General features: G+C 41.1%; 1 protein-coding gene across 1 annotated transcript; it reads left to right on the top strand.

Moving 5' to 3' along the window:
• The first annotated feature begins 44,805 nt into the window (after window positions 1–44,805).
• Window positions 44,806–66,461, top strand: LOC139376786 (tektin 3). The gene is made up of 7 exons (XM_071119713.1): window positions 44,806–45,390; window positions 50,202–50,285; window positions 50,392–50,462; window positions 52,648–52,791; window positions 55,481–55,703; window positions 65,956–66,110; window positions 66,245–66,461. Exons 1-7 carry the CDS (start codon window positions 44,806–44,808, stop codon window positions 66,459–66,461), a joined length of 1,479 nt encoding a protein of 492 aa, XP_070975814.1.
• Window positions 66,462–72,089: the final 5,628 nt, after the last annotated feature.

Here is a 72,089-nt window from a genome sequence, read left to right as displayed (position 1 = left end):
TAGCGGCGTGGATTAGAAAACCAGTCAGTGTGTGACCAAATTTGCCTCATGCAATGCTACACATCTCCTTTGCATAGAGTTGATCAGGCTGTTGATTGTGGTCTGTTGAATGTTGTCCCACTCCTCTTCAATGGCTGTGGCGAAGTTGCTGGATATTGGCAGGACCTGGAACACGCTGTCGTACACTTCGATTCTGAGCATCCCAAACATGCTCAATGGGTGACATGTCTGGTGAGTATGAATGGCACGACAATTGGCCTCGGGAACTCGTCACGGTATCTCTGTGCATTCAAAGTGCCATCAATAAAATGCAATTGTGTTCGTTGTCCATAACTTATGCCTGCCCATACCATAACCCACTGCCACCATGTGGCACTCGGTTCACAACTTTGACATCAGCAAAGCGCTCGCACAACACGACGGCATACTTGTGGTCTACGGTTGTGAGGCCGGTTGGACGTACTGCAAAATTCTCTAAAACAACGTTGGAGGCGGCTTATGGTAGAGAAATTAGCATACAATTATCTGGCAACAGCTCTGGTGGACATTACTGTAGTCAGCATGCCAATTTTATGCTACCTCAAAACTTGAGACATCTGTGGCATTGTGTTGTGTGACAAAACTTCACATTTTAGAGTGGCCTTTTAATTGTCCTCAGCTCAAGGTACACCTGTGTAATGATCATACTGTTCAATCAGCTTCTTGATATGCTACACCTGTCGGGTGGAAGGATTTTATTGGCAAAGCCACTTTGATAACTTGAAAAGCGCTATATGAGTACCATGTATTGTTATTATTATTAAAGGAGAAATACTCACTAACAGGGATGTTAACACATTTTTGAGAGACATTTTCTGGGATCTTATATTTTCTGGGATCTTTACATTCAGTGTAGATTTGTGACTTCCCAAAAAAGCGATTAAATATGTGTAACACATACACTACTGTCAAAACTACTCATTCAAGGGTTTGTCTTTATTTGTATTATTTTCTACATTGTAGAATAATAGTGAAGACATCAAAACTATGAAATAACACATATGGAATCATGTAGTAACCAAAAAAGTGTTCAACAAATCAAATATTTAAAATAGTTCATTCTTCAAAGTAACCACTTTTTGCCTATATGCCACCCTTGTCCAAGTACCCCCACACCATCACACCTCCTCCTCCATGTTTCACGGTGGGAACCACACATGCGGAGATCATCCGTTCACCTACTCTGCGTCTCACAAAGACATGGCGGTTGGAACCAAAACTCTCAAATTTGGACAGACTTCCACCGGTCTAATGTCCATTGCTAGTGTTTCTTGGACCTAGCAAGTCTCTTATTATTATTGGTGTCCTTTAGTAGTGGTTTCTTTGCAGCATTTCAACCATGAAGGCCTGATTCACGCAGTCTCCTCTGAACAGTTGATGTTGAGATGTGTCTGTTACTTGAACTCTGTGAAGCATTTATTTATGCTGCAATTCCTGATGCTGGTAACGCTAATGAGGTAACTCTGGGTCTTCAGCAGAGGTAACTCTGGGTCTTTCTTTCCTGTGGCAGTCCTCATGAGAGCTTGTTTCATCATAGCACTTGATGGTTTTTGCGACTGCACCTTCATGTCTTAAAGTAATGATGGACTGTCGTTTCTCTTTGCTTATTTGAGCTGTTCTTGTCACAATATGGACATGGTGTTTTACCAAATAGGGCTATCTTCTGTATACCCCCCTACCTTGTCACAACACAACTGATTGGCTCAAACACATTAAGAAGGAAAGAAAAAAACTACACAAATTGCCTTTTAACAAGGCACACCTGTTAAGTGAAATGCATTCCAGGTGACTACCTCATGAATCTGGGTGAGAGATTACCAAGAGTCTGCAAAGCTGACAAGACATAGGGTGGCTAATTTGAAGAATCTCAAATATAAAATATAACACTTTCTTAGTTACTACATGATTCCATGTGTTATTTCATAGTTTTGTTGTCTTCACTATTATTCTACAATGTAAAAAATAGGGAAAATAAAGAAAAACTCTGGAAAGAGTAGGTGTGTCCAAACGTTTGACTGGCACTGTATTTTTTTTTTTCTTTTTTCTGAGCAGTCATATCTCCTAGATGTAGAACAAACACGTAAAAACCTTGTTTCTTATGATTTATTTTGTGACTCTCTTTTTTGCCATTTATGAATGTGTTATTTAACATGGCTATAGTAGTAAAGACCAAATTCAATATTTTATCAAATCATTTATATACAGTGCCTTGCGAAAGTATACGAAAGTATTCGGCCCCCTTGAACTTTGTGACCTTTTGCCACATTTCAGGCTTCAAACATAAAGATATAAAACTGTATTTTTTTGTGAAGAATCAACAACAAGTGGGACACAATCATGAAGTGGAACGACATTTATTGGATATTTCAAACTTTTTTAACAAATCAAAAACTGAAAAATTGGGCATGCAAAATTATTCAGCCCCCTTAAGTTAATACTTTGTAGCGCCACCTTTTGCTGCGATTACAGCTGTAAGTCGCTTGGGGTATGTCTCTATCAGTTTTGCACATCGAGAGCCTGAAATTTTTTCCCATTCCTCCTTGCAAAACAGCTCGAGCTCAGTGAGGTTGGATGGAGAGCATTTGTGAACAGCAGTTTTCAGTTCTTTCCACAGATTCTCGATTGGATTCAGGTCTGGACTTTGACTTGACCCTAACACCTGGATATGTTTATTTTTGAACCATTCCATTGTAGATTTTGCTTTATGTTTTGGATCATTGTCTTGTTGGAAGACAAATCTCCGTCCCAGTCTCAGGTCTTTTGCAGACTCCATCAGGTTTTCTTCCAGAATGGTCCTGTATTTGGCTCCATCCATCTTCCCATCAATTTTAACCATCTTCCCTGTCCCTGCTGAAGAAAAGCAGGCCCAAACCATGATGCTGCCACCACCATGTTTGACAGTGGGGATGGTGTGTTCAGCTGTGTTGCTTGTACGCCAAACATAACGTTTTGCATTGTTGCCAAAAAGTTCAATTTTGGTTTCATCTGACCAGAGCACCTTCTTCCACATGTTTGGTGTGTCTCCCAGGTGGCTTGTGGCAAACTTTAAACGACACTTTTTATGGATATCTTTAAGAAATTGCTTTTTTCTTGCCACTCTTCCATAAAGGCCAGATTTGTGCAATATACGACTGATTGTTGTCCTATGGACAGAGTCTCCCACCTCAGCTGTAGATCTCTGCAGTTCATCCAGAGTGATCATGGGCCTCTTGGCTGCATCTCTGATCAGTCTTCTCCTTGTATGAGCTGAACGTTTAGAGGGATGGCCAGGTCTTGGTAGATTTGCAGTGGTCTGATACTCCTTCCATTTCAATATTATATCGCTTGCACAGTGTTCCTTGGGATGTTTAAAGCTTGGGAAATCTTTTTGTATCCAAATCCGGCTTTAAACTTCTTCACAACAGTATCTCGGACCTGCCTGGTGTGTTCCTTATTCTTCATGATGCTCTCTGCGCTTTTAACGGACCTCTGAGACTATCACAGTGCAGGTGCATTTATACGGAGACTTGATTACACACAGGTGGATTGTATTTATCATCATTAGTCATTTAGGTCAACATTGGATCATTCAGAGATCCTCACTGAACTTCTGGAGAGAGTTTGCTGCACTGAAAGTAAAGGGGCTGAATAATTTTGCACGCCCAATTTTTCAGTTTTTGATTTGTTAAAAAAGTTTGAAATATCCAATAAATGTCGTTCCACTTCATGATTGTGTCCCACTTGTTGATTCTTCACAAAAAAATACAGTTTTATATATTTATGTTTGAAGCCTGAAATGTGGCAAAAGGTCGCAAAGTTCAAGGGGGCCGAATACTTTCGCAAGGCACTGTATATATTTTTTATACCTAAAGGGGTCCTAAAATTCAAAATCAAATCGCTAAATTATCTATAGTTTGACCATCTTCAAACAATTTTATATGTCAGCTTAGACACAACCTCACAACCTCACACTACACAGATGAAAGATACCAAGTCACAGAAATATAAAACAGCTCTCATTTAATGAGTGTTCTCACTCTAGCCCATTTCTCCCCCTAGTATTTAAAAAAAAATACAATTACGTAGACACCATCCGATGAAATGGTCACTTTAAAACAGTGGTATTCAAACTTTTCCAGCAGGGACACAATGTTTTTCGCCAGAATTTCTCTAACCTTTAATTCAAGTGTGCAGGCCAATTAAAACTATTGTTTGATAAGCTGTAGTACATGTTTCTGTAGTACATGAGATGGAGTTTGCAAAAGATATGGCCACTGGATTGACGCAAATAATCATAATATCATTCTGACAGGTACGTCTCCCAGAAGACTGTTAGGCCTATCATTATCATATTTTTTATTTTTTATTTGACTGTTTCTTAATTGTTTGAAACCTGGACGTTTTACTTCATATTATGAGGCATGTCTCACCTTGCTTCAAAGTAGCCTATAGCCAAAATCCCACCATAAAAAAACATGGAGGTCATTTCTTTTTTTAAACATACTCATTATGTTTTCCAGTTTTTTTCAACTTTATTTCATTGTCTAGCAGCTAAATACATTATTATCCTAATCATATTAGCAATCCATGATAGTTGTTGCATCTTTAAATCACCCCTCTTTCTAACGGATATCTCTGTTAGAACAGTGTTTTCCCTGCAAATTGCATTTTCAAACATTCACGCGTAGGCCTACTGTCGTGTGCACATTGCTGCGCCTAAAATGTGAAATAATAGTTTATCAAAATTTGAAGCTAAACATTCCAATCTGTTCCATCATCCCTATTAATTAATATGGTTTATACCTCCACTACACTACTTTGATACGTATCAGTGGGGATTAAGAAGTTGGTATACGCAATGCCCACTAAACTAAATGTATTTGTATTGAGTGTATACCAACATTTGTCCCCTTGAGTGTTGACTGACGACCGTGTGGCAGTGTGTGCAGAGTGAAGGAGTCTTGTTAAATACTGACTGCCACTCTGACTGAGTCCATCTGGACACAGAGAACCAGCAGCAGCCCAAGTTTCAGACCAGCCCAGCCCCAGTTAAACATTGTGAGGACACTGTCTGTTACTCTGGCTGAGTCCCTCTGGTGTCGACACAGAGCCTCAGCCCCAGTAGCCATAAAGCCCCAGGCTCAGCCCAACCCCGACAGCAGCAGCCTCAGCCCAGCTGTGCAGTCTTCTATTAACTTCTAACAGACACCTCGTTGTGTCGACGGACATGGGCTGACTCTCTCTGACTTACCAAGCGATTGAAAACAAGGAGAGGAAGGATAGCTAGAGAGAGACAAAGAGAGAGGAGAGAGAGAGCAATAGAGTGAGAGAAAGAGAGAGAGAAAGCAAAAGTGACTGGGAAGAGACAAAGACAGAGGGAGAAAGAGATAGATACAGACTTTCCTCATTACTTCCTCTCTTTATTTGTTTTTTTGTGCAGAGACTGTGCCTGCGGTCCACACATCAGACCAACACATGTTAAACCGGCCACTCGCCCTTCCAGTGAGAAAAAAAGGGTGTAAGATGGAAACTGTGTAGTCGTTCCTCGTGACAAAGTCTCGTGACGAAGTCTAAAGATATTCTTCTGACTGACAATGACTTCGTTATTATGAGTCACAAAATAAACAAACCAGATCAGGGGATTCTCTAGCCCTGACTCATTCTTTATTCCCTATTTAGTGCACTATTTTTGACCAGGGCCCATAGTTTTCTCAATACCTTAAGACCCCAAAAAAGGGGGTGTTGGAGGGGGGGTTCAAAGGGAAGGAGTGGGGTAAGACCAATGTGTGGGTTTCCATGTGGCTACTGCATTTTGTTTCATATCCATAGGCATATTAACACTAACGAAAAGTTATTAATGATTATTATTAATAACACATTTGTATTTTTTTTACAATGGCAAAGCTAGCTATTCTTTCTTGGAATTTGAAAGGCCTAAACTGTCCTATTAAACGTTCCAGCTGTCTTGATGTCCTAGCAAGAAACCATGTTGATGTAGCAATGCTTCCAAAGGACTCACATAGAATAGAGAACCATTTGTACAAACTGGCTGCTTTTTTCCTAAGCCCCAAACAAAACTAAAGGTATAATCATAATGATGCTTAAGAAACTCAGAATTACCGTCTTGTGGTAAAGGTGAAGACCAGCTGTGCAGTCTTCTATTAACTTCTAACAGACACCTCGTTGTGTCGACGGACATGGGCTGACTCTCTCTGACTTACCAAGCGATTGAAAACAAGGAGAGGAAGGATAGCTAGAGAGAGACAAAGAGAGAGGAGAGAGAGAGCAATAGAGTGAGAGAAAGAGAGAGAGAAAGCAAAAGTGACTGGGAAGAGACAAAGACAGAGGGAGAAAGAGATAGATACAGACTTTCCTCATTACTTCCTCTCTTTATTTGTTTTTTTGTGCAGAGACTGTGCCTGCGGTCCACACATCAGACCAACACATGTTAAACCGGCCACTCGCCCTTCCAGTGAGAAAAAAAGGGTGTAAGATGGAAACTGTGTAGTCGTTCCTCGTGACAAAGTCTCGTGACGAAGTCTAAAGATATTCTTCTGACTGACAATGACTTCGTTATTATGAGTCACAAAATAAACAAACCAGATCAGGGGATTCTCTAGCCCTGACTCATTCTTTATTCCCTATTTAGTGCACTATTTTTGACCAGGGCCCATAGTTTTCTCAATACCTTAAGACCCCAAAAAAGGGGGTGTTGGAGGGGGGGTTCAAAGGGAAGGAGTGGGGTAAGACCAATGTGTGGGTTTCCATGTGGCTACTGCATTTTGTTTCATATCCATAGGCATATTAACACTAACGAAAAGTTATTAATGATTATTATTAATAACACATTTGTATTTTTTTTACAATGGCAAAGCTAGCTATTCTTTCTTGGAATTTGAAAGGCCTAAACTGTCCTATTAAACGTTCCAGCTGTCTTGATGTCCTAGCAAGAAACCATGTTGATGTAGCAATGCTTCCAAAGGACTCACATAGAATAGAGAACCATTTGTACAAACTGGCTGCTTTTTTCCTAAGCCCCAAACAAAACTAAAGGTATAATCATAATGATGCTTAAGAAACTCAGAATTACCGTCTTGTGGTAAAGGTGAAGACCAGCTGTGCAGTCTTCTATTAACTTCTAACAGACACCTCGTTGTGTCGACGGACATGGGCTGACTCTCTCTGACTTACCAAGCGATTGAAAACAAGGAGAGGAAGGATAGCTAGAGAGAGACAAAGAGAGAGGAGAGAGAGAGCAATAGAGTGAGAGAAAGAGAGAGAGAAAGCAAAAGTGACTGGGAAGAGACAAAGACAGAGGGAGAAAGAGATAGATACAGACTTTCCTCATTACTTCCTCTCTTTATTTGTTTTTTTGTGCAGAGACTGTGCCTGCGGTCCACACATCAGACCAACACATGTTAAACCGGCCACTCGCCCTTCCAGTGAGAAAAAAAGGGTGTAAGATGGAAACTGTGTAGTCGTTCCTCGTGACAAAGTCTCGTGACGAAGTCTAAAGATATTCTTCTGACTGACAATGACTTCGTTATTATGAGTCACAAAATAAACAAACCAGATCAGGGGATTCTCTAGCCCTGACTCATTCTTTATTCCCTATTTAGTGCACTATTTTTGACCAGGGCCCATAGTTTTCTCAATACCTTAAGACCCCAAAAAAGGGGGTGTTGGAGGGGGGGTTCAAAGGGAAGGAGTGGGGTAAGACCAATGTGTGGGTTTCCATGTGGCTACTGCATTTTGTTTCATATCCATAGGCATATTAACACTAACGAAAAGTTATTAATGATTATTATTAATAACACATTTGTATTTTTTTTACAATGGCAAAGCTAGCTATTCTTTCTTGGAATTTGAAAGGCCTAAACTGTCCTATTAAACGTTCCAGCTGTCTTGATGTCCTAGCAAGAAACCATGTTGATGTAGCAATGCTTCCAAAGGACTCACATAGAATAGAGAACCATTTGTACAAACTGGCTGCTTTTTTCCTAAGCCCCAAACAAAACTAAAGGTATAATCATAATGATGCTTAAGAAACTCAGAATTACCGTCTTGGTGTAAAGGTGAAGACCAAGAAGGCAGAATCACTTTCCTTAAATGTATCCATATTGGAAAGAAAATTGCCTTTATTAATGTATATGCTCTAAAATTTATATAATCCCCCCAAAATATTATCTGAATAGCATATTGTTAGAATTAACTGAATTCCATCTGTTTATTGGGACAGACATGAATGCCATTTTGGACATGCGGGACAAATCTAATAAGACCAACTACAATCCCCACGTAACCAAGGCTCTCCAGCATATACTCTCTGATTGCAACCTCATTGATACCTGGCGAGCACATAATACTTAAGTAAAAGGGTAGACTTTCTACTCAAACAGGCATAAACCATTCTCACAAATCGATTTCATAAATCATTCTCACAAATTGATTTCAATAAATCATTCTCACAAATCGATTTCATACTATTATCTACACCTCTATTTTCTTTAAGAAAATAGAAATTGGACATATTAGCTTGTCTGACCACCACGCTTACTACTGCCAACTTTAAATTTCAGAATCTCAACAAAATGTTTTTTTTTTTTTTTAATAAAGCAACCGCATTTGCATCTTGGTTGTATAAATCACAATTGAAGAAGATATCAGATTTGGAAATGTTGTTAACTGTGTTAGAGTTTTCTCAACAAACACTCTTCAGACCGGGCACATATTACTCTCTCCAAAGTCACAACAGAACTTAATTTATTGATAAGACAGAGCAGAATTTGCCATCCCTCCAGTAAGACTCAACCATGACTCAACCACTACTCCCATTGTAATCATCCTAGTCATTTACTGGCCAACAAGCTATGCAGTAATGATCAATTTCCTGATAGCAACTATTGAATCTGAAACAGGGGAATTACTATCAGAACCCAAATTATTTAATGAAAGATTTTTCAGCTTCTACAGTACCAGTCAAACGTTTGGACACATCTACACATTCAAGGGTTTTTCTTTATTTTTACTATTTTCTACAATGTAGAATGATAGTGAAGACATCAAAACTATGAAATAGAAAATACGGAATCACGTAGTAACCAAAAGTGTTTAACAAATCAAAATCTATTTCATATTTGAGATTCTTCAAAGTAGCTACCCTTTGCCTTGTCAGCTTTGCACACTCTTGGCATTCTCTCAACCAGCTTCATGAGCTAGGCACCTGGAATGTCTTTCAAAAGGCAGTTTGTGTAGTTTCTTTCCTTCTTAATGTGTTTGAGCCAATCAGTTGTGTTGTGACAAGGTAGGGGTGGTATACAGAAAATTGCCCTATTTGGAAAAAGACCAAGTCCATATTATGACAAGAACAGCTCAAAAAGCAAAGAGAAACGACAGTCCATCATTACTTTAAGACATGAAGGTCAGTCAATACGGAACATTTCAAGAACTTTCAAAAGTTTCTTCAAGTGCAGCCACAAAAACCATCAATCACTATGATGAAACTGCCTCTCATGAGGACCGCCACAGGAAAGGAAGACCCAGAGTTACCTGCTGCAAAGGATAAGTTCATTAGAGTTACCAGCCTCAGAAATTGCAGAACAAAAAAATGCTTCACAGAGTTCAAGTAACAGACACATCTCAACATCAACTGTTCAGAGGAGACTGCATTAATCAGGCCTTCATCAGGCATTCACCAATAAGAAGAGACTTGCTTGGAACAACAACAAAAAAGCAATGGACATTAGACCTTTCCTCTGGGGAGTCCAAATTTGAGATTTCGGTTTCCAACCGCCATGTCTTTGTGAGACGCAGAGTAGGTGAACGGATGATCTCTGCATGTGTGGTTCCCACAGTGAAGCATGTAGGAGGTGTGGGGGTGCTTTGCTGGTGACACTATCAGTGATTTATATGGAATTCAAGGCACACTTAACCAGCATGGCTAACATAGCATTCTGCAGCAATACGCCATCCCATATGGTTTGCACTTAGTGAGACTATCATTTGTTTTTCAACAGGACAATGATCAAACACACCTCCAGGCTGTTTGACCAAGAAGGAGAGTCATGGAGTGCTGCATCAGATGACCTGGCCTCTACAATCACCATCCCTCAACCCAACTAAGATGGTTTGGGATGACTTGGACTGCAGAGTGAAGGAAAAGCAGCCAACAAGTGCTCAGCATATTTGGGAACTCCTTCAAGACTGTTGGAAAAGCATTCCACGTGAAGCTGGTTGAGAGAATGCCAAGAATGTGCAATGCTGTCATCAAGGCAAATGTTGGCTACTTTGAATAATATTAGATTTTTTTAAAAACATGAGCTGGAGCACACCCAGAATAATAGTTTGTGTGGAGGTGCTTACTAACGGCGAATAAATGTAATGGGTATTTACCAACGTTTCATTAAATACCCATTCAATTGCTGGGAGATTACACATGGAGTGTGCGACTTTCTTTATTTTGATAGTTTATACTTTGAAGAATATAAAATATTAAATATATTTGGATATGTTGAACACTTTTTTGGTTAGTACATTATTCCATATGATGTAGAAAATAGGTAGGTGTTTCCAAACACTTGACTGGTGTTGAATAAAGAACTATACACCTCTGATTGTAAATCCACACCATGCAAGACTAAGTCCTATCTAAAAGAGTAAGAACTCTTCTCTCAACAGAGGAAGACACCTCGCTGGGAGCCCAAACCTCTCTCAGTGAACTCAAAAGGGCATTGAATAGCATGAATAAAGGCAAATTACCTGGATGGGTGGCAAGCCATGAAAGAATCAAGGTGAATGGCGTTTTACTTCAACTTTTACTCTGCTAACCTTGACTTTAGTGAGGTGGTCAGCTTTGCCTTTTTAAACTCTCTGTACAATTCAATGTACCAAACCAACAACTCCGCAGTGGAGCAATTGATATGGAGGAGGATAGGGAGGATGAAATGGATGATTACATTGAGAGATAGGCCTAGATGATCAAGGCCCTTGGTCATCCCCACCTCTCGTTATGTTCAGAAAAAGACCTGTGTTTGTTCAAAAAAAAAAAAAACAAAAGAGCACTTTGTCTCTAATTGTTTTTATGGACGATGAACTTGAGATATAATATGTCTTAATTACAGATTGGACCCCAGGTGTTTCTTTTGTCCAAGTTTAATCATTTTGTACCTAAAGATTATGTAGATTTTTATGTTGGAACTCTGAGCTAGCTTCCACCCCTTATTTGTTAAAAAAAAGTTATTTCTTCAGGAAAATAAACAAAATTGAACACTTTAAATGTTTCTAATTGTATTCTACTTAAAATCATCCTAAATGTGAGCACATATGGCTTTTATTGCTTTATATGAAATTAACGTGAAATGTATCGCAGAATTTCAGAAAAGCTGCTGCAAAATCAGGCATTTTTGGCTGCAGAAATCACAAAGAAAAATGACTTATGGAATCCAATTCTTTCACCATTTTAAATATTTGGGAGTACATATAGTTCCTTCCTTAGATAAAACCATTTCCAGAGCCTTACCAGAACGTTCAAATCAGGCCTCCCGAGTGGCGCAGTGGTCTAAGGCACTGCATCACGGCGTCATTACCCGCCATGACCGGGTGTCCCATAGGGCGGCGCACAATTGACCCAGCTTTGTCCGGGTTAGGGGAGGGTTTGGCCGGGGGGGCTTTACTTGGCTCATCATGCTTTAGCAACTCCTTGTGGTGGGCTGGGCATCTGCAGGGTGACCTCAGTCGTCAGTTAAACAGTGTTTCTTCCGACCCATTGGTGCAGCTGGCTTCCGGGTTAAGCGGGTGTTAAGAGCATTTGGCGGGTCATGTTTCGGAGGACGCATGACTTGACCTTCGCCTCTCCCGAGCCCGTTGGGGAATTGCAGCGATGATTCATTTTAAAAAAGAACACTCAAATCAATTCAAACTGACCTCAGTAGATGGACTACTATCCCAGTTCCTTTAACATGCAGAATATCTATTGTCAAAACGTATATATTGCCAAGGCTGAATTTCTGTAGTATAATGGATCCCATGACTGCCCCTTTGCCTCCCGCCAATGGTCCAAATGTGGAATTTGTACCCTTACATATATCACGGACAGTAATGGTTTGAGAACATGCCAAGATTTGAAAGATACATACACATTAAAAGGCACCTGATTTTCTTTTCTATATTTACAATTTAGGTCAACTATGCTGGCTTATGGAGTCCCTTGGGAAATCCAACTACCAAACCATCCAATGTTGGGATGTATAAATCAATTATTTGGGCTCCCGAAAAGACTGATCTCTATCATATATAAACAACTTTTAGAAAGCTCATATTCTGAGCTAACCATTAGAAAAGTATGGTCCACAGATCTATTTGAATCTGAACAACCCTTTAACTGGAACAGAACATGACCTTGGCAACCCATCATTTGTTTATTGTGTCCCCTATATCAGGTAGGGGACACTATATCTTTCATATGATGTTGGAGTGCCCTGCAGTGAAATACTTCTGGGCAAAGATATAAAATACATTTTGAAGTGAATGAATTTAAATATTCAATGCATTGCATCTATAGTACTTAATGATGGTAGCCCTATGAATCGCTCAATCAATCAGAGAAGATTACTGCTGGCAGGCAGCACTGCGAAACAAATTGGCTCAGGGGGTGGATGGGTGGGATGGAAAAGGGTAAGAGACATGCTTTCTTTGGGTCAGGGTAATCTTTGTATGCGTTCCTTTGATCATTCTTTTGTAACTGTAAAAAAAAAAGAAGACAAAACTAAAAACGACTAAACTAAATGTGGAGGTGTCTGTAAAAGAAAACATATCAATAAAAGTTGATTATAGGGACAGTATGTATTCACAGTTATCTAAGAGATAAAGCAAACGGAAGTCGACCACTGAATCACTCTTCTGTACTGAATTCCATTCTTCTATGTACAGTAGCTACTGTTGAAGTCGGAAGTTTCCATACACCTTAGCCAACTACATTTCAACTCAGTTTTTCACAATTCCTTACATTTAATCCTAGTAAAAATTCCCTGTCTTAAGTCAGCTAGGATCACCAGTTTATTTTAAGAATGTGAAATGTCAGAATAATAGTAGAGAGAATTATTTATTTCAGCTTTTATTTCTTTCATCACATTTCCAGTGGGTCAGAAGTTTACAGACACTCAATTAGTATTTGGTAGAATTGCCTGAAAATTGTTTAACTTGCGTCAAACGTTTTGGGTAGCCTTCCACAAGCTTCCCACAAAAAGTTGGGTGAATTTTGGCCCATTCCTCCTGACAGAGCTGGTGTAACTGAGTCAGGTTTGTAGGACTCCTTGCTCGTACATGCTTTTTCAGTTATGCCCACAAATTTTCTATAGGACTGAGGTCAGGGCTTTGTGATGGTCACTCCAATACCTTTACAGGAACTCAAATCCTTCTGTTCACCTGATTTAGAATTCCTCACAATCAAATGTAGACCGCATTATCTACCAAGAGAATTCTCTTCGATTATAATCACAGCCGTATATATCCCCCCCCCAAGCAGACACATCGATGGCTCTGAATGAACTTTATTTGACTCTTTGCAAACTGGAAACCATTTATCCGGAGGCTGCATTCATTGTAGCTGGGGATTTTAACAAGGCTAATCTGAAAACAAGACTCCCTAAATTTTATCAGAATATCGATTGCGCAACCAGGGGTGGAAAGACCTTGGATCATTGTTACTCTAACTTCCGCGATGCATATAAGGCCCTGCCCCGCCCCCCTTTCGGAAAAGCTGGCCACGACTCCATTTTGTTGATCCCTGCCTACAGACAGAAACTAAAACAAGAGGCTCCCACGCTGAGGTCTGTCCAACGCTGGTCCGACCAAGCTGACTCCACACTCCAAGACTGCTTCCATCACGTGGACTGGGACATGTTTCGTATTGCGTCAGACAACAACATTGACGAATACGCTGATTCGGTGTGCGAGTTCATTAGAACGTGCGTTGAAGATGTCGTTCCCATAGCAACGATTAAAACATTCCCTAACCAGAAACCGTGGATTGATGGCAGCATTCGCGTGAAACTGAAAGCGCGAACCACTGCTTTTAATCAGGGCAAGGTGTCTGGTAACATGACCGAATACAAACAGTGCAGCTATTCCCTCCGCAAGGCTATCAAACAAGCTAAGCATCAGTACAGAGACAAAGTAGAATCTCAATTCAACGGCTCAGACACAAGAGGCATGTGGCAGGGTCTACAGTCAATCACAGACTACAGGAAGAAATCCAGCCCAGTCACGGACCAGGATGTCCTGCTCCCAGGCAGACTAAATAACTTTTTTGCCCGCTTTGAGGACAATACAGTGCCACTGACACGGCCTGCAACGAAAACATGCGGTCTCTCCTTCACTGCAGCCGAGGTGAGTAAGACATTTAAACGTGTTAACCCTCGCAAGGCTGCAGGCCCAGACGGCATCCCCAGCCGCGCCCTCAGAGCATGCGCAGACCAGCTGGCCGGTGTGTTTACGGACATATTCAATCAATCCCTATACCAGTCTGCTGTTCCCACATGCTTCAAGAGGGCCACCATTGTTCATGTTCCCAAGAAAGCTAAGGTAACTGAGCTAAACGACTACCGCCCCATAGCACTCACTTCCGTCATCATGAAGTGCTTTGAGAGACTAGTCAAGGACCATATCAGCTACACCCTACCTGACACCCTAGACCCACTCCAATTTGCTTACCGCCCAAATAGGTCCACAGACGATGCAATCTCAACCACACTGCACACTGCCCTAACCCATCTGGACAAGAGGAATACCTATGTGAGAATGCTGTTCATTGACTACAGCTCGGCATTCAACACCATAGTACCCTCCAAGCTCGTCATTAAGCTCGAGACCCTGGGTCTCGACCCCGCCCTGTGCAACTGGGTACTGGACTTCCTGACGGGCCGCCCCCAGGTGGTGAGGGTAGGCAACAACATCTCCTCCCCGCTGATCCTCAACACTGGGGCCCCACAAGGGTGCGTTCTGAGCCCTCTCCTGTACTCCCTGTTCACCCACGACTGCGTGGCCACGCACGCCTCCAACTCAATCATCAAGTTTGCGGACGACACAACAGTGGTAGGCTTGATTACCAACAACGACGAGACGGCCTACAGGGAGGAGGTGAGGGCCCTCGGAGTGTGGTGTCAGGAAAATAACCTCACACTCAACGTCAACAAAACTAAGGAGATGATTGTGGACTTCAGGAAACAGCAGAGGGAACACCCCCCTATCCACATCGATGGAACAGTAGTGGAGAGGGTAGCAAGTTTTAAGTTCCTCGGCATACACATCACAGACAAACTGAATTGGTCCACTCACACAGACAGCATTGTGAAGAAGGCGCAGCAGCGCCTCTTCAACCTCAGGAGGCTGAAGAAATTTGGCTTGTCACCAAAAGCACTCACAAACTTCTACAGATGCACAATCGAGAGCATCCTGGCGGGCTGTATCACCGCCTGGTACGGCAACTGCTCCGCCCTCAACTGTAAGGCTCTCCAGAGGGTAGTGAGGTCTGCACAACGCATCACCGGGGGCAAACTACCTGCCCTCCAGGACACCTACACCACCCGATGTCACAGGAAGGCCATAAAGATCATCAAGGACATCAACCACCCGAGCCACTGCCTGTTCACCCCGCTATCATCCAGAAGGCGAGGTCAGTACAGGTGCATCAAAGCTGGGACCGAGAGACTGAAAAACAGCTTCTATCTCAAGGCCATCAGACTGTTAAACAGCCACCACTAACACTGAGTGGCTGCTGCCAACACACTGACACTGACTCAACTCCAGCCACTTTAATAATGGGAATTGATGGGAAATGATGTAAATATATCACTAGCCACTTTAAACAATGCTACCTTATATAATGTTACTTACCCTACATTATTCATCTCATATGCATACGTATATACTGTACTCTATATCATCGACTGTATCCTTATGTAATACATGTATCACTAGCCACTTTAACTATGCCACTTTGTTTACATACTCATCTCATATGTATATACTGTACTCGATACCATCTTGCCTATGCTGCTCTGTACCATCACTCATTCATATATCCTTATGTACATATTCTTTATCCCCTTACACTGTGTACAAGACAGTAGTTTTGGAATTGTTAGTTAGATTACTTGTTATTACTGCATTGTCGGAACTAGAAGCACAAGCATTTCGCTACACTCGCATTAACATCTGCTAACCATGTGTATGTGACAAATAAAATTTGATTTGATTTGATTTGATTTTTTAAGCCATTTTGCCACAACTTTGGAAGTATGCTTGGGGTCATCGTCAATTTGGAAGAACCATTTGCGACCAAGCTTTAACTTTCTGACTGATGTCTTGAGATGTTGCTTCAATATGTCAACCAAATTTTCCTCCCTCAGTTGGGATGGTGTTCTTCGGCTTGCAAGCCTCCCACTGGAATTGTGATACAGTGAATTATAAGTGAAATAATCTGTCTGTAAACAATTGTTGGAAAATGTACTTGTGTCATCCAGTAGATGTCCTAATTGACTTGTCAAAACTATAGTTTGTTTACAAGAAATGTGTGGAGTCGTTGAAAAACGAGTTTTAATGACTCCAACCTAAGTGTTTGTAAGCTTCCGACTTCAACTGTACATTAGAAGCCCTGCAGACAGAGCGGGAGACATTCCTCTGTCTGTGTAGCACTCTCTGCTCTTTTACGCACTGTTCTGCCATATCAATGACTCATCCCTTCCATAGCTGGCCAATACCCAGGCTACGATTAAAACATGAAGCACTCTATTACTCCACACGGTATCCCTCCACACCACACATAATTCAGCAGCACCACAATGTACTACCACAGACTGTCTTATGGGGGCACTGTCCTATACTGAATCACATTCACTGTGAGCTCTTCAGATCCAAGGAGGTAAGCAGGGTTTAGGTTTCTCCCCTGGCTTGCTGTAAATACCAACAGTAATGCATTAGGTCATTTAACTCCAATATTGCTGAAACTGAGTGTGGCCAAAACTTTGCCAAAGTGCAAAATATACTGCTGGTTTGAGTGAAATATTTCCTAACCAAGAGATGTTTCCAAACCAGACATTGTCAACTATGACATTGCTGTGCTGTAGCTCCTGTATGTGTTTTGGGGACAGTGGTATCCTACGTGGCTTTCCCCCTATCCCTGGTGCTACATTGTGGCTCTGTGCTCAGCTGGCTAGCCAGTCCTCCACCAGCCCTCTCTTCTCCCCCGCTCTGCTGTGCTCTGAGTCCACACACACAGTGGCTCCAGTGGAATGTGATGACCATGTGCTGGACAAAGCCCTGCATTCATGTCCTCGCGTCCCACTCCACTTTGGGAGCCTGATTACTGCCGGGCAGACAGCTAGGCAGGGGGGACACAGTCCACTATGTGTCTGGTCCTTGACCCTGCTGGTTTGCATATATCCTACACACCCGTGCACCAGATCCAGGTCCAGGCACTCTGTTTCCCTACCTCCCCTCTCATAGAGCCCCACAGTGGAGGTGTCATAATATTCATAAAACCGGGAGCAAGGAAATGGTTCCTATCATTTTTTTCACCATAATTTTTTTCCATAGAGGATTTTAGAAACATTTATAATAAGGACTGTGTTTTGTATAGGTGTGACATTTTGATAAGCATGTATTTTTATCAATATATTCAGCTCTATATACTCTCAGATTCTAATTCTAATTCTAATTAGCATAAAAGTAGACATCATGCAAAACTACAATTCCCTGCAAGCTCTTGCACGTCATATCCGGTTGACACTTTGGTAACAGGTATCGGGCCAATTTAAAACTTGCACAAGGCAGTTCACAGAATTGTCCATTTTCAGAAATGTAGCCCATTTATTAATTAGTACATTTAGCTAACATTAAATAGTTAATCCAGAGGCTCTTACCTTTGTCTCGATTCGGCAGTCTCGTCCAGATCATCATTGCACATGTAGTACTTTATCCTCTACAGGATCGGTTATCCCCCCTGCGGGACGGTTGAGCTAACGTAGGCTAATGTGATTAGCATGAGGTTGAACATTTCCCAGGACACAGACATACAGTGGGGAGAACAAGTATTTGATACACTGCCGATTTTGCAGGTTTTCCTACTTACAAAGCATGTAGAGGTCTGTAATTTTTATCATAGGTACACTTCAACTGTGAGAGACGGAATCTAAAACAAAAATACAGAAAATCACATTGTATGATTTTTAAGTAATTAATTAGCATTTTATTGCATGACATAAGTATTTGATCACCTACCAACCAGTAAGAATTCCGGCTCTCACAGACCTGTTGGTTTTTCTTTAAGAAGCCCTCCTGTTCTCCACTCATTACCTGTATTAACTGCACCTGTTTGAACTCGTTACCTGTATAAAAGACACCTGTCCACACACTCAATCAAGCAGACTCCAACCTCTCCACAATGGCCAAGAACAGAGAGCTGTGTAAGGACATCAGGGTTAAATTGTATACCTGCACAAGGCTGGGATGGACTACAGGACAATAGGCAAGCAGCATGGTGAGAAGGCAACAACTGTTGGCGCAATTATTAGAAAATGGAAGAAGTTCAAGATGCCGGTCAATCACCCTCAGTCTGGGGCTCCATGCAAGATCTCACCTCGTGGGGCATCAATGATAATGAGGAAGGTGAGGGATCAGCCCAGAACTACACGGCAGGACCTGGTCAATGACCTGAAGAGAGCTGGAACCACAGTCTAAACTCCACTCGCCGTGTTTGGAGGAAGAAGGACGTTAAGTACAACCCCAAAAATACCATCCCACCCGTAAAGAATGGAGGTAGAAACATCATTCTTTGGGGAAGCTTTTCTGCAAAGGGGACAGGACGACTGCACCGTATTGAGGGGAGGATGGATGGGGCCATGTATCGCGAGATCTTGGCCAACAACCTCCTTCCCTCAGTAAGAGCATTGAAGATGGGTCGTGGCTGAGTCTTCCAGCATGACAACGACCCGAAACATACAGCCAGGGCAACTAAGGAGTGGCTCCGTAAGAAGCATCTCAAGGTCCTGGAGTGGCCTAGCCAGTCTCCAGACCTGAACCCAATAGAACATCTTTGGAGGGAGCTGAAAGTCCGTATTGCCCAGCGACAGCCCCGAAACCTGAAGGATCTGGAGAAGGTCTGTATGGAGGAGTGGGCCAAAATCCCTGCTGCAGTGTGTGCAAACCTGGTCAAGAACTACAGGAAACATATGATCTCTGTAATTGCAAACAAATGTTTCTGTACCAAATATTAAGTTCTGCTTTTCTGATCAAATACCTATGTCATGCAATAAAATGCTAGTTAATTACTTAAAAATCATACAATGTGATTTTCTGGATTTTTGTTTTAGATTCCGTCTCTCACAGTTGAAGTGTACCTATGATAAAAATTACAGACCTCTATATGCTTTGTAAGTAGGAAAGTAGGTTGCAAGTAGCAAAATCGGCAGTGTATCAAATAATTGTTCTCCGCACTGTATCTGATATGGGCAGAAAATTTCAATTATTGTTAGTCTAACTGCACTGTCCAATTTACAGTAGCTATTACAGTGAAATAATACCATGCTATTGTTTGAGGAGAGTGCACAGTTATAAACTTGCAATTGTATTAATAAACCAATTTGGCACATTTGGACAGTCTTGATACAACATTTTGAACAGAAATGCAATGGTTCATTGCATCAGTCTAAAGCGTTGCACATACACTGCTACCATCTAGTGTCCCAAATCTAAATTGCGCCTAGATTCCTAAGTCATGTATTGGCCTTTCTCTTGCATTTCAAAGTTGATAAAAAAAATGTATATAAGCACGTTTTTTTATGTATTATCTTTTACCAGATCTAATGTGTTGGGGGAGGGAAGGGGAGGAATAGAGTACCACAGTGTGACTCATAATACCCATAAAACCTAGCTGTTCCAATCGTTTTTCCACCATTCATTTTTCCCATAGGGGATTTTAGAAACACTTAAAATAAGGGCTGTTATGTTTAGGCTTACCCTGGCGTGATGTTTTGATAACTGTGTAAATCTTTCTAGGACCATGTGACTTTAACCAATATATTCATCTGGATTAACCCTCAAAAATGACATTTTAATTAGCTGCTAATGTGGCTATCTTATACAAAGTTGAGGTGCAATGACATAACTTTGCGACCCTTGTTTTAATTTGCTCCATAGCTCAGGCGGCCAAATGGACACAAAGCTGTTTGGCTCATGAAACGTAGGCTGAAAATAATTTGTATGTACAGTGCCTTGCGAAAGTATTCGGCCCCCTTGAACTTTGCGACCTTTTGCCACATTTCAGGCTTCAAACATAAAGATATAAAACTGTATTTTTTTGTGAAGAATCAACAACAAGTGGGACACAATCATGAAGTGAAACGACATTTATTGGATATTTCAAACTTTTTTAACAAATCAAAAACTGAAAAATTGGGCGTGCAAAATGATATCATTTGCGCCGTGAATGATCATGAGCAAAATAACTGTAGTCTATCGTTTCACTTCCCCTGTGAAAATCATGAGCAGGGCTGACATGGCTTTGCTGTCCTGCAGCTGAAGCCGACCAGGAGCCTACCTACCAAAGGTTACACCATGTCCATTGCAATGTAGAAAAGCTTTTATGTGTCTCGTTTCAGGAAACTAGACTTATGTCACTCGTCACTACTTCACAGGAGAGGCATTTGAACATAAACATACATTTTTTATCAAAATGCGTTTTTGGACAGAAATGCCTTCTGGAACATGTGAATTTTCATATGCCTTAATACCAAACGTGTATTCCATCCATAAATACGCTTAAAATTGTTAACAATTTTATTAGCGGCCATCACTGTTTTCTCCTGCAATTCTATAGCCTATACATGTTGTGCTACATGAGCTCATGGGCTCTCATGAAGTGTTTAATTGGATTTTCGAAACATTTGCATTGATATAAAAGTGATTAGAGAGACAATGGAGTGCTGATTACCAGGCAGTTAGCAAGTATGGTATGCTACTAATGAACAGCAGCATCAGAGCTTGAAGAAACTTAATTACCGTGACTAAACGGTCATGTGGAATTGTGGCGGTAATACGGTCACCACAACAGCCCTATGCGTGTGTGTCACCGGATCTCAATCCAATTGAACATTTATGGGAGGTTCTGGAGCGACAGCGTTTTCCACCACCATCAACAAAACACCAAATGATGGAATTTCTCATGGAAGAATGGTGTCGCATCCCTCCAATAGAGTTCCAGACACTTTTTGAATCTGTGCCAAGGTGCATTGAAGCTGTTCTTGTGGATCGTGGTGGCCCAACACCCTTAAGACACTTTATGTTGGTGCATCTTTTATTTTGGCAGTTACATGTATCTCAGTGTCTGGTTGTCTGACTCCAGGGATGGATCGGGGAAAGTTAGGGTGTGAGTGATGTCATCTTCCTGAGAAGGAAGGAAGTAGGAGGATAATGATTTGCACACCTGAGAGACCAGGCATGTAACAAGACCTGTAGTTGATTAACAGTTTTCCTCAGGCCGGGCCACCACCCATTAACACTTACCATTACTGTCATGTTAAAGAGGTAATGAAAGATTTAACAGTGGAGTTATGGGTCTACTAAGGTCTACTAAGGCCAGCACCAAACACACAATACATGGAAGTAAGGACATCTTTAAGGTAGTTATAGAATCAAATCAAATGTATCACTTTAGTCTAACATCTTAAGTCAAACTACTATTACTCTTTCTAGTAAGACGTGAACAATGGTGTGACTGATATGAAGCTGGAGTGCTGACTCGGGACCTTACAGTATAAACAAAGCACTAGAGAATGTCTTTCTGCTCTGCTTTGTACTTCCTCTGATCTGATGTAGAACTGAGCGCCCATTTGGTTCCGCTCTTTATATAATAGAACCACATACTTTGAGCCTCCAAGGCTTTTTCCCTCAGACAACAACCTCACAGGGAGACAGACACACTAAAATAACATGCAACCACACATTAAACACCATAAAGTCACGCAGACACACACCTACCATAGTGTCTCACACAATACTCATGTCTCTATTTTGTGTTAAAAAAAATGTTTTAATTCAAAGTGTATTAGTCTAGTACACAGATTTGCAGATGATAGATACATACATACATACATATACACTACCGTTCAAAAGTTTGGGGTCACTAAGAAATGCCCTTGTTTCTAAAGAAAAGCACAAAAAAAGCCCATTAAAATAACATCAAATTGATCAGAAATACAGTGTAGACATTGTTAATAATATAAATGTAGCTATTGTACTATTGTAGCTGGAAACGGCAGATGTTTTATGGAATATCTACATAGGCGTAGAGAGGCCCACTATCAGCAACCATCACTCCTTTGTTCCAATGGCCTGTTGTGTTGGCTAATCCAATTTTATCATTTTATAAGGCTAATTGATCATTAGAAAACCATTTTGAAATTGCTGTATGTTAGCACAGCTGAAAACTGTTGTTTGATTAAAGAAGCAATAAAATCTTTAGACTAGTTGAGTATCTGGAGCATCAACCTTTGTGGGTTTGATTACAGGCTCAAAATGGCCAGAAACAAAGACTTTCTTCTGAAACTTGTCAGTCTATTCTTGTTTTGAGAAATTAAGGCTATCCATGCTGTTTCCAGCTACTATAGTCAGCTACAAGACATCAAAATGATGAAATAACACGTATGGAATCATGTAGTAACCAAAAAAGTATTCAAATAATCAAAAGCTGTCAAGGCAAAGGGTGGTTACTTTGAAGAATCTCAAATATAAAATATATTTTGATTTATTAAACACTATTTTGGTTAGTACATGATTCCATATGTTATTTCATCATTGTGATGACTTCGCTATTATTCAACAATGTAGAAAATAATAAAACTAAAGAAAAAAACTTGGAATGAGTAAGTGTGTTCAAACTTTTGACTGGTACTGTAGGTATTCCTCTTGTCCAGGTGGGATAGGGAGGGGTACAGTGCAGTGGTTATTGAGTCATCTGTGGATCTGTTGGGGCTGTATGCAAATTGTAGTTGGTCGAGGGTGTCTGGTAAGGTGGAGCTGATATGGTCCTTGATTAGCCTCTCAAAGCACGTCATTGTAACAGAAGTGAGTGCTACCGGGCGATAGTCATTTAGCTCACTTTCCTTCGCTTGCTTGGGTTCTGGAACAATGGAGAATATCTTGAAGCAAGTGGGGACAACAGACTGGTTTAATGATAGATTAAATACGTCCATAAACACTCCAGCCAGCTGGTCTGTGCATGCTCTGAGGACGCGGCTTGGAATGCTGACTTGGCCACCCTCCTTCCAAGGGTTGGCTCGCATGAAAGGCTTACTCACATCGACCATGGAGATCGAGAACCCACAGTCCTTGTGAGAAGCGGGGGATGCGTCAGTGGCTCAGTGTCATTCTCCTCAAAGCGGGCAAAGAAGGTGTTCAGCTTAGCTGAGCATGACATGGCTGGTTTTCCCTTCATGAACTATGATTGACTGAAGTCCCTGCCACATTGTGTCCCGTGTTGAATTGTGACTCCACTTTATCCCCGTACTGTTGTTTAGCCTCTTTGATTGCCTTACAGAGGTCATAGCTGGTCTGTTTAGCATCATGAAGAAACATAGGACTTATGGATACTGTACTTATATGAAACCGACCTGACTTAGGAGACCACTTAACAATGACTTAACAATGGAGACCACAGAAATCCGAGGACAAGATTTAGAACATTCCTCATATGTCTCTCAATAAGGGTTCTCACAAAACCTTGCAGTAGAACAGCAGATAAAAACACCACACAACCGTGCCAGAGGACTGTGGTCACCAAATAACATCACCCACTTATCCAATCAAAGTCATTTCATAATGTAGCCGAGCTGTTGCTAACGGGCAGACCAACCACTAATAGTTACAGCTTAATGAGAAAACAAACCACAGGGAAATGTTGGTCTCTCTGTTTACAGAACAAAGTCAAGCTCTTATAGTATCTTTCTTTATATGAGTGAGTTGTTTCTGATGCCAATATGTAAGTGCTGTTACATGGATAATACTGATGCAAGACACAACCTGTCAAGTTTAATGTAAAACAATTCGCTAATCAAGGCAAATACTGCATGTAAAAATGTGTAAACTGTCTCTCAGTGTAGACTACTAAACATAATCCTAAAAGACCACCTACCGGGTCAAAAGTAGTGCACTGCATAAGGAATAGGGTGCCATTTGGGATGCACACTATGACATCAGAAGAGCCTGGAGCGGTCCTCTGATTTTCCCTGCAGGGCCACGCCATCTGCTCGGCAGGGGAGCTCTGACAGTGTCATCAGTTTTACCAGCTCACTTCCTCTCCTGTTCTCCTTCCAGGTGTGACAGCCCTCCTCAATGGCAGACCCATCCACAATTCATGAGAGTAGATTGAGTTCCCTACAATGTGTGTGTGTGTGTGTGTGTGTGTGTGTGTGTGTGTGTGTGTGTGTGTGTGTGTGTGTGTGTGTGTGTGTGTGTGTGTGTGTGTGTGTGTGTGTGTGTGTGTGTGCGTGTGCGTGTGCGTGTGCGAGTGTTTTATTTATTTTATTTTTTATTTCACCTTTATTTAACCAGGTAGGCTAGTTGAGAACAAGTTCTCATTTGCAACTGCGACCTGGCCAAGATAAGGCATAGCAGTGTGAACAGACAACACAGAGTTACACATGGAGTAAACAATTAACAAGTCAATAACACAGTAGAAAAAAGGGGAGTCTATATATACATTGTGTGCAAAAGGCATGAGAAGGTAGGCAAATAATTACAATTATGCAGATTAACACTGGAGTGATAAATGATCAGATGGTTATGTACAGGTAGAGATATTGGTGTGCAAAAGAGCAGAAAAATAAATAAAAACAGTATGGGGATGAGGTAGGTGAAAATGGGTGGGCTATTTACCAATAGACTATGTACAGCTGCAGCGATCGGTTAGCTGCTCAGATAGCAGATGTTTGAAGTTGGTGAGGGAGATAAAAGTCTCCAACTTCAGCGATTTTTGCAATTCGTTCCAGTTACAGGCAGCAGAGAACTGGAACGAAAGGCGGCCAAATGAGGTGTTGGCTTTAGGGATGATCAGTGAGATACACCTGCTGGAGCGCGTGCTACGGATGGGTGTTGCCATCGTAACCAGTGAACTGAGATAAGGCGGAGCTTTACCTAGCATGGACTTGTAGATGACCTGGAGCCAGTGGGTCTGGCGTGTGAGTGTGAGTGTGTGTGTGAGTGGTAGGCAAGAAAGCAGCGGGGGGGGGGGGGGGTTAGTTTGATAGTCATTCTGTCATATAGCCAAGCAGGAAACACCAGTCTGAAGCTACGGCACGGAGAGAGAGGAATAAAAACATAGCAGCCGGAGAGGCAACAGACATGAGTGTGTTTTCACTGGAGCTTAACAGTGTTTAGAGAATAAGTCGGACATCTTGGTTCTGCTCCTGTCTATTCTTACCTGACAAGCGTGTGACATGTTTTGGGGTGGAGGGGTGAAGGGTGTGGCAAGGCTTAGTCTAAGGCAGTGTGTGGTGTGTGTTTGTGTGTATGCATGTGTGCGTGCGTATGAGACTGTCCAACTCCTTTCCCCAATGTGTGTGTGTAGTCCCAGTCACCCCAGGTTGCTGTCACACTGTCACACACACTGACTGATGGATGGAACGCTGAAATCCAAGCCCCTGCGTGCCGTGACTGCCGTCACCCGAGAGCACTGGTTTTAGGTTCTCTGCCGGCGTCCATCTCTCCTCTCTCTCTCCAAATGTAACACGGTATCAGGTCTCAGGTCTCAGGTCTCAGACCCACGCAGGTACTGGCATGCCCCAATCAAACAAATCCAGTAAGGCCTCAAATGCTTCCCTGGCTCTCTCCACAGCACCCTGCTCAGGGCTGGCAACACTGACTTAATATCAGACCACATGACTCAGCTTACCGGTCAGATGATGCTTTGATACCTGCCCTGCCCGGCTCACTTTTCATCAGGGATCTCAACTGGGTTGGGCAGCATCTCTCTAAACCGAGTGCTGTCACTGTTTCAAGATACCCTCAGATTTAAATGCATTTGGATGGAATTTCATGGATAACATTCTGGTTGTCGGGATTCATCTGAATACCAAATATTTTATGTGTCTAGTTTAATTCTTATAATCCCTGTACTGCATAAACTGGCTTTGAATCAAAGAGATAGAGAGAGACTATTTCTAATATGGTCCCCATGTGAATACAGTGTGTTGATGTTGAGCAAAACAATGTGGATTAATTTTTAATTTGAACTAATGTACTAATGACCTCATATGTTCCCACTGGAAGACCAGTAAAAAAAATGTAATCCTCTAAGTGATTGGGATAGTGAGTCTGTTTGCTCCCTCAGACATATAGTATGTAGTGGTTCAGAACAGACCCTTGTGATGTGGTGCACAGGGCTGGAGTAAATATAGGCCCCTATAACGTTCCACTCACGTTCTAGGCTGAGGCCTACTGGGAGTGCTCAGAGGGATGGCAAGGGAGCACTTTTCCAAAGGACGTTTAGAACAGAACTATTATCGGGAGGACTTTCATAAGGGGGCTGATTGGCTGAAACCTGTTCGTGTTTTTCTGGGTTTGTATTTTTAGTGTGTGAGATCAGGGCGTCAGCGCAGGAGGCTGAACCATACGGATGGCCTTTTTAAACTTAGCTGCATGTTAAGTGATGCTGTTGAGGAAAGCAACCAGCACTCACAGTCTCACTGCAGAATTAGACGTTTATCCATGTTTTACCATCGTCAAATATCAAAGTTACTCCAAACGTTCAATTTAAAGTGGTTTTGACACCCTGGGTTGACTCCTGGCTCAGTATTGTTCTGTTTCTCCAAACATCAACTGTATAAGGTAAAGGTTTTGGATAGGGTTAAACATCAAGTTTGGGCACTCATTCCGAATAGTTAAGGCAAGGGTTAAGGTTTGGGATAGGGTTTAAACAAAACAAAAAAAACAAGTGTCCACCACTGGGCTCAAACATGCAACCTTCAGATCCAGAGTCATGGGATTATACTCATCTGCCACCCCAGTCTAGAGAGCGCTAGCAAAACCCAAGCTTACTTGATGGGAATAGCACTTACTATTGCCCTTAGTGGCCAGTTTTGAAGGCATTTCCCGACATCCTCAGGACGTGGATAGACATCCATTTTTAAAGACCCTCTTGAGCAATCTGCCTGGAAGGGAGGCCACCAATGGGTCAGCGGTGGGGGTGGAGCAATGAAATGACATTCCTTCCATTCTAAATCTAAACCTCCCTGGGACAATAGTAACCCTGGCTTGGTTGCACCAAATTGAATGCATCACTCACCAGTATGATAAGGCCGGGCAGCGTTCAGTCCCAGTATAACCAGGGCTGTGTTCAGTATGTTTTTACGTTATGGAATGTTCAATTGAACGGAAACGGTGCTGTAATGAACATGGACCGTGTGGACCATAAGGCCCCGCCTCCCTAGAACCACTGGAGTTAAACTACAGTAGATAGTGAGAAACAGAAGCCTGCAGCCCGTTGGACATCCTTCATTAATAGAGGACTGAAAGTGTAGTAAGTGTAGCCAAGAGCAGGTCAGGAAAGAGTATAAGAGACGCACAGTAGCAAACTACCTTGATCCTAGAAACGTATAGTATAATCTCTATGGCGCACACTCTGGACCCGGTATGTCTATGAGGTTAGCTAGTCTATTGCAAATGTCTAATGCAAATGCCTAGTATCTCTGATGAAAATTGTGAGATTCACAGGTAGGGCAGCATGATTTATCGGGTAATTCCAGTCACAACAGACCTGTGAAACACTGCCTCTTTAATAACGAACACCCAAACGTTCTTATTTGCTATACAGTTCAAGTCTCCAAATGAATGTTGTGCCAAACAATGATATAGGAACATACCTTTGTGGAAATACACTGCCCAAATCTCTGGCTTTAAAAGCCCTGTTAATTCAGCATTACTGGGGAGTGTGACTCAGTGGGAATAGCTTTTAACTTTCTGTTTGAGAGCAGCAGACCAGGGTTCAAATACTATTTGAAATCATAAAGAAAAAAAAATTCTGGGATTGATTTAGTTTGCCTGTTGCAAAATAACCATTAGACAGTGCCAAAAGTGCAAACCTTACCCACCGGACACTCCAGGTGGGCTAAAGCAAATGCTCAAAGTATTTGAATGATTTCAAATAGTGTTTGAATCCAGGTCTGGAGGGCATCAGTCTGTCCAGTCATCCTGTTAAATCAGGCTGGTGGAAAAGGAAAGCGGTAATGCAGTGTTATTGTAGTGAAAGCACAGGACCCCAGGGGAGACAATCACGGTAGAGTAATAGTGACAGGCTCATGCCATGGAAAACAAAACAATGAGGAGTCCTATCGCTAAGACAACAGTCCAGCATGAGGCACTGTCTATATTAGGCAGAGGGGAGCCGTATTGGGCTGACTGTTGGGTGAGAATATTTAGGCTAGGCTACAATAGCTCAACTACGTGAGTGTATCTACTACGGAAGGACCTAAATCATTCACAACCACCGCCTTTCATTGTGTAAATACATTCAGAAAGGAAAGGAAATAGGAAGTGATCCTCAGTCATTTGCTGTCAGGATCATATTCATGTGATCAAGCAGAGACAGTAGCACTTACAGTACATAGTTCCTGCTGTTGTGTACATATTCCTCCTTGTGACACCCATTCCGCAAACAATCCAAAAAACTCTGCTGAGTAACTGCAGCTGTGAGATGACACTGATGACAACCAGGGAAGGCGATACATCACAAGTTACTCTTACAAAATACCCTAAAGATAAATGTATCGCAATAAAATAGAAGATACTATTGCAAAGTATTGTAATGAATTAAAATACATATATTTTGTATTTAAAACACAAAAATAACTGTGCAAGTAGGTGGCCAAACAGCAACAACATTCTCAGTAAAGGTTACAGAAACGTCTTCCTTGCTATAACTGCGATATGTTGTTGTTTATCTACATTAGTTGAATGCACTGTCACTGGATTAGAGCATCTGCTAAATTACCAAGATATACATTTATTTGTGAAAATGAACAACTGCAAAGCATTGTCATCGGTCTTGTTTCGGAGCGGTGTTTTGGAGCGGGGTGTGTAATTGTTCATTTTTAAAAGACCGTGCCAGAAAGTCTACACCCCCTTATTCTTTTTTTTCTTCACATTTTGCTGCCTTATCATTTTAAATTACAAATCTCCACATTTTCAAAGTGAAAGAAAGTCACACAAATCTTTTCAAATTAAAGGTGCAATATGGAGAAATCACTTCACAATTTCCTGGTTGCTGAAGTCTAAGTTTTGCCTAAGTTCAGTTGATTTGACAAAACAGCATCATGTTATGGTTGATTGTCACCGGCAGGACTGGGGAGTTTGTTATGATCAAAATAAATATGAAAGGAGCAAAGACCAGCTAAAACGTTAGAGGAAAACACACCCCAGTCTTCTGAAAACCTAACCCTAGGATAGAGTATAATTTTTCAGTGGGACAGTTACACACATTTTTATGCAAAGCACACTATATTGGCTATTCAGGAGGTGTTGAGTGTTCCTGCGTGGTCTAGTCTCAGTCCTGACTTAAATCTGTTTAAAAAATCTGAGACAATGCTTGAATATTGCTGTCCATCCCAACCAAATTTAATGAGTTTATGCAATTTTGACAAAAAATATGGATGCCTCAGAAAGTGTTATTTTCCACATTGTTTTGTGTTACAGCCTGAATTGAAAATGAATTAAATTGAGATTAGTTTTTTCACTGGCCTACACAAAATACCCCATGTCAAAGTAGAATTATGATTATTATTTTTTTCTTACAAATTAATTAAAAATTAAAATCTGAATTGTCTTGAGTCAATAGGTATTCAACTCCTTTGTTATGGCAAGAGGAAAAATGTGCTTAACATGTCATATAATCAGTTGCATGGACTCACTCTGTGTACAATAATAGTGTTAAACATATTTTCTTTATGACTACCTCATCTCTGTAACCCACACAGTCGAGCAGTGAATTTCAAACACAGATTTAACCACAAAGAACAGGGAGGTTTTTCTAATGCTTTGCGTTTTGTTTGTTTTTGCTTCCAAATGTAACCTTTATTTAACTAGGCAAGTCAGTTAAAACCTGTTTGGGATAGGCGTGCCGCTAGCGGGACATCTCGACAACATCCGGTGAAATTGCAGAGCGCCAAATGCGATTATCTGAGGACAGCGCCCCGCATACCAACACATAAAAAACATATTTCAACCAGGCAGGTGCTGGTCAGAAAGTCAGAAATAGCGATATAAAAAATGCCTTACCTTTGATGATCTTCTTCTGTTGGCACTCCAAAAGGTCCCAGTTACATCACAAATGGTCCTTTTGTTCGATAATCTCCTTCTTTATGTCCATAAAAACTCTGGCATGCTTCAGTCAATAATCCATCCAGTTTCCCTCCATCAAAATGCATACAAAATTAATCCCAAACGTTACTAATAAACTTTTCCAAACATAATCAAATCTTAGATATCCTAATACACAAATAAATGATAAAAGTTGAGATGGAGAATAGTTTAGAATAGTTTGTTCATTACCACAGATAAAAAAGAAAGAACACGCTTTCCTCCACGCGCTTGGAAACACTACAGCCAAAATGGGAGCCACCTAGAAAAACTACAATTTCTGGGTCATTTTTCCAAAAACCAGCCTGAAACTCTTTCCACATCTAGTGGAAGCCCTAGGAACTACAATTTGGGAGGACTTGGACTTATAATTATAGTACTATCCATTGAAAACAGTGGTAAGCTGAATTTGTTTGGGGGGGGGGGTGGTTTGTCCTCCGGATTTCGCCTGCCATATCAGTTCTGTTATACTCACACACATGCGTTTAACAGTTTTAGAAACTTTAGAGTGTTTTCTATCTAAATCTACCAATTATATGCATATCCTAGCTTCTGGGCCTGAGAAACAGGCAGTTTACTTTGGGCACGCTTTTCATCTGGACGTGAAAATACTGCCCCCTATCCCAATGAAGTTTAAGAACAAATTCTAATTTAAAATGACGACCTACCCCGGCCAAACACGGAACACACTGGGCCAATTGTGCGCCGCCCTATGGGACTAATCACAGCCAGATGTGATACAGCCTGGATTCGAACCAGGTACTGTAGTGATGCCTCTTGCACTGAGATGCAGTGCCTTAGACCGCTGTGCCTCTCTGGAGCCCTAAAGAAGCAAAGAAGAGCAAATACTGGTGGTAAAAAAAATTTTTAAAGCAGATATTCAATATCCCATTCAGCGTGATGATTTTATTAATTACACTTTGGATGGTGTATCAATACTCCCAGTCACAACAAAGATACAGGCATCCTTCCTAACTCGGGCTCATGACCAATTGTGCAATTTTTGTGCAGTTTTTCACTTTTCTGACTGAATAGAGCTTTTTTATGACTGAATAGAGCTTATGGACATCAGGACAGCAATTACTCAAATCGAACCGGAGAAGGATTTTTTTCTTTAATGAGTCGGACGCGAAGGATATACTGCACTTCCCGAACCAGGCCCAAATCCCCGTCATTAGTAAAAAGAGGAGAGGCCACTACAGAGGACAACGAGCCAGATGCCTGGAGAGACTGCGTTGGGGAGTGTATAATCCGCCTTCACCTCCGTTCTACTGGCGAACATGCAAGGACATGGATGATAGACAGTTACAGTGACTTCGGAAAGTATTCACACCCCTTGACTTTTTCCACATTTTGTTACATTACAGCCTTATTCTAAAATGTATTAAATAAAAAAAATGAAAACTCATCAATCTACACACAATACCCCATAAACAGGTTTCTAGAAATGTTTGCAAATGTTTATAGAAACAAAAACAGAAAAAACAAATTTACATAACTATTCAGACCCTTTGCAATGAGACTCGAAATAGAGCTCAAGTGCATCCTGTTTACATTGATCATCCTTGATGTTTCTACAACTTGATTGGAGTCCACCTCTGGTCAATTAAATTGATTGGACATTATTTGGAAAGGCACCTGTCTATATAAGGTCCCACAGTTGACAGAGCATGACAGAGCAAAAACCAAGGCATGAGGTCGAAGGAATTGTCCGTAGAGCTCCGAGACAGGATTGTCAAAGCACAGAACTGGGGAAGGGTTCCAAAAAATGCAAGAACACAGTGGCTTCTATCATTCTTAAACGGAATAAGTATTGAACCACAAAGACTCTTCCTACAGATGGCCAGCCCAGCCAAACAGAGCAATCGGGGGAGAACGGCCTTGGTCTGGGGGGTGACTTGAACTCGATGGTCACTCTGACAGAGCTCCAGAGTTCTTCTCTGGAGATGGGAGAACCTTCCAGAAGGACAACCGTCTCTGCAGCACTCCACCAATAAGGCCTTTATAGTAGTGGCCAGATGGAAGCCACTCATCAGTAAAAGACACATGACAGCCTTCTTGGAGATTGCCAAAAGGCACTTAAAGACTCTCAGATTATGAGAAACAAGATTCTCTGGTCTGATGAAACCAAGATGGAACTATTTGGCCTGAATGCAAAGCGTCACGTCTGAAGGAAACCTGGCACCATCTCTACGGTGAAGCATGGTGGTGGTGGCAGCATCATGCTGTGGGGATATTTGTCAGTGGCAGGGACTGGGAGACTAGTCAGGATTGAGGGAAAGATGAATGGAGCAAAGTACAGAGACATCAGGACCTCAGACTGGGGAGAAGGTTCACCTACCAACAGGATAACAACCCTAAGCACACAGCCAAGACAACGCAGGAGTGGCTTATGGACAAGTCTCTGAATGTCCTTGAATAGCCCAGCCAGAGCTCAGACTTGAACCCAACCAAACATCTCTGGAGAGACCTGAAAATGGCTGTGCAGCAACACTCTCCATCCAACCTGACAGCTTGAAAGGATCTGCAGAGAAGAATGGGGGAAACTCCCCAAATACTTGTAGTGGCATAGCCAACAAAACTTCAGGCTGTAATCGCTGCCAAAGGTGCTTCAGCAAAGGAATGTAAAGGGTCTGAATGGTTATGTAAATTTGATACTTCAGTTTTTTATTTGTAATACATTTTCAGAATTTTCTTTTTTTTTGTCATTATGGGGTATTGTGTGTAGATTGGTGATGGGAAAAAAATATTTTAATCAATTTTATAATAAGGTTGTAATAACAAGTCACGGGGTCTGAATACCACACACACACACACACAATACAGCTACCCTTTGTATATAGCCTCGTTATTGTTATTTTATTGTGTTAGTATTTTTCCTTCCTTTTTTCCTTCCTTTTTTTTACTCTGCATTGTTGGTTAAGGGTTTGTAAGTAAGAATTTCAAGGTAAGGTTGTATTCGGCACGTGACATATACAATTTGATTTGAAACCACTCAGGGATTTCACCATGAGGCCGATGGTGACTATAAAATAGTTTGAGTTTAAAGGGCTGTGGATGAGGCTGGATCAACAACATTGTAGATACTACGCAATAGCACCTAATTGACAGAGTGAAAAGAAGGAAGCCTGTACAGAATACAAATATTCCTAAACCTGCATCCTATTTGCAACAAGGCTAAAATAAGACTGTAAATAATGTGGCAAAGCAATTCACTTTTTGTCCTCGATACAAGATGTTGTGTTTGGGGCAAATCCAGTACAACACATTGCTGAGTACCACTCTCCATAATTTCAAGCATAGTAGTGGCTGCATCATGTTATGGGTACGCTTGTAATCATTAAGGGCTAGGGAGTTTTTCAGGATAAAAAATAAAAAGAATGGAGCTAAGCACAGGCAAACATTTTGAGGAAAACTTGGTTTAGTCTGCTTTCCACCGGTCACAGGGAGATGAATTCACTTTTTCAGCAGGACAATAACCTAAATCACAAAGCCAAATCTACACTGGAAATGCTTAACAAGAATGTGAATGTTCCTTTGGACAATTTACTACTTGGAAATCTATGGCAAGACCTGAAAATGGTTGTCTAGCATTTATCAAAAACCAATTTGACAGAGTTTGAAGAATTTTAGAGACGTATATAGTGTATGTAGACACCCCTTCAAATGAGTGGATTTGGCTATTTCAGGTGTATAAAATCGAGCACACAGCCATGTAATCTCCATAAACAAACATTGACAGTAGAACAGCCTTTCTGAAGAGCTCAGTGACTTTCAACGTGGCACTGTCATACAGTAGGATGCCTCCTTTCCAACAAGTCAGTTCGTCAAATTTCTGCCCTGCTAGAGATGCCCCAGTCAACTGTATGTTTTATTATTTTGAAGTGGAAACGTCTGGGAGCAACAATGGCTCAGCTGCGAAGTGGTAGGCCACACAAGCTCACAGAACGGGACTGCCGAGTGCTGAAGCACGTAGAGCATAAAAATGTTTGTCATCAGTCTGAACAGTTCCAAAAGCAACATCTGCACAGAGCCCAGACCTCAACTCCATCGAACACCTTTGGGATGAATTTGAAAGCCGACTGCGACGCAGGCATAATAACCCAACATCAGTGCCCGACCTCACTAATGCTCTTATGGCTGAATGGAAGCAAGTCCCCGCGGCAATGTTCAACCATCTAATGGAAACTCTTCCAAGAAGAGTGGAGGTTGTTATAGCATCAAAGGTGGGACCAGCTCCATATTAATGCCCATGATTTTCGAATGAGATGTTCGGTGAGCAGGTGACAACATACTTTTGTTTATGTAGTGTATTTTCGTATTTCATTATCGTTTGCTCAGAATTCTAAAAACATGTTTTCACTTTGTGATTATGGGGTATGGGTGAGATTTGGGGGGGAATTAATCAATTTTGAATCAGGCTGTAACACAACAAAATGTGGAATAAGTCAAGGGGTATGAATATTTTCTGAAAGAACTGTATCTTGCCCAAAGATGTTATGCAGTTGGTAGAATCTTATTCCAAATTATTCACAGCTTTCTTGCGTGAAAAATGTGTGAAAAATGTGAAAACATGTAAAGGAGGTATAGACCTTCTGTAGGCACTCTATGCATGTACATTTAGCAGACACTCATCACATCATAGTGCCATCAGACTTTTGATACCAATATAGGGTAAAAGATGGACAATACATTTTTGAAAATACAAATTGCAGCTTTCCAAAGTGTCTTATTACAAAATACATTGGAGTGCAGTTCAGCTCAGAAGTAATTCAAATCCATATTTCAAATACACGTCGCAGAAATAATGCCCATCTCTGAAGACAACCAATGGAAATAATGCCCATCTCTGAAGACAACCAATGGAAATAATGCCCATCTCTGAAGACAACCAATGGAAATAATGCCCATCTCTGAAGACAACCAATGGAAATAATGCCCATCTCTGAAGACAACCAATGGAAATAATGCCCATCTCTGAAGACAACCAATGGAAATAATGCCCATCTCTGAAGACAACCAATGGAAATAATGCCCATCTCTGAAGACAACCAATGGAAATAATGCCCATCTCTGAAGACAACCAATGGAAATAATGCCCATCTCTGAAGACAACCAATGGAAATAATGCCCATCTCTGAAGACAACCAATGGAAATAATGCCCATCTCTGAAGACAACCAATGGAAATAATGCCCATCTCTGAAGACAACCAATGGAAATAATGCCCATCTCTGAAGACAACCAATGGAAATAATGCCCATCTCTGAAGACAACCAATGGAAATAATGCCCATCTCTGAAGACAACCAATGGAAATAATGCCCATCTCTGAAGACAACCAATGGAAATAATGCCCATCTCTGAAGACAACCAATGGAAATAATGCCCATCTCTGAAGACAACCAATGGAAATAATGCCCATCTCTGAAGACAACCAATGGAAATAATGCCCATCTCTGAAGACAACCAATGGAAATAATGCCCATCTCTGAAGACAACCAATGGAAATAATGCCCATCTCTGAAGACAACCAATGGAAATAATGCCCATCTCTGAAGACAACCAATGGAAATAATGCCCATCTCTGAAGACAACCAATGGAAATAATGCCCATCTCTGAAGACAACCAATGGAAATAATGCCCATCTCTGAAGACAACCAATGGAAATAATGCCCATCTCTGAAGACAACCAATGGAAATAATGCCCATCTCTGAAGACAACCAATGGAAATAATGCCCATCTCTGAAGACAACCAATGGAAATAATGCCCATCTCTGAAGACAACCAATGGAAATAATGCCCATCTCTGAAGACAACCAATGGAAATAATGCCCATCTCTGAAGACAACCAATGGAAATAATGCCCATCTCTGAAGACAACCAATGGAAATAATGCCCATCTCTGAAGACAACCAATGGAAATAATGCCCATCTCTGAAGACAACCAATGGAAATAATGCCCATCTCTGAAGACAACCAATGGAAATAATGCCCATCTCTGAAGACAACCAATGGAAATAATGCCCATCTCTGAAGACAACCAATGGAAATAATGCCCATCTCTGAAGACAACCAATGGAAATAATGCCCATCTCTGAAGACAACCAATGGAAATAATGCCCATCTCTGAAGACAACCAATGGAAATAATGCCCATCTCTGAAGACAACCAATGGAAATAATGCCCATCTCTGAAGACAACCAATGGAAATAATGCCCATCTCTGAAGACAACCAATGGAAATAATGCCCATCTCTGAAGACAACCAATGGAAATAATGCCCATCTCTGAAGACAACCAATGGAAATAATGCCCATCTCTGAAGACAACCAATGGAAATAATGCCCATCTCTGAAGACAACCAATGGAAATAATGCCCATCTCTGAAGACAACCAATGGAAATAATGCCCATCTCTGAAGACAACCAATGGAAATAATGCCCATCTCTGAAGACAACCAATGGAAATAATGCCCATCTCTGAAGACAACCAATGGAAATAATGCCCATCTCTGAAGACAACCAATGGAAATAATGCCCATCTCTGAAGACAACCAATGGAAATAATGCCCATCTCTGAAGACAACCAATGCCAATAGCTGCCGGCCACCATCACTCTTCCATACAAAATGTTTTGCTTTTGTATCTGTCCCCAATTTGCATATAATACAGTACATCTCATCACCTGTCTGACACTGACAACAACTGGAGACAAGCCCTGGGAGTGGAGGGCTACTGTCATTGTCAGTCCAAACCCAAAATCCTGATTACCCAGATTAGTGTAAAAGATTCTGGTAACATGACACACATATTGTTATTGTGTGCTACATTAGCTTACTGTGTGGACTCCTACTGTGCTATGAATTATTAACCAGGAGACTGTAACCTATAGGCCCTAGGGTAGTTACCTCAGAGTGGGGTTAGGTTGTTTGTTGATGTGTCCAAAATGGCACTGTATTCCCTATACGGTGCGTTACTTATTGGGCTCTGGTCAAAAGCAGTGCACTATGAAGTGAATAGGGTGCCATTTGGGACACCGCTCTGATGCTGCTGGAAGTGAAGACAGACTGAACTCATCTGCTTCAAACACTACACATACAGAAAAAAATACATTTAAAATATACTTTTAGATCAATTTTTTAGGATACATGTGAAAAACTTCAAATTGGAGAAATAACCCCCCTCCGTTTGTTTTGAACACTGTTGCTACTCATTGTTTACTATCTGTGCATAATTACTTCACCCCCACCTACATGAACAAATTACCTCGACTAACCTGTACCCCCGCACACTGACACGATACTGTCACGCCCTGACCTTAGTTATCTTTGTTTTCTTTATTATTTTGGTTAGGTCAGGGTGTGACGAGGGTGGTATGTGTGTTTGGTCTTGTCTAGGGTTTTTTGTATATCTATGGGGTTTTGGTATTGTCTGGGTAAATGTAGGTCTATGGTGGCCTTAATTGGTTCCCAATCAGAGACAGCTGTTTAGCGTTGTCTCTGATTGGGGATCCTTTTTAGGTTACATTTTGGTTTTGTGGGTTATTGTCTATGTGTAGTTGCCTCTCAGCTTCACGTTCATTTTGTTAGTTTGTTTAGTGTTCTTCGTTTTAATAAAGAAGAATGTATTCATATCACGTTGCACCTTGGTCTCCTCATTACAACGAACGTGAGAGGTACCCCCTGTATATAGCCTCATTATTGTTATTTTATTGTGTTACTTTGTATTGTAAAAAAACAATTTTACTTTAGTTTATTTGGTAAATGTTTTCTTAACTCTTCTTGAACTGCACTGTTGGTTAAAGGCTTGTAAGTAAGCATTTCACGGTAAGGTCTTGCATGTGATAAGGTAAGGTCTACACTTGCATGTGACAAAGTTTGATTTGATGTTCTTAATAACAAAATACTTTTGAGAACTGAAATTTGTATTTTCAAAACACAAAATACTTTGATACTTTTTCTTTTTTTTGTGATTCACAATTATATTTTATTATAAATTAGAAGTCTGATAGCACTTTGGTGTGATAAAACCAACTGCTAGTTGAACTAAATATACTTTGCCTTAAGGTTTTCAAACCCCTTGACTTTTTCCACATTTTGTCATGTTCATCAACATAAAATACTCCATAATGACAAAGTGAAAACATGTTTGTAGAAACACATTTACATAAGTATTCACACCCCTGAGTAAATACATGTTAGCATCACCTTTGGAAATGATTACCGCTGTGAGTCTTTCTGGGTCCCTCAGGGGCTTTGTACACCTGGATTGTACTGTATTTGCACATTATTCTTTTTAAATTATTTAAGCCCTGTCAAGCTGGTTGTTGATCATTGCTAGACAACCAGTTTCAAGTCTTGCCATATATTTTCAAGCCAATTTAAGTCAAAACCGTAACTAGGTCACTCAAAAACATTCAATGTTGTCTTGGTAAGCAACTCCAGTGTATATTTGACCTTGTGTTTTATGTTATTGTCCTGCTGAAAGGTGAATTTGTCTCCCAGTGTCTGTTGGAAAGAAGACTGAACCTGGTCTTTGTGGCTGAATGTGTTTGAAATTCACTGCTCGACTGAGGAACCTTACAGATTGGATTGGATGTGTAGGGTACAGATATGAGGTAGTCATTAAAAAAATAATGTCAAACACTGTTATTCCACACAGATTGAGTCAATGCATTTTATGTTATGACTTGATAAGCGCAATTCTACACTGAATTTATTTAGGCTTACCATAACAAAGGGGTTCAAATTGCTGCATAGACACCACTAAAGGACAACAATTATAAGAAGAGACTTGCTTGAGCCAAGAAACACAGGCAATGGTCCGGTGGAAATCTGATGAGTCCAAATTTTTTGGGGGTTTTTTGGTTCCAACCGCCGTGTCTTTGTGAGATGCAGAGTGGATGAACGGATGATCTCCGCATGAGTAGTTCCCACCGTGAAGCATGGAGGAGGAGGTGTGATGGTGTGGGTGTGCCTTGCTGGTGACACTGTCAGTGATTTATTTAGAATTCAAGGCACAATTAACCAGCATGGCTACCACAGCATTTTGTAGCGATACACCATCCCATCTGGTTTGCGCTTAGTGGGACTATCTTTTGTTCAAAATAGTGGGACTAGCTTAGTGGGACCATCTTTTGTTCAAAATAGTACAAATAAAGAAAAGCCCTTAAATGAGTAGGTGTGTCCAAACTTTTGACTGGTACTGTATATAAACAATAGCCTAAAAGTAGGCTAATTTTGATTGGCGTCAATAAGGAGATTCTGAATCTTCCCCCACAGGGGAATGCGTGAATGGCATTTCCATCATCTTGGTTGAATATCGTTTATATTGTAACGAGTGCGCTGAGATTCGGGAAGCAAGTTCAGGGAGTGAGTGTTATAATAAATGAATGAACGAATGAATACAAACAATAAACACGAACCACAAACAACACACCGACTTGAAAACAGAGTCAATAACACCTGAGGAAAGAACCAAGGGGAGTGACAGATGTAATAAAGATAATCAAAGAGGTGATGGAGTCCAGGTGAGTATCATGAGGCGCTGGTACGCGTGACGATGGTGACAGGTGGGCAGGATAATCAGCAGCCTGGTGACCTAGAGGCCGGAGAGGGAGTATACTTGACAGATATTTTTATCACATCTATAATCCAGGGAGGAGCAGCAAAGTTGCCATGTAACTCCTGAAATGCAAAGAAGCAGTAAATAATCATAAGGATAGTTAATAATAGAAATGCAATTTTACGGTGATGAAAACACAGCAGCCTACCACTTCTGATGTGATCTTGCAACCCAAAATGAGGAGATCCTACCAGAAATGCCAAAGTGACAGCAAATTTACGCTGCTATTTTCCATCCATCAACCATTTTCAGGCTGTTATAATGCAGACACTTATCCATATGACTCACAGATGTCCACTCTAAAGTAATGTTTCCCCTATAACATTCCTTCATGGCTAATCAGAAGGTTTTCAGCTCTGCTGGTGTTTGAGTTCCTCCTATTCTGATTTGACTAAAAGGTATTCTGGGAGGGTGGTGGTGGAGAAGTCCAGTTGTGTGTTCTAATGTGAGTTATTATACACAGCTGTAGTGCGAGGGAGGCCCATACTCCCTCCCCTGCCAAGATTTACAACCACTGTCCAAATGCACCCACCAGATGTGTCTGCCACTCCTAGGCCTAACCAACAGGAGCCAATGTCCAAAATCACACCATGGAGATATTATCTCTCCCACACACATGGTCCATTTCATCTGCACATGGATCTGGGCCTAGATCCAACAGAGCCATAGATGATTTAGCTGAGGGGCTTAACGCCCAGACAGACTGCACATATTACAGACACGTTTACCGTCCAGATGTTCAACATTCACATTTCATCTGGTCATAACCAGGCAGGAAGCCTGATTTTAAAAACCATAAAGTTGATATTCACATTTAGAGGCCTTGAAATGCAACCTTCAAGGCATTTAGCAATAATTTTATATTTTCATCAGCAAAGGATCTTCTCATTTTGGGGTGCAATATCACATCAGAAGTGGCAGGCTGCAGTGTTTTCTTCACAGTAAAATTGTATTCCTATTATTAACTATCCGTATGAGTATTTATTGCTTCTTTGCAGTTCATGGGGCAGCAGGTAGCCTGCTGGTTAGAGCCTTGGACTAGTAACCCAAATGCTGCAAGATCAAATCCCTGGTCTGACAAGGTAAAAATCTGTTGTTCTGCCCCTGAACAAGGCAGTTAGCCCACTGTTCATAGGCCGCCATTGAAAATAAGAATTTGTTCTTAACTGACTTGCCTGGTTAAATTTAAAAAAAAAATGTATTTACATTTCAGGAGTTACAACCTGCCCCCCTGGCTTTTAGCTGTGATAAAATAAGCTTGAGGCTCAAAATGGTGAGAGAAACAGGTGAGCATGTGTTGAACCTTCTGAAAAGTATTGCTTTGTTTTCATGGCAAATTATTTCAGAATGTCTCCAACTGTTACAGCTACTGCAATGGCTGTAGATGGCTGTTGTTCAAATGGAATCGGCTATACTGTGACTATGTCCAAGGAGAATGATGGATTTGGTGGGTAACTCTAAACTCCAACTGTCCTCCAAGTCACAGCAAATCCCATAATCAAAATGAGTAATTATTTTGCTTACAAGAGACACAATGCATGCAGTTTTGTGGGGACTCTCTCTGTACCCATTGATGTTGAAAGTATAACGTCCGCAGTGTGTCCATCAAGCACATTTTTTGATGGATTCAATCTATAATAGCTCTGAACCGTATGCAGAAGGAAAAGGTTCTGTGTAACTGCATACTCCTATGCAGTGGCCTAGCCTACCTTGAAGTATTTAACCCCCCCCCAAAAAAAATGCTTCTCACTGCTTCTCATAGCAACCCATAGCAACTACCTCTGTGGCAACCAGAATGTAGGACAACTCACCTCCCAACTGAAGCAACCAGCTTTTCGGACGGTCCAAGATGCCATTGGTTTGTTTGAGCCCACAGCAGGAGTGGCCTGCGAACTTGTCCATCAATAATGTATCTTGGATTACCTTTCTAAATTCTTCAGCTCATTCTTAGGTGAGGACCGGTCGAGGTGAGCCTGTGTGCCGTTAGCGCTGGGTGTCGGGGAAACCTTTGTCTATTCACGTGTAAGTGGATTTTATTTCAATTCAGCCTACTGTTATTTACAAAAGATGCTCACATACCTGTGACTAAATGGCTATTTTCGCAGACAATTGGCCATGTGATATTTCTTTCAATTAACCTTTTTTCCCAGTGGACATTTAATTTTCTCATATTATTTGCAATTACTCCATATATCAATGATATGATGATGCCAAAAATGTGTGACATTCATGCAAATGTGGAATATTGAAATATTCTAAAATATTTTAAATATCTTAAAATGTCTGGCATCAGAAAGTAGCCTAACTTTAGAATTTTCCAAATCGCATCTCAGAAACTGAAATGGGAATAGCAGCAGCCCAATATGGCGACTGGGGTATGGGTGAGTGGGTGTGTGGAAAGGAGTGGGTGAGTGGAAAGAAAAGTAGTGGGTGTGTGGAAAGGAGTGGGTGAGTGGAAAGGAAAGTAGTGGGCGTGCGGAAGGGAGTGGGTGAGTGGAAAGGAAAGTAGTGGGCGTGCGGAAGGGAGTGGGTGAGTGGAAAGGAAAGTAGTGGGCGTGTGGAAGGGAGTGGGTGAGTGGAAAGGAAAGTAGTGGGCGTGTGGAAGGGAGTGGGTGAGTGGAAAGCGCTCTGCTATATGTTAGAAGGTTTTGATTGAGCAGTGTTTTATTTATTTCAATTCTTACCACTCAACTACCGTACACTGAGCTACGATTTGTGTTTTGAAGCCAGAGGATTTATTTATTTTATTTAACCTTTATTCAATCTGGAAGGGCTCATTGAGATTCAAAATCTGTTTTTCAAGAGCGTCCTGACCAAGATAAGCAGCACCAAGTCATTAAACAATTACAGACAGACAACATGAAAAACTACAGGTAGTCTAGTAAAAAAACAGAATTCACAAGAGTATAACAAAATCATAAAACATAAAATGAAAAACATTGACAGGTCAGGGAATCAGCCTCAAAATCCTTCATCAATGATTTAAAAACACCAATCAGGACAAGTTCTTCCAGTTTAAAAGTATTTTGTAAGGCATTCCAAGCCAATGGCACAGAGTAAATAAAAACCATTTTACCAAATTAAGTTCGGACCTTTGGAACAGTTAGCAGGATTAAGTCCTGCGAACAAAGAGAGTACCCACCACATTTCTGAACAATAAAAATGCCTAAATAATATGGTTGTAAATCCAAAAGGGCTTTGTAAATAAAGGTAAACCAGTGACTGAGCCTACGATTGACTAGAGAAGGCCAGCCAACCCTTGTATAATGTACAATGGTGCGTAAGGGTTTTGCAGTTTAAAATAAATCTGAGTCGTAATTTCACTGTTGGTTTTACACAAAGAATGGTACATTGTCGGTTATTAAACTGGCAATTGTTTATTTTTTATTAAAAGTACTGACAATGGGTGTACTGTTTCCTTATGTGTTGTACAGTATGTGTGTGCTTACTGTGAATGTCAGCCAGACTAATACAGTAGGTAGCTACTTCCCATGCTATTGCCGGTCAGTAGTGCTTGTTAAGCGGGAGCGAAGGGCACTGTGTCCCAGTGTTGTTGCCATTCTTGCCCTCCCCATTGAGTAGTAACTGTATGTACTGTATCTATCAAGATGACATCTAGATGGTTATCAACCTTAGTTATTTCTTGTGTAGGCCTACTTGAAATAAAATCATGGGAAGGAGAAAAATTGGCAACTTCAGCAACAGATAGCGACACAATGGTGATACCAAAGATATTTACAAGTAATCCAAGATTGTTCATCTGTGTCGTTATCAATGGGAGCAAATTAAGCATAGTGGACAGAACAAGCAAGGAGGTGGTTAGAGCCAAGCATGAGCTAGCAAGATCCTATTGGTGCTTGATAGGTTTTTTTTGCATATTTCCATTGGGGAACACCTTCTCTGTAAAGTGAGTGAGCACAATAACTCAGTTCACCCTTGCACTCCTTGTAAACAACGTAAAGGTTCACGTCTACAAAACTTAATGCACTATTTTCGTAACAGATCATAGTTTTGACAACAGAAAACTGTATTGAGCTCAGGCTTTTATTTGATGAGAAAATCAGCAGAATGTCGGCCCAGTTCCATCTCGCTGCAGACTCTCTCACTGATGGCCACTGGGCTTCCTCTCCTCACCATATTGGTGGGGAGTGGAAATTCCAACCGGATGCTTCAGAATTATACATCCAGTGAAACATCTGGCCCCTTGTTCTAGCTGTCGTGATAACCAGTAGGAAGCATGTCGGCAGGCACGTCAATACAACACCGATGAACTGGTCGCCGGCTTATCGGCTCCTTTCGCTTTCCATACACCCACTCCTTTCGACATACCCACTTGCCTATACTCCCGTTGCCATATTGGGCTGCTTCTACCTATACTTGTGGAAACTGCCGAGCAAGTATAGCATCATCACTTCAGATTTTTGTATCTTATTGCCTTCAAAGATTCTCAATTAAATCAGTCATCATGACATGTTTAGTGAAACATTTGTTGACTGCAAACGACGATAGAATGACTCAACTGTTTGACAGAATCATCAATTTATTGACAAAATGGCTAAATCACGACTCCTTTTCAATCCTAGAAGACATTAGAATGTGTTGGTCTTGTGAAAATATAAGAAAATATAAGAGACCAATCTTTCTCAGTCTTATAAAGACTTAATGATAACAGATGACGTGATATGCAAATACACTAATACACAGATCCAATATTGCATGTTTTCAGGAGAAAAGAAGAGCCCTGAGAAGAAGAGCGACAAATGGAGCTAATGGGATCCACCTTGACAGCGGAGTACACCCGACCCAAAACCAGCCAATACTTCCCAGCCATCTCCAACATGGTGTCCTCCTACCGGATCAACCAGCCTGTGCTGGCCATGAACCCCAGAGCCAACCAGCCCTGGAGGACTAACGCCTACTACCGCGCAGGCAGCGCTGCCGCCATCCCCTCCCTCTCCTCCATCCAGAGGGAGAACCTAGGCTTCGACCTGGTCCGAGCCAAGACCATGTTCTACCCGTCAAACCGGTCAGCCATGATCACCCGCTACACCCCAGACGACTGGTACAAGTCCAACCAGAGCAACTACCGTGAGTCGGAGTCGTCCAGGAACAGTGCGGAGCGGCTGAGGAGGGATACCATTAGGTTGATGCAGGATAAAGAGCAGCTGACAAGGAGGACCCAGGAGACCACCAGTAAGAACATCGGGGAACGCCTCAACGACATCAGTTTCTGGAGGTCAGAGTTGAACCATGAGATAGACAACATGGTGAGCGAGATCATGGCCCTCACTGAGGTGAAGAGAAGGCTGGAGAGAGCCCTGCAGGAGACGGAGGGGCCTCTGCAGGTAATGGTGTGTGTGCGTGCGTGCATGCGCGCTTGCACGTGTGCGTGCTAAGCTCTATGTAAGAGTGTCCTGTAACTCCAACAGTACACAATGCATTCACACAGAAATGCAGATTGTGCAGTATAAAGCATAACAAACTCCATCTCCAGTGCACCTATTTAATCATCCATGCATGTCACTTACTCAACACAGGATCTTACTGTGTCTGATGGTAGTGGATAAAGTGACAGTAGAGTTATTGGTTCTTCACACCACTTCAGAGCAGATGGGGTCATCATTCACAATACTCTAAATTAGGTCACACGTGTCCTGTTAAGGTTGCTGGGCAACCTTCCACAGAACAGCACCGGTGGTCATTTGTCCTAACCCAAAGTTCTTTGGGGTGTATAGTAGCGTCAACTTGATCTGGCTGGAGATCTGGTGACATGAAGGACGCACACATGGTAGTGGAGATCAGGTAGCAATAGATTGTTTTCAGAGAGGACCTCTAATAAGTAATTGGAACCTATGAAAATAATGTATACTCACTGTATAGAGAGTCATACCACTCAAATCATAATTTGTGTATATACAGTACCAGTCAAAAGTCTGGACACACCTACTCGAATCAAGTGGAGAAGATGCAGTATTCAGTATTCACCCAAGGAATGCTCTTTGTTTCAAGATTATTTTTCCCGTTGAAACTCTAACACATTCAAAGCTGAATACTAGAGCAATATTTCTAACATAGAACGTTGAGAATGGTCAGAGGCGATATATAGAACACTAATGTAAATTGTATTTGTTATTTTGTGATGTCATTAAAAATGTTACAAAAGAAATACTGTAATTTGGAAAGTATACCCACTACATGTGCAAAGTTTCCATGCTATGCATTGTGCATGTCATTTGAAAAATGTTTTGTGTTTTTGTTAACAGAGGGATGTGATCAAATCAAATCAAACTTTTTGTCACATGCGCCGAAAAAATGCTGTGAAATGCTAACTTACAAGCCCTTAACCAACAGTGCAGTTCAAGAAGAGTTAAGAAAATATTTACCAAATAAACTTAAGTAAAAAATAAAAAAGAGTAACACAATAAAATAACAATAACGAGGCTATATACAGGGGGTACCGGTACTGAGTCAGTGTGCAGGTTAGATGAGGTAAATTGTACATGTAGATAGAGGTGAAGTGACGATGCATAGATGATAAACAACGAGTAGCTGTCAATGTAAATAGTCCGGTGGCCATTTAATTAATTGTTCAGCAGTCTTATAGATTGGGAGTAGAAGCTATTAAGGAGCCTTTTGGTCCTAGACATGGCACTCCGGTACCGCTTGCCGTGATTTGAGAAACTATAAGAGATAATTGTTTTACATTACTTTGTACAAGTGACAAGTCACGCCCCCGAGTGAGGTCAGAGAGTGTGTCAGTCTGACGGAACCAAACTGTGTAAATCACTGGTGCAACTGATTAGCTGTCCTAAGTAAAGTATCTTCGAAAGCGAATTTAAGTAGGACCATCCTACTACTCTGCTCAAACCATCGTATTACGCTACTCTCATCACCCCACTCGGAACCATCGAACAGGCTGGCTAGGCTATCCTCAAAGAAGCATCTTCATGAGCGAATAGAAGGAACATAAACTCTGTTGTCCTGTTCAGGTTTACACGACAAGTCACTGGATACCAGACAACTACAGAAGAGAACAACAATAGAAGACTTGTTGTAACCCTTTTGGACAATCAGAGCCTTACAAGCATGCCGGGAAAAGGCCCAACCCCCTTTCCAAGGAGGCCTGGTTCAGAGAGAGAAACATGGCGAACCCAGACATTTCATATATAAACAATCATGAATACTTGCTCAAAGAGGACGGTGGTTTGTGTGCAAAGTATATGATTACTGTTAGAGTATTACGTTAGAATCTTATTAAGTTAGAGTCTTATTAAGTTAGAGTAACAAGCAGCCATGTTGTGTCATTCCGCTAGGGACCTGTTTTTAACATGTTAAGTGTGTATGTTTATCCTGTGTTACCATTTAATTAGCTAGTAAATAAATAATTAAACCTATATGTGTAATACTGAATCATTGCAGGTGCAAGGAGGTTACAACTGTTCAGAATGATGATATGATACAAGGTTATGATTTAGAAGTTGACTGTTTATAGATGTGATAGGTAAAGACCTTTTAGAGTTGACTTCGGGAGATGGTAACTCTTAAAAGAACCACTCTCAAGGTGCCCAAATCCTAATGAGTTCATTGTTACATTATTAATTTAAATTGGGTAAGAATTAAACATAGTTAGTTGATTAGATAAATAACAGTCCTCAAATTAACGTTAAAGTCAAGTCACAACATAAGTATTCAGACCCTTTGCTATGAGGCTCGGAATTTAGCTCAGGTGCATCCTGTTTTCATTGATCATCCTTGAGATGTTTCTACAACTTGGAGTCCACCTGTGGTAAATTCAATTGATTGGATATGATTTGGTAGGTTTACAGCCTTATTCTAAAATTAATGGAATAGTTTTTTTCAATACCCCATAATGACGAAGCGAAACTGTTTTTTAGATTTTTTTTGCTAATTTATTAAAAATGAAAATATTACATTTACATTTAGTATTCAGACCCGTTACCCAGTATTTTAGTGAAGCACCTTTGGCAGCGATTACAGCCTCAAGTCTTCTTGGGTATGATGCTACAAGCTTGGCACACCTGTACTTGGGGAGTTTCTCCCATTCTTCTTTGCAGATCCTCTCAAGCTTTGTCAGGTCGCTGCACAGCTATTACCAGATCTCTCCAGAGTTGTTTGATTGGGTTCAAGTCCAGGCTCTGGCTGGGCCACTCAAGAACATTCAGAGACTTGTCCCGAAACAACTCCTGTGTTGTCTTGGCTGTGTGCTTAGGGTTATTGTTTTGTTGGGAGGTGAACCGTTGTCCCTATCTGAGGCCCTGAGCACTTTGGAGCAAGTTTTCATCAATGATCTCTCTGTACTTTGCTCCGTTTTTCTTTCCCTCAAGCCTGACTAGTCTCCCAGTCCCTGCCGCTAAAAACATACCCACAGCATGATGCTGCAACCACAATTTTTCACCGTAGGAATGGTGCCAGGTTTCCTCCAGACGTGACGCTTGGCATTCAAATATGCCTTTTGGCAAATTCCAAGCAGGCTGTCGTGCCTTTTACTGAAGTGTAGCTTCCGTCTGGCCACTCTACCATTAAGGCCTGTTTGGTAGAGTGCTGCAGAGATGGTTGTCCTTCTGGAAGGTTCTCCAATCTCCAGAGAAGAACTTTGGAGCTCTGTCAGAGTGACCATCGAGTTCTTGGTCACCTCCCAGACCAAGGCCTTTCGCCCCAATTGCTCAGTTTGGCAGGGAGAGTCTTGGTGGTTCCAAACGATGGAGGCCACTGTGTTCTTGGGGACCTTCAATGCTGCAGAAATTCTTTGGTACCCTTATCTGTGCCTCGACACAATCCTGTCTCGGAGCTTTAAGGACAATCATTCGACCTATTGGCTTTGTTTTTGCTCTGACATGCACTGTGAACTGTGGGACCTTATATAGACAGGCGTATGCCTTTCCAAATCATGTCCAATCACTTGAATTTACCACAGATGGACTCCAATCAAGTTGTAGAAACATCAAGGATAACCAATGGAAACAGGGTGCATCTGAGCTCAATTTTGAGACTCATAACAAAGGGTCTGAATACTTATGTAAATAAGGTTTTTGGGGTTTTAAATTTTCAAAAATTCGCTAAAAAATCGAATCAGTTTTTCACTTTTTCATTATGGGGTATTGTGTGTATATCGAAGAGAAAAAATATTTATTTAATCCATTTTAGAAAAAGGCTATAACGTAACAAAATGTGGAAAAAGACTATGGTAAATCAGGAATGCAGACAGGCTAGCTCATTATATCTATATGAGTGACACAATATGAGTGACACAATACCCCTTGTTGTTATGTTGGAGACATAATGACCAAAAAAAGGATGTTATTTTTCTCAATGACCTGTAAAAAAATAGTTTAAGGAAATACATTACTACACAACAAAACCCCTAACTAAATCAAGCCTGAGGGTCTTGTAAGTATAAAAGCAAGGCTTGCTTTCATGTAATAAAAAAACATTGAAAAGTTAGTGGAACGGGATAATGTCTTACTGTGTTGTGTGAAGAATCAAATACTTGGTTAAGTCCTTGGTTATTACTGCATTGTCGGGACTAGAAGCACAAGCATTTCGCTACACTCGCATTAACATCTGCTAACCATGTGTATGTGACAAATAAAATTTGATTTTGATTTGATTTACTTACCTTGTATGCGGTACAAATCCCATTATTGTGGGAGCACCTCCTGTAAGAGTATAAATTAGGCCGTTTGAGAAGGTTTGAATTCGAAGACACCTGCCTACACATTGTTTGAAGTACAACAGAACAACATACCTACTTTAGTAGGTCAGAGCTGTGTGCTGAAAAATCTGGGTAGAGAATGGGTGGAGTGGGCATTGTGGTGCGCATGTGAATTTCCATCATTTTTCAGCTTCAGACCAATGCCTAATTTTCAGCAAAACATAGTTTTCTGTTTTTAATATTAGATCACGTAGTGTTATTTGGCCATTAGATTGGAAGACCATCCTTCTACCACACCAGACTCTGTCTGTGCTTTACACTACTGCACTAATATATTTCCTATATAGTGCCTACTTTGGGCCAGAGCCCATAGGGCTCTAATCAAAAGTAGTGCACGATGGGCCTTGGTCAAAAGTAGTTCACCATGTAAGGGAATAGGGTGCCATTCGGGACACTGAATTAATATTGTGTGACCATCAACAGGTGTCCCAAGAATGCCTGTATCACAGAGAGAAGCGAATGTCCATTGATCTGGTTCACGACAACGTGGAGAAAGATCTCATAAGGGTACAAACAAAGACATGTCAATACAATCATGACTTATGACTATTTATCCTAATGATCAGAACCTTATTAACTGAACTGATACCTGTTTTGCTCATTATGTAACCAGGAAGTGGAGACCATTAAGTCATGCCAGGAGAGGATGAGGAGACATCTAGACAAAGCCATCGCTCAACTAGCGTGAGTCTACACTCCTAGAGTATGGACAGGACTACTGTATAATAGGCCTTCACTGTTTGAAAACGACATAGCAAATCCTCCAGTGTAAAAAAAAAGAGAGAAATTAACACAGGGAGTGTTAAATCAACACTGACTGTGTTAAGGCTATGGACCCATATAGACACCAGAACCGTATTAAAATACATACTGTTTGTTGTACAGCCTTATTCAAATATTTCCCAGAGTGCCTTGCCTTTCGTGTAAATTGTATTACCACTCATGACTATATTTGTTAGTGACAGTGACATGGTTGTTGCACTCATCCATTTTCAGTCCTATGGACTTCACCAAGTGAGATCCTAAGTGAATAAGTTATTTTTGTTAGTTTTTAACACAATACCATATGTATTTCATAAGGCCTTTATATTAAGGAGCTAGTTCTAATACAGGGGACTCATACGCATCACTTTGAACCAAAACCATGCCCATCATTATCATATTTCCCAGCATGCTCTACAGCAGGTTGATTTTGAGAATTGTTTACTTCAATATCTATGTTTGTGCATAATTGATTGGTTACTCTTATACTTCACAAAGATAAATCACATATTAGAATCTGAACTCTGGCTAGTTTCCAGTAGGAACCACCCAAAACATTGTAAGACAGCATTATGTGACCTGCGGGTAGGGTTGCAAAAAAAACCTGGCAGCTTCATTAAATAGTACCCGCAAAACACCAGTCTCAACATCAACAGTGAAGAGGCAACTCTGGGATGCTGGCCTTCTAGGCAGAGTTCCTCTGTCCAGTGTCTGTGTTCTTTTGCCCATCTTAATCTCTTCTTTTTATGGCTGTTTTATATTATGTTTTATATTATATTTTTACAGTATGTTTTATATTAGTTATCTTGTTGTTATTAGTCCCAACTTCAGCTCCATTCAACCCCTCCCATCTATCTCTTAACACCATCCTAATTGGATTTCTATTTGCCATATATTTTTCAACTAAGCTGAGATGTTTAACAAAAGTTCTGAACCTTTCTATTCTCATTGTTTCTACAGATTGTATAATGAAAATAAAATGTTTTGCTAAAAGTATTATTATACAGTATTATTGATTGATTGACTATGACTTTTCAGATTACCCAGTAGTGCTATCTGCAGGTTTAGCTCCAGGTAAATATTGCAATTCTTCAGCCGTTCCTGGACTTGTGACCAAAAACATAAGATAAATTAATGAATCAATCAATCAATGTACATCCACAAACATACATTGCAGAAAGTATCCAGTCCACATTTTGTTACGGTATAGCCTTTTTCTAAAATTGATGAAATGTCAGGTCTGAATGCACTGTAGATATTGAAACAAACAATTTTAAAAAGCAACCTGTAATAGAGCATGCTTGGAAATATGATGATGATGGGCATAGTTTTGGTTCAAAGTGTGTGTATTAGTTTCAGGCCCCTCTATTAGGGTAGAACTAGCCCCTTAAAATAAGGCCTTATGAAATATGTATGCTAGGCGGCGTTTATACCTGCAGCTCAATTAGTTTTTCCACTAATTGGTATTTTGTCCAATCACATTAGATCTATTCACATCAGCTATTTTTCAGTGCTGATATGATTGGTCAAAAAAACAATTAGTGAAAAAAGATCAGAATTAGGCTGCCTGTCTAAAACAGGCCATATTGTGTTAAATAATATATTTAAACAATATATTTATTTAATGATAACGTATTTGCTTAGGATCTCACTTGGTGAAGTACGTTCGACTGAAAATTGATAAAGCAACATTGATGTCTCTGTCACTAACAAACCACAGTCATGGGTGGTAACTGTACAATTTACTTGAAAGCCAAGGCACTCTTGGATATTTTTGAATAATGCTTTACACTAAGCATTGTGTTAACGTAACACTGTTCCAGCATCTATATGGGTCCACAGAGTGTTGATTTAACACTCTCAGTGTTAGTTTTGTTTGTTTTTTAACACTGGAGAATTTGCATTGTAGGGGCCATTTTAACCAATAGTCCTACTCAGGAAAAAGCAAGCTAAAAAAAGGTATCTCTCCAGGTATAGAAATATATTTACAATGATGAGTCTTATAATAACACATTACATGCTCATAACATAAAAAAACATTACACCTGTCGGTGCAACGTCAAGTGTTAAAGTGTTACTATGCCTCTGTGTGTGTTACTTCCATCAGGTCAAACCGAGCAGCTCAGCATGAGCTGGAGAGAGACCTCAGTGACAAGGTGACAGCCCAGAGAATAGATAATAGGTGTCACCATCTCAGGAATGCGTCAGACGGGATCAGCTACTACAGAGGGATCGAGAGACTGGACCCATCGTAAGTCATACCTACCCACTACTTTAGATGTGGATGTTATACAGCTTTGTGATTGAAATGGGAGATACTGTATATGCTGTGAAAGGGACTGCCCCCTCAGCCATGAACATTGTAAAAAAAAATCATGATCTTCAAGCGCGAAAACTTTCAAAAATGAAAACAATTAAAAATCTTAACAAAAGGCGTCTGGTAGAAGTAAATTAATCCACAAAAAAACAAATACAATTGTAGATACAGTTGAAGTCGGAAGTTTACATACACTTAGTTTGGAGTCATTAAAACCCGTTTTAGGACTGGTGCACTTCACAAAATAGATGGCATCATTTGGAAGGACAATTATGTGGATATTGTGAAGCCACATCTCAAGACATCAGTAAGGACGTTAACGTTTAGTCGGAAATGGGTCTTCCGAATGGACAATGACCCCAAGCATACTTCCAAAGTTGGGGCAAAATGGCTTCAGGTCAACAAAGTCAAGGTATTGGAGTGGCCATGACAAAGCCCTGACCTCAATCCTACAGAGAATTTGTGGGCAGAAGTGAAAAAGTGTGTGCGAGCAAGGAGGCCTACAAACCTGACACCAGCTCTGTCAGGAGGAATGGGCCAAAATTCACCCAACTTATTGTGGGAAGCTTGTGGAAGACTACCCGAAATGTTTGACCCAAGTTAAACATTTTAAAGGCAATGCTACCAAATACTAATTGAGTATATGTAAACTTCTGACTCACTGGGAATGTGATGAAAGTAATACAAGCTGAAATAAAACATTCTCTCTACAATTATTTTGACATTTCACATTTTTTAAATAAAGTGGTGATCCTAACTGACCTAAGACGGGGAATTTATACTAGGATTAAATGTCAGGAATTGTGAAAAACTGAGTTTAAATGTATTTGGCTAGGGTGTATGTAAACTTCCGACTTCAAGGATGAATCAGACTTGTGGAGGTCTACATTTTTTCTTCTGAGGTCTTGGCTGATTTCTTTTGATTTTCCTATGATGTCAAGCAGAGAGGCACTGAGTTTGAAGGTGGGCCTTGAAATACATCCACAGGTACACCTCCAATTGACTCAAATTATGTCAATTAGCCTATCAGAAGCTTCTATAGCCATGACATTATTTTCTGGAATTTTCCAAACTGTTTAAAGGCACAGTCAACTTAGTGTATGTAAACTTCTGACCCACTGGAATTGTGATACAGTGAATTAACAGTTAAATAATCTATCTATTAACAATTGTTGGAAAAATGACTTGTGTCATGCACGAAGTAGATGTCCTAACCGACTTGCCAAAACTATAGTTTGTAAACAAGAAATTTGTGGAGTGTTTGAAAAATGAGTTATAATGACTCCAACCTAAGTGTATGTAAACTTCTGACTTCAACTGTATAATCTGTTGATTTATTGTATAGCAGATGTAACAGATATACATGCCACCCCTATCTTTATCAAAGCTGTGAGGAAGTGATGTAATAAATAAACAGACGCCCTCGCTGTAACGTTAACAAAACTGTGGGAAAGCACAGCCAGAGGAGACAAAAAACACGGTTTACCGGTGTCCTAGCTAGCTAACTACCGGTGTCGTCCCCTCCTGTGTACTCCGATGGAGAAACAAAGCTTCCTGAAGGATTGCGGTTTTCCAGCCAATCGTGTCAAAGAATAGGCTCATTACGAGGCTTTGATCAACACAGTGTACTCTTGTGGCACCTGCTCGTCAAAATAATTTAGAGCAGCCAAATTATTATAGATGACGTCCCACACTCCGTAGCGCATGCGGAGCATAGCCTTTTTGTCTTCGACCAAACCAATACCAAACCAATCAGGTGGTTGTTTGATGAAACTAAGCTTTGATCATGTGTGTCTGATAAAATAATACAGGCATCGGCACACTAGTACACTGCTTAGTGATTTCGACACATGCCTCAGAGCTCCTGTATCAAACATAACATCACTACCGGAGGCCCAGCTAACTAGCAAGTACCCAGTGTCCTTCGCCCCCGCCTGCCAAACACCTGCCCTTGCTGTAACATTAACAGACCTGCCTTGAAGGCAGTGCTCGGCAGAAGGATAGTGTCTATTGGTGTCCTAGATTGCTAGCTACTTACATTTGCCTCCCGTCTCCCTCCTGTGTAACGTTACCAGAGTCCTAGCTTAAAAATGGACCGGGAGAAGTATAAAGGGTATAAAGGGGTTCCTACAGATGCAGGAATGCCCACATGCAGGAATGCCCACATGCAGGAACGCCCACATGCAGGAACGCCCACATGCAGCAATGCCCCGAGTTGCAGGCGGCAATCACATCCTTCTCTGCACATGTGCAGATACTGTGTGTGACAATGTGAGAGCAAAGTCTTTCATCTCGCTCATCTCAATATCTGCGGTGCTGCTCGTAGCAACCTCATTTTGCTACCTTTATTCTACCTTTAAATGACTGCATTTCCACAAATGGGATGATATTATCTTTAATACCATTCAAACTAGTACGGGACTGGATATGTAGGTAAAGCAGAAGGGGTCATCACCTTCAGATTGTATTGACACAGGTGCTTCACATTTTCTCTGACTATAAAGCACCAATCCCAAATTCAACTCTAGCTACATCCACCCCAGTGTATCTCCTGCATGCCTTCCAAAGGCATCCCAATTCATTGACCATTGTGTCCATTGTCATTTCTCACCCACTTGACCAGGCTCTCCCTGCCCGACTCGTGGTCAAAGTTCACGGATGACAACATCCTTCACTCCCAGAGCGAGCGGGCGGCTTCCCACAAGCTGCGTGATGTTATTGAGATCCTGCTGAACGTCACGTCCAATGAGATGTGGAAACATTTCAACACTGTCAACGTGGCCTTCACCAACCGCATGTTAGAGACCGCCGACGCCAAGAACAGCCTGCAGACACACCTGGCTAAGGTGACTGACCATTACCTGACCAATGACCATCAAGCTCGTCTTTCATGTTAATTCCTTTTTTGTTTAGTTCCATTCAACTCATTGAAATGCAGTTTGCGTGTATCTTTTTAAACATCATTGTACTTCAACATCAGGTCCAGGGGACAGTAAGGAAGGGGTTATTAACTGCCTGCATACCATAGTTGATTATTGCTGAAATTTTACTGCTGTCTTTGATTGATTTTCCTACTGAAAAAGCAGCATAGACCAGCATAAATTTCAAGCTGTGTTTTTCGGTGGCTATACACAGAGATGCAGGTGTCATTTGGTTAGCTAGCAAGAACTTGACAGACTGCTATACAGTTAGCCAAAGTGAATTTGCAATGCAAATATGCTATCTACTCCGATTACAGAGTACTATTGTTTGAGTGTGCCAGAGCACAGAACAAATTACAAATTTACAAACATGCAACACCTGCTGAATATGACCGGTGTCAGTAAATGTAGGGGGGGAAAGTAATAGTTAGTCAAGAACGCTCTAGATATCATGTAAACAGCCTAATCCGCTCTGCATCAAAGAGTAAAATTGCAGAGTGAGGTGTTCTCTCATTTGTGTTTGGAACTAGCTAGCTAACCAGCTAGCCAAATTTAGCCAGTTAGCTTGGGTGCTTGGTTGGGACAAGTATGCATTGGCAGGCAAGCTGCAGAAGGATGAGGAGGCTACAGTTCCCCATCATTTATCAGTGCAATTTTGATAGGGAACTAACTGAAAAAGTTTGAGAGTGTTTATCTAATGTTCCTTTGTTAGATTGTTGCTCATCTTGCTCTGGCTAGCAATAGTTGTTGATCTTGTTGTTATTGATGTGCATAACTGAGGGAGGGAGAGCCTACCTTTTCATGGTTGTTTGATCAATAGGATTGTAAAGTTTCCAAATGTAAGAGGACTCGTGTGGTGTTTACATATTTGCAGAAATCCATTCAGGTCTGTATTGTGGCTTTTGGCGAATGTGTTCACCAAAAGAATGTTGTCAGAATTCTTTTTTTTTAAGTGTCATATTCTTCCTGGGGGTGTATATGAACAAATTTTAATAAGATTTCATGTTGCTAAAGGGCTGTTGCTTCCACTTTAAATGCAACAATGTTTCACACACACACACACGTTATTTTCAAAGAGATTATTAACAACAGCAACAGCTTCTGATGGCCTTGCCCATTGCTGACTTAGCTAGCTAGATTTATCTCCCCAGAGACCAGCAAGGAAAAATCCTGATTGGATTTTTTTTTCTCTTCTAAATTAACCCTTTCCTTTCCAACAAAACTGAAGGGATTAAATCAGAACTTAATTGAAAATAATAATATCATTATCATTATTATTATGTTATTATAATCATTATTTTATAAATCCTTAGCCCTTCTCTGAAGGTGTAGAAGGCTCATTGTGCTCCACTGTGTTTGGGTTAGTAATCATTTGTATAGTGGCTCTATTCTCCCTCAGCCTGCATTTATTCATTATTCTGAATGTCTAAAGAATCCATATGTTGTTCTGAAATATGAACACAGAAATACTGGACATTTTGAACTCTTATTATGGTGGGGATTTGACAAAATTACCATCATGGTCTTGAATTGGACTCTCTTTTTTCTTGTCTCGGTCTCAATACAGTCTCGGACCTCTTGTCCCCCTCCAGTCTCGGTTATGACTCGGTCTCGCCCCCCTCCGGCCTTGGTCTTGACACAGATTATTTTGGCTCCGATCTTGGCCGTGAATCGGTTTCGCTTTAGGTGGTCTCGAACACAACACTGCAGCATGGTCTAGCTTGTCTGACCAACATGGTCTAGCTGGTTCTGCTGGCCGACCAGCATGGTCTAGCTGATCAAGCTGGCAAACCAGCCTTTGGTGTGTTTTCGCTGGTAACCAGCCTTCGTTGTGATTTAGCTGGTGACCAGCCTTCATTGTGTTTTTCACTGATGACCATCATTCGCTGTGTTTTGGACACTGGTGACCAGCATAAACTAAAGCAAAACCAGCATAAAGTCACATTATGCTGGCTTGCAAAGTAATGTTTTTAGAGGTCATGAACAGTAAAAATCATGTTTTTCAAGAAACTAGATGATATTTGAAGGAAACCAGATCAAAGTATGATGACGAAAGTATAAAAAATGACTGTTGCTTCAACATTGATAAAGTTTAAACATAAGGTTACTCGTCCCCTCCCCATGTGAAACACTTGGATTCATTATTAAGGGAACAAGGAGCAATCGCCTTAACTCTCATTTTAATACAACGATAGTAACATGATATTCTCTTACCTAATTCAAATAAGTACTGCCTCGTAAATAATATCGGAACAGGCGTTTTTGCAGAGGGTTGTGGTTTATATAGCTAGATAAAGTCCCTTTAGAAAGTATTCATACCCCTTGACTTATTCCACATTTTGTTGTGTTACAGCCTAAATTCAAAATGGAATCAATATATATGTTTTACGTATCTACACAAAATACCCCATTATCACAAATTGAAAACATGATTTTAGACATTTTTGCTATTTTATTGAAAATCAAATTCAGAAATATCAAATTTACATACAGTACCATTCAAAAGTTTGGACACACCTACTCATTCAAGGGTTTTTCTTTACTTTTACTATTTTCTGCATTGTAGAATAATAGTGAAGACATCAAAACTATGAAATAACACATATGGAATCATGTAGTAACCAAAAAAGTGTTAAACAAATCAAAATATATTTTAGATTCTTCAAAGTAGCCTTGATGATAGCTTTGCACACTCTTGGCATTCTCACAACCAGCTTCAACTGGGATGTTTTTACAACAGTCTTGAAGGAGTTCCCACATATGCTGAAAACTTGTTGGATGCTTTTCCTTCACTCTGTGGTGCAACTCATCCCAAACCAGTTCAAATGGGTTGAGGTTGGATGATTGTGGAGGCCAGGTCATCTGATGCAGCACTCCATCACTCTCCTTCTTGGTCAAATAGCCCTTAGACAGCCGGGAGGTGTGTTGGGTCATTATCCTGTTGAAAAACAAATTATATTGTTGCAGAATGCTGTGGTAGCCATGCTGGTAAAGTGTTCCATGAATTTTAAATAAATCACTTAGTGTCACCAGCAAAGCACCCCCACACCATCACAAATTCTCCTCCATGCTTCACGGTGGGAACCACACATACGGAGAGCATCCGTTCACCTACTCTGCGTCACACAAAGACACTGCGGTTGGAACCAAAGATCTCAAATTTTGACAGATTTCCACCGGTCTAATGTCCATTGCTAGTGTTTCTTGGACCAAGCAATCTCTTCTTCTTATTGGTGTCCTTTAGTAGTGGTTTCTTTGCAGCATTTCAACCATGAAGGCCTGATTCACGCAGTCTCCTCAGAAAAGATGATTTTGAAATGTGTCTGTTACTCTAACTCTGTGAAGCATTTATTTGGTCTGCAATTTCTGAGGCTGGAATCTCTAATGAACTTATCCTCTGCAGCAGAGGTAACTCTGGGTCTTCCTTTACTATGGCGGTCCTCATGAGAGCCAGTTTCACCATAGCACTTGATGGTTTTTGCGACTGCACTTGAGGAATCTTAAAAAAAAAAAAACAGATTGACTGACCTTCATGTCTTAATAATGATGGACTGTTGTTTCTCTTTGCTTATTTGAGCTGTTCTTGCCACAATACGGACTTGGTTTTTTATCAAATAGGGCTATCTTCTGTATACCACCCCTACCTTGTCACAGCATAACTGATTGCTCAAATATATTAAAAAAGAAACTACATTTCTCAAATGAACCTTTAGCAAGGCACACCTGTTAATAAAAAAGCATTCCAAGTGACTACCTATTGAAGCTGGTTTAGAGAATCACAAGAGTGTGCAAACCTGTCATCAACGCAGAGTGTGGCTACTTTCAAGGATCTCAAATATAAAATATAAATATTTTAATTTGTTTAACACTTTTTTGGTTACTACATGATTCCATATGTGTTATTTCATAGTTTTATGGCTTTTCAACCTCTGCCATATTGTTGATTCCTAGCTATCTATCTAATCAAACTCAGTTTTATTTCATGGAAGCGTCTCCAATGTCAAACATGTAGGGTGTGGTGTACCACCGGGCAGCTCTCTAGGTCCTCTACTATTCTATTTTTACCAATGACCTACCACTTGCATTAACCTGTTGCGACGACCAAACCCGGATCCGGGATTCTATTTATAGACCTAAGCTCATTACCATAACGCAACGTTAACTATTCATGAAAATCGCAAATGAAATGAAATAAATATGCTAGCTCTCAAGCTTAGCCTTTTGTTAACAACACTGTCATCTCAGATTTTCAAAATATGCTTTTCAACCATAGGAAAACAATAATTTGTGTAACAGTAGCTAGCTAGCGTAGCATTTAGCGTTAGCATTAGCGTTAGCATTAGCGTTAGCATTTAGCAGGCAACTATCACAAAAACAAGTAAAGCCTTCAAATAAAATAACTTACCTTTGAAGAACTTCTGATGTTTTCAATGAGGAGACTCTCAGTTAGATAGCAGATGCTCCGTTTTTCCAAAAAGATTCTTTGTGTATTAGAAATAGCTCCGTTTTGTACATCACATTTGGCTACCAAAAAAAAAAAAAAAAAAAAAAAAAAAAAAAACGAAAATTCAGCCCTCAAAACGCGAACTTTTTTCCAAATTAACTCCATAATATCGACTGAAACATGGCAAACGTGGTTTAGAATCAATCCTCAAGGTGTTTTTCCACATATCTCTTCAATGATATATCCTTCGTGGAAGCCTGGTTTCTCCTTGCTCTCAAATGGAAAAATAATTGCACCTGGCTTTACGCTCCAATTTCGACACAGGGACACCAGGCGGACACTTGGAAAATGTAGTCTCTTATGGTCAATCTTCCAATGATATGCCTACAAATACGTCACAATGCTGCTAACACTTTGGGGGAACGACAGAAAGTGTAGGCTCATTCCTTGCGCAATCACAGCCATATAAGGAGACAATGGAAAACAGAGCTTCAGAAATTCTGCTCATTTCCTGGTTGACGCATCATCTTGGTTTCGCCTGTAGAATGAGTTCTGTGGCACTTACAGACAATATCTTTGCAGATTCTGAAACTTCAGAGTGTTTTCTTTCAAAAACTGTCAAGAATATGCATAGTCGAGCATCTTTTCGTGACAAAATATCGCGCTTAAAACGGGAACGTTTTTTATCCAAAAATGAAATAGCGCCCCTAGAGATCAAAGAGGTTAAACACAGCTTGTGTGTCCTTGTATGCTGATGATTCAACCATATACATGTCAGCAACCACAGCTAATGAAGACATTAAAACCCTTTACAAGGAGTTACAGTCAGTTTGGAATGGGTGTCCAGTAATAAACTCTAAAACTAAGTCATTATATTTGGTGCAAATCATTCCCTAAACTCTAACCCTAACCTCAGCTGAACCTGATAATGTTGAACAAGTTATGGAGTCGTGGTAAAAACATATACTGTAGATTCAATGGTTGTTAAGATGGGGAATAGGTCTGTCCATAATAAAGAGATGCTCTGCTATGTTGAGTCATACTGTCCTCTAGTTTTGTCTTATCTTGACTATTGTCCAGTCATGTAGTCAAATGCTGCAAAGAAAGACCTAGTTAAACTGCAGCTGGCCCAGAACAGAGCGGCACGTCTTACATTGTAATCAAATGTGCATACTATGCATGCCAGTCTCTCTTGGCTAAAAGTTGAGGAGAGACTGACTGCATCACTTCTTTTTATAAGGCATGTGAATGTGTTTCAAATTCCAAATTGTTTGCATAGCCAACTTACACACAGCTCTGACACACACACTTACCCCACCAGACATGCCACTAGGGGTCTTTTTACAGTCCCCAAATCCAGAACAAATTCAAGAAAGCGTACAGTATTATATGGAGCCATTATCACGTAAAACTCCCATACATCTCATATTGCTCAAATGAACAGCAAACCTGGTTTAAAAAAACAACAACATAAAGCAACACCTCACGGCACAAAGCCTCTCCCCTAATTTACCAATATATTTTGTGTGTATGTATTGATATGTAAGCTATGTGAGACTTTTAACATGTATGTAGTTCTGTCCTTGAGCTATTCTTGTCTCTTAATGTTTCATGTTTTGTGTGGACCCCAGACAAAGTAGCTGCTGCTTTCGCAACAACTAATAAAATACAAAAAACCTGATGTAAAACTGTGCAAATGTGAAGGAGCATTATAACTCTGCCTGAATTGTCACCTTTTATGGTGACAATAACACCCTTATTTGCTGTCTACTTTGTAAGTATTGGAATTAGGCCAAGACAGTACATCAAAGGAAATATAAATGGTAAACTTGATCAAATGTCTTTAGCAGTGTTAACAGAATGTTTTTTTTCAATAACATTTGCTGTATCTGATCGTTTCTGAAACACAAAAATAATAACAAATTGCTATGGACCTGTAAACAGATCATTTGAATTCAATAATGTTTTGCATTTACTTTCTCCCAAACATAAATATGCTTGCACTGCCCGTGAACTGATGTCACTTGTTAAATCCACATCAATCAGTGTAGATCAGGTATTCCCCTCAGGTGTACGCGCAATGCCGTTGGGTTACGCCAAATAAAAATGTGATTCACATTTTAAAAAATTCTACTTATTTTGTTTTTATTTTTTTATTTTTTTAAATCTTCACATTTTCAAACAGTCCATTTATGTTTTCCAAAGGGGCTATACATCTGGGGCAGTTTTTTTTCTCGCCTCATTTCACTGTCAAAAATACAATTAAACCATCTAGTGTTGAAGTGAAATAACAACACAACGTCAAATACAGGTAGCCTAGTCAAATAATTAACATCCAATCACATGAACCATTACCATCTCGCGGGAACTCCACTAACGGTCAGTATGTAGCGAAACATAGCTGCTGCTCATTCCGTTTGCGCGAAAATTGATCATTGGAAGAAAAAAAGTAAGGCCTGCGTCCATAGAGACACATACCAGCAGTACTACACCTGCACCTGGACCATAGATGAGGCACAAATATGATGAGAACTACATTGATTTGGGGTTCACTTATATTGGGAGTAGTGCCTTTCCTCAGCCACAAAAGCACTCTCACAACTCAATGAAACCTTCACTCTTGCACAGACATTTTGAAACAAAACATGCCAATTTGAAAAATAAGAGAACTAAGATGACTTTCGAGTAGTAAGTCATGTATAAAAGCAACAGATACCATTAATAAGAAGGGGCTAGTAGCGTCTTATATGGTGAGCTACTGAGTGGCTAGGACAGGCAAGCCCCATACTATTGTGGAGGACTTAATTCTTCAATTATTTTTAAAGTACTGGATAGCTTTGTGACATCAAATGGATTTTGGTGGTCAAGATGTTTTGGTACCTGTACTGATGGTGCAAAAGCCATGACAGGGAGACATAGTGGAGTGGTAACGCGTGTGCAAGCAGTTGCTCCTGACGCCACTTGGGTACACTGCAGCATACATCGAGAGGCTCTTGTTGCCAAGGGAATGCCTGACAGCTTGAAAGACGTTTTGGACACTACAGTGAAAATGGTTAACTTTGTTAAAGCAAGGCCACTGAACTCTCTTGTATTTTCTGCACTATGCAATGATATGGGCAGTGACCATGTAATGCTTTTACAACATACAGAAGTGTGTTGGTTGTTAAGGGGCAAAGTTTTGACATGTTTTTTTTAATAGAGAGACAAGTTTAAAGTTTTCTTTACTGACCATCATTTTCACTTGTCCGACCGCTTGCATGATGATGAGTTTCTCACACGACTGGCCTATGTGGGTGATGTCTTTTCTCACCTGAATGATCTGAATCTAGGATTACAGGGACTCTCCACAACTGTATTCAATGTGCGGGACAAAACTGAGGCTATGATTAAGACATTGTAGCTCTTCTCTGTCTGCATTAACAAGGACAACACACAGGTCTTTCAATCATTGTATTTTTTGTGTGCAAATAAACTCAATCTTGCGGGCAATGTCAAATTTGATATAGTGAAGCACCTGAGTGAGTTGGGTGCGCAATTATGCAGGTGCATTCCCAAAACGGATGACTCAAACAACTGGATTCATTATCCCTTTCATGCCCTAACTCCAGTTCACTTACCGATATCTGATGAAGAGAGCCTCATCGAAATTGCAGCAAGCGTTCTGTGAAAATTGAATTTAATCAGAAGCCACTGCCATATTTCTGGATTGGGCTGCGCTCAGAGTATCCTGCCTTGGCAAATCGCGCTGTTAACACATTGATGCCGTTTGCAACTACGTACCTATGTGAGAGTGGATTCTCGGCCCTCGCTAGCATGAAAACTAAATACAGGCACAGACTGTGTGGAAAATTATTTAAGACTGAGACTCTCTCCAATATAACCCAATATTGTAGAGTTATGTGCATCCTTTCAATTACACCCTTCTAATTAACCAGTGGTGAGTTATTCACAATTTTAGATGAAGACATAAGGTTTTATATGTAAGATGGTTAAATAAAGAGCAAAATGATTGATTATTATTATATTATTATTTGTGCCCTGGTCCTATAAGAGCTCTTTGTCACTTCCCACAAGCAGGGTTGTGATAAAAATTCACACACATTCTTATGTTTAATAAATGTATTGTATAGTGTGTGTGTGTGTGGCAGGCTTACAATGATGGCAAAAAAAAAAAATTTGAAAGTGCGGTGACCCTGGTGCTAGAGGGGGTATGCAGCTGGAGGTTGAACAAGATTTTGTACAAAAAGTTTCATCCGACTGGTACAGTAGCTTAGCAGGTCGACAATGGAATACTCAGGGGAATGAGGGTATGATGTCGAATCCTGTTGAAGGCACACTATTTTGAAAATTGTTTTATGTGAAACCACACTGTTGTTAAAATAATTTGTTTTATTTAGTATAGTATACGCTTCTGTGTTAAGCATCCTAAATAATGCCATAAATTCTGTTTTTGAAAAATAGTCAACTTCAAGGCAAAAAAGTTAAGCATGATGTATGCAAACCTGGTATTCCAACTGATTATAGGTTACAAAAGTCAATAACTTACTGCTGCGCCATGGAATTTTGATGAAAACAGTGTTGAACGGCAAATGTCACTCATGTGCATTGTGAACAGATAATGAAGCGCTGAGTAATGAACTGTTTTTCGGAACAATTTGGTGAAAGCCTCGAAGTCTTCAGACAGCCTCGGTTTTCCATCACTAGCGAAAACACAACAAAGGCTGGTCACCAGCCTATGCTGGTCTATGCAATTTTTTCTCCAGGGTTGTAAACAAACTATTCAAATGTCTATTGCATTTTCACGTGACATCTTTCATGATAATGGAAAACAAAGGTTTAATCCTATCACATTGCTTTTACTGTTCAATGAGGAGAAAAATACAACTCCTTTCAGCCCCTTTTACTTGTGTCTCACAAGATCAGCGTTTGATGGGCAGAGACATGTGAGTTTGGTGGAGTGATCACCCTCTTCACTGGTCTAGGCCTTATTTTTACTGTAATTGTGTTATGGAACCCAGGCATGCAAACTAATTCACCAAACTTTGTTACTGCTAGGCTAAATAGTCTTGTCAAAAGAAGGACACCAAAAATAGATTTATCTTGCATTGCCTGTGTTCAACACTTTCCACTGATACATACCCTTGGTAGTGGAGTAGTAGACACTGGAGCCCATTGTTGTCGAACGGTTAATTGGATGTTGCAGGGCTCTATCCACCTCAGCTGTTCTCTGGGTTTATCCATTGACAGCAGCTATGATGTGAGGCACACAGTCTTTAATAACGCCACTCAGCCAGTCAGTCAGCCAGGGATGGTTCTGAGGAGTGGTTGAGGGATTCAGGGGAATGAGATAACATGATAATATGATGGTGGGATGAGAAGGAGGAAAGTACTGTACAGTACAGTGTTAATCTGATTTGATCTACAGTTACATTTGGTGTTAGTCTTGCTTTTTCAGACACCTGCATCTGTACTATACATTTCACATCACCTAACAGTGTGGTGTAAATAAACAAGTTCTTTGAGTTTCCTAGAACTCTTTACCTCAAACCCTTACACAGCAGGCAAAACTGGTTGCAATGACGTCCATAGCATTATAGACAGTTCCGTTTGTAGACTGGTTGTAACAGCGCCATTTCAACCGCTAGAACTGCTCCATTCCTGACCACTTAAATTCCTCTGTTTCCTTACTCCCTGGATCGTCTCACCATTCCTCTCGCCTGTTTCTACTGGCAGACCCTCCAGGAAATCTTCCAGACAGAGATGCTGATAGAGAGCCTGAAGAAGGCTCTGAGGGACAAGGAATGCCCCCTGAAGGTGGCCCAGACCAGGCTGGACGAGAGGACACGCAGGCCCAACGTGGAGCTCTGCAGGGACAACCCACACCACAGGTAGGGCTCGAACATGTTGTGGGTATTTTATAGCCTGTAAAATGAGGACGTTTTACACGTACATTCCCTTCCTTCTCTGCCATTGACCTCTTCTCCTCCGTTTGTCTTGTCCCTATCCTTATCGCTATTTCCAGACTGGTGGGAGAAGTGAGGGAGATAGAGGACACCATCCACAAGCTGCGTGAGAGACTGATGGAGGCAGAGAACACCCTGCAGAAGCTGGTGAAGACCAAGGCTGCCCTGGAGCATGACCTCTCCATCAAGGCTAACTCCTTGTTCCTGGATCAGGAGAAGTGCATGGGCATAAGGAAGAGCTTCCCCAGCACCCCACGCCTGGTGGGATACACCTAAAGCCATCACATACAGTGCATTCAGAAAGTATTCCGACCCCTTGACTTTTACAGCCTTACTCTAAAATGGATTAAATGTTTTTTCCCTCATCAATCTACACACAATATCCCATAACGACAAAGCAGATTTTTAGATTTATTTTCTAATTTATCAAAAACAAAAACTGAAATATCACATTTACAAAAGTATTCAGACCCTTTACTTAGTACTTTGTTGGCCGCGACTACAGCCTTGAATCTTCTTTTGTATGATGCTACAAGCTTGGCACAGCTGTATTTGGGGAGTTTCTCCTATTCTTCTCAGCCGATCATCTCAAGCTCTGTCAGGTTGGATGGGGAGCGTCGTTGCACAGCAATTTTCAGATCTCTCCAGAGATGTTAGATTGGGTTCAAGTCCCTGCTCTTGCTGGGTCACTCAAGAACATTCAGAGACTTGTCCCGAAGCCACTCCTGCATTGTCTTGGCTGTGTGCTTAGGGTTGTTGTCCTGTTGGAAAGTGAATCTTCGCCCCATTCTGAGGTCCTGAGGACTGGAGCAGGTTTTCATCAATGCTCTGTCTGTACTTTGCTCAGTTCATCTTTCCCTCTATCTTTACTAGTCTCCCAGTCCTTGCCACTGAAAAACATCCCCACAGCATGATGCTGCCACCACCATACTTCACCGTAGGGACGGCGCCAGGTTTACTTCAGATGTGACGCTTGGCATTCAGGTCAAAGAGTTCAATCTTGGTTTCATCAGACTAGAGAATCTTGTTTCTCATAGTCTGAGAGTACTTTAGGTGCCTTTTGGCAAATTCCAAGAGGGGTGTCGTGCCTTTTAATGAGTAGTGGCTTCCCGTCTGGCCACTCTACCATAAAGGCCTGATTGTTGCTGCAGAGATGGTTGTCCTTCTGGAAGGTTCTCCCATCTCCACAGAGGAACTCTGGAGCTCTGTCAGAGTGACCATTGAGTTCTTGGTCACCTCCCTGACAAAGGCCCTTCTCCCCCAATTGCTCAGTTTGGCCAGGCGGACAGCTTTAGAAAGAGTCCTGGTGGTTCCAAACTTCTTCCATTTAATGATGATGGAGGCCACTGTATTCTTGGGGACCTTCAATGCTGCAGAAAGGTTTTGGTACCCTTCCCTAGATCTGTGCCTCGACACAATCCTGTCTCGGAGCTCCACGGACATTTTCTTTGACCATATGGCTTGGTTTTTGCGCTGACATGCACTGTCAACTGTGGGACCTTATATAGACAGATGTGTGCCTTTGCAAATCATGTCCAATCAATTGAATTTACCACAGGTGGACTCCAATCAATTTGTAGAACCATCTCAAGGATAATCAATGTAAACAGGGTGCACCTGAGCTCAATGTCGAGTCTCTTAGCAAATAGTCTGAATACTTATGTAAATAAGGAATTTCTGAAAACCTGTTTTCATTTCGTAATTATGGGGTATTTTGTGTAGATTGATTAGGAAAACATTTAATACATTTTAGAATAAGGCTGTATACATTTTAGAATAACGTAACAATGTGGAAAAAGGGAAGGGGTCTGAATACCTCCCGAATGCACTGTACATGTATACCACAGGAGGTTGGTGGTACCTTAATTGGGGAGGTCGGGCTCTTGGTAATGAATGGAGCGGAATTGGTGGAATGGTATCAAATAAATCCAACACATTGTTTCCATGTTTTTGATGCCATTCCATTTGCTCCGTTCCAGACATTATTATGAGCCGTCCTCCCCTCAGCAGCCTCCACTTATGTATACCATAAGAGTGGTGGGCTACACTTGGGCAATGACAAAGTACTGTATACACTAACTAAGGCCCAGAATGTTTCCTGGTCAAGAGCATTGCACAAGGGAAAACTCCTGGATCCTATAGCAATGAGCATCATATAGGGATAGGGAAACGCATATCCTTTACATGCTATTGTACCGACCTGACCTGTACTATTCTGGCTCCGCTTTTCACATTTTCCTTTCTAGCTTGGTTCCAGCCAAGCCAATCTGCGCTATATTGCTCTGGCCTGGTTCTTCCTACGCTGAAAACTCTAGTGCACAAAAGCTTGATTTAGCATGAGCACCGCCTTTGAGGACGTTCACCATTTGGGAGTCGTCAACTGGGTGTGACTTCCTTTAGGTTAAGGAATGATTAAATAATTTTGTCCAGGTCATCAGTAGAGATCAGCCAATGAATTTTACTTGTGAGTAAACATTCCATGACTGCAGGTGGCAGTAAATCGCTAACTTTGGCTTTATACCTTTTCAAACAACACACTACCGGTGGCAGTATATACCATTTCAGTTTGTTTGCCAACTCATATATGTAGTAGAAGAAAAACATTGACTACTTCCAAAATGTAGATAGCCTCAATGGCGCATGCTCTAACATATGCCATAATGGGACAGATACAATGATGTGATTTCTATCTAAGTCTATGGTGGAACATTATCACGACAATATATTATCAGGTCTGGGACTCAGGTTAGGGGACAGCCTTATTGGTCTGACAGTCCATGGAAACCAAACAGTGGTTCTGGGCAGGCAGCAGATGTGGCAGTAATCTCCAAACAAACATACAGGATTAGCTCCTGTAGCAGAGAGGCTAGAACAAATATATAGGCCTCTGGAGGGTTACTTAGTCAACCTCTGATCTGTCAGAGTCAATAACTAGCCTGGATGATACCTTTGTGAGCCATTGACACTCACTGGTGGTGGTTTTACTACTGTTTGAAGGAAAGCTCAGGCCCTGGAAAGACACTAAAAATTCAAGTGAAACTGACACAGGTGGCCATTTTTTTTATTACTTCCAGGCTGCTTGGTATACCATTATTTTTAAACCATTCGGTGAGTGAGATTTATTGTATTGTCAACTTAATTTAGTATTTGATTGCCTTTACTGGTGGTATATAAATAATTTGACACAATGGTGGAGCTGTGTATATAGTACATCCACCCATCTTCTCCTTCTCCCTGTATAGATTATACCTATCCCCCTCTTCTCCCCTTTCCTTCTCATCCTCTTCCTGATGTCTTTATAGTCCAGCATTGAGCGGTGATGGATTGTTGTAATAGTTTTCCAGACACATACGATAACACACAGAGAAAGGCATTACCCTGTAGCACTCACTTCTGTCATCATGAAGTCCTTTGAGAGGCTAGTTAAGGATCATATCACCTCTACTTTACCTGACACCCTAGACCCACTTCAATTTGCTTACCGCCCCAATAGATCCACAGACGATGCAATCGCCATCGCACTGCACACTGCCCTATCCCATCTGGACAAGAGGAATACCTATGTAAGAATGCTGTTCATTGACTATAGCTTAGTATTCAACACCATAGTACCCTCCAAGCTCATCACTATGCTCGGAGCCCTTGGTCTGAACCCCGCCCTGTGCAATTGGGTCCTGGACTTCCTGATGGAAGGGTGCATGCTCAGCCCCCTCCTGTACTCCCTGTTCACCCATAACTGCGTGGTCACGCACGCCTCCAACTCAATCATCAAGTTTGCAGACAACACAACAGTAGTAGGCCTGATTCTCAACAATGACGAGACAGCCTACAAAGAGGAGGTGAGGGCCCTCGGAGTGTGGTGGCAGAAAAATAACCTCTCACTCAATGTCGACAAAACAAAGGAGCTGATCGTGAACTTCCGGAAACAGCAGAGGGAGCAGCCCCCTATCCACATCGACGGGGCCGCAGTGGAGCAGGTGGAAAGCTTCAAGTTCCTCAGCATACACATCACTGACAATCTGAAATGGTCCCCCCAAACAGACAGTGTGGTGAAGAAGGAGCAAACAGCATCTTTTCAACCTCAGGAGGCCGAAGAAATTTAGCTTGGCACATCAAATCCTCACAAACATTTACAGATGCACAATTGAGAGCATCCTGTCGGGCTGTATCACCGCCTGATACGGCAACTGCACCGCCTGCAACCGCGGGGCTCTCCAGAGGGTGGTGCGGTCTGCCCAATGGATCACCGGGGGCAAACTACCTGCCCTCCAGGACACCTACACCACCCAATGTAACAGGAAGGCCATAAAGATCATCAAGGACAACAACCACCAGAGCCGCTGCCTGTTCAACCCGCGACCATCCAGAAGGCAAGGTCGGTACTGGTGCATCAAACCTGGGACCGAGAGACTGAAATCCCGCTTCTATCTCAAGGCCATCAGACTGTTAAACAGAGGCAGGATTAGCTCCTGCTGCCCCATATACATAGACTTGAAATCACTGGCCACTTAAATAATGGAACACTGGCCACTTTAATAATGGAACATTAGTCACTTTAAAAATGTTTACATATTTTTTGCTTTACTCATCTCATATGTACAGTGGTTCTTCCTTTAAATGTTTTGAGCTTATGCAGTGACCGTTTGTGGTAGATGGTGGCAGATTGTGGTAAATTGCATCATTCTGGCAACAATGGCTGCCACTTAAATAATGTGCCATAGAATTCTGTGGCACCCTGCAAGCTGTGCTGCAGCACGCCTCAACTTTTAAAGGAAGAACCACTGTACATGCTGTATTCTATTCTACTGTATTTAGTCTATGACACTCTGACATTGCTCATCCTAATATTTACGTAAATATTCCTTAATTCCATTCTTTTACATTTAGGTTGTGTGTATTGTGTGTACTGTTGTGAATTGTTAGATAGGACTGCACTATTGGAGCTAGAAACACAAGCATTTCGCTACACCCGCAATAACATCTGCTAAACATGTGTATGTGACAAATAAAATTTGATTTGATGAACAATATTGATTTCCATTTAACTCCATTGAGCGCATGTACTAACCATTAACACATTTCCTCCTCTGACCCAACCCAACCCTGCTACTTTAACACTCTAACCTCCGACACAACCTTAGGTTCAACTAAGGACTGTCAGTCTTGCTCAAGTCCGATGGAGAAGAGCGACATCTTACGAGTTCCAACCCAACTTTGCTATTTAGAGAGTTTTTTTCATTGGTATCTTTACTTTTTTGTACAGAAAGTTCATACTATTACCTCATATGAACGCCAAGCACTTCTGGATGTCAGATCGGCAGAAACTAACCTCGATTTCGACTTCAAATCCGACTCCGACTCAGCTGTTCCCTTGTTCATACCGGATTGCATACCTTTGTTTTATGGGCTGCCAAAACGCAGCAGGCGTAGAGGCAGTAGACGAGCCAGCATCCTGGTGAGACTGACAAAGAGAAAATCGACCAGCACTCTCCTCCGTTCTATTGGCAAATGTCCAGTCATTAGAGAATAAGATGGATGAGCTTTGTTCGAGAGTCTCCTTTCAGAGAGACTTGAAAAACTGCAATATTACATGACTTGCAGAGACGTGGTTGGATGTCAGTGTACGTACAACTCAGTGGTTTCTCAATGCAGTGGCACGATCGAATGAAGGCAGCCTCAGGCAAGTCCAAAGGGGGAGGGGTGTGCCTCTTCATAAACAACAACTGTTGCGCCATTTCCATTGTGAAGTAAATCTTGAGCGTTTGCTCACCTGATATAGAATACCTCATGCTAAACTGAAGACCCATTTATTTACCAAGAGAGTTCTCATATGTACAGTGCCTTGCGAAAGTATTCGGCCCTCTTGAACTTTGCGACCTTTTGCCACATTTCAGGCTTCAAACA

This window comes from Oncorhynchus clarkii, chromosome 20 (assembly GCF_045791955.1).
Source record: "Oncorhynchus clarkii lewisi isolate Uvic-CL-2024 chromosome 20, UVic_Ocla_1.0, whole genome shotgun sequence".
NCBI classification, from domain to species: Eukaryota; Metazoa; Chordata; class Actinopteri; order Salmoniformes; family Salmonidae; genus Oncorhynchus; species Oncorhynchus clarkii.
Note: the sequence above shows the minus strand (reverse complement) of the source record. Positions and strands in the feature narration are given on the sequence as shown.

Coding starts and splice junctions, on each gene's coding strand:
- LOC139376786 (XM_071119713.1), top strand. CDS start 44,806: ATGGAGCTAATGGGATCCACCTTGACAGCGGAGTACACCCGACCCAAA. Junction 50,463..52,647: donor AAAGCCATCGCTCAACTAGC/GTGAGTCTACAC, acceptor TACTTCCATCAG/GTCAAACCGAGCAGCTCAGC. Junction 55,704..65,955: donor TGCAGACACACCTGGCTAAG/GTGACTGACCAT, acceptor TTCTACTGGCAG/ACCCTCCAGGAAATCTTCCA.